The sequence below is a fragment of the Varroa jacobsoni genome, unplaced genomic scaffold, assembly GCF_002532875.2.
Source record: "Varroa jacobsoni isolate VJ856 unplaced genomic scaffold, vjacob_1.0 scaffold_886, whole genome shotgun sequence".
In the NCBI taxonomy this organism is placed as follows: domain Eukaryota; kingdom Metazoa; phylum Arthropoda; class Arachnida; order Mesostigmata; family Varroidae; genus Varroa; species Varroa jacobsoni.
Genome location: NW_019213788.1, coordinates 220,258 through 292,346, shown reverse-complemented (window position 1 = coordinate 292,346; position 72,089 = coordinate 220,258). Strand labels below are relative to the sequence as shown.

Here is a 72,089-nt window from a genome sequence, read left to right as displayed (position 1 = left end):
CAGTAGTAAGGAAACGTATTTTACGTAAAAGCTTTTGCAAAATTCATATGCATGATACATATAACCATCACATACCTATATCATCACTTCAGCTCTAAAGAACGAATTTTACCTTAACCTTTGTGGCCTAAAAAGCTAACATTTTTGACTTTGCGTTATATACTTGATCAGTTTGCTCCTTATGAGATGACCACGGGCGCCATGCAACAGTGCCGTTGACCTGACCATTCTGTCAGACGGCTGGCTTCCAGCACGAAATGACGTGTGTCTACGCCCAGGTTCGAACCTATACCAAAATATAATGCTAATATTAGCAAGCAAATACGTTATCCACTAAGCTATCGAGCGCACTCAGCATGCCAGCCTAAACCCCGGAGGGGTACGTTGCTCTCATAAGCATACACGCCTGGACAGCTCTTCGGCCCTGCGCTAGACTACTGGAGGTCCATCGCTTGCCTCAATTGCGTAACAGCTAGCGAGGGATATTTGACTTTTTCGGGAAAAAAAAGGCCGAGACACGCCGTAAAATGGCAACGATAATGAACGGTCGCCGTTTGCTCGGACTTTTTATCTCAGACCCGAGAAGGAGAAAGAAGGAACGAGACGTCGAAAGCACCACAAGACCAACCGACTCCAGTCAAATCGGAGTGCCAACTTCTGTTTCTGCGAATGAACCACTCATCGTCCCTTTTCACTGTGCCTTCATTTCCTGTACGTCCACATGAACAACTCAGTCATTTTTCGACTTTGCCGGCCGGATCCGATAGGAAAAGAGAGGGGGCGTCACCGGCCAGCAGGAAACGGTCCGCTACTGCAGGGGGTACAATGAGGGAAACCTTTGGGGATTGGGGCAGTGTTAAGGGCACTGGCAGGTATGCCCTGGCTAGCACGACAGGATAGACCTGCTGCCACTGTTCCAGTCCTGGCTCGGTCCAGTCTAATAAGGCCCGTAGGGAGTTTCTCCAGTTGAAGGTAAGTACGATAAATCCTTTTCTCTCGGCCTGGCTGATATTGTTACTATTCGCTTCAAATAGGAGCTGAGGAACTGGGTGAAGCTGACGTCGGTGAACTTGAAGAGCTGAACAACATCCGGTCTGTGGTGACAATGGTGATAGTAGCAGTTAAAAAAACTGCTATCTTCTCCAAACGATCACGCCTACCTAATCGTTGGTCGCTTAAAACTTTTTACACGAGCTAGGGTGTATATTTCCAAAGACATCTGTATACGAAGCTTATCGATCAGAGAGTAATTATACTCCGACACAATTAAGTCTGATAAACATACTCGTGGGACTTTCAACTGGCAAAAACTAAGAAATCATTCTTATCAGAGCGCACGGTCTAAATGTATACTTTATTGCAATTACAGATGGATTCGCTTACAGACATTAATGCTATGGCTATCGATGTCGTATGTAACGTCCACTGTAAAACATAAAAACGTGAAGCGTGTATTAGTCCGTCATTTATTTTAGGTTGAACGAACGAATAACATTTGTGTACGCATTTTAGTACAGGTATTGCAGTTATTCTAATAAATTCTACCTAGTTACCCTGTATCAATGGTAGAACTAGTTGTAATACGCTGATCTACTACTAAAAATATATTAGATGCTATACATGTTGAACGTTATAGCGCTAAAAACAGCCCCACCATCCCTGCGCCCTTAACTTAACGATTTTGAGGCTTCAAAAGAGGTTTCCAGTTTTCAACACACCTGTTCAAATTTCTTTGTCGTACAGATATTTCAACGTTCAACTTGCAGTTGACGTCCTACTACTGTTTCTATATATACTCGTATTAGGCAATGTTTTTTTACTCACTCTCACTTTAGGAAAGAAGTTAAGAAGGTTGTGTTCCATACCATGTAATATGTATCATGGAAATTTTGGTTGCACCTATTGCTCAATTATTCGCTTAAAATGTAATCGCCAATTTCAGAGTAAATAAACGTTTATTTTTATTTTTTTAAATGATTAATTATGTACTAAGCTCGGTAACTAGCATATAACTGATTATATTATAATTGAATAAGTGATATGCTAACCAACAAATAAATGGGATTTGCAACCAATACAAGTTGATCATGATGAACGTTCATATGGAAGCCCCTCAAGCTCGTGCTCTACGTCTCGAAACAAAGATCATTTCCTGTTTTCTACTGCTAATTCAAAGATGCATCAACCGCCTTATATAGTTTACGTCTCTTTTCCTGGGAGTTTTAAGAAGGTTCTCCATCGTCAGAAGAAAGCTCATGACTACTCAACTGCCTTAATGCCGCAAATGTACATAGAGAATATAATGGAACTTGAGCATTTTCCTGCAGATAGATTTCCTGTAGAGTGATAGACGCCACACATAATTCAGCTGATTTTTCGCCCCTTCATACGTTTTTGCAGACGGTCACTGATCCCACGAATGGATCTCAAATAAATTGATAACCGTCTCCGTATAAAAGGCGTCGTAGGATATCGTTGAAACGCGTAAACTTAGGCTCGTACCAGCTTCCAAGGTTGCTCAAAGAAAAAGCTGCCACTACACTTTAGGGCACGACACGCAAATCACCTGGTTCATCAGTTTTCTTTATCGACGACTGTAGCATATCTATAACCCTAAGCTGGTAGCACCGCATGAGACCCAAACTATCAAAATTCGATTCATACGAAATGGCAATGAATTTTGTGCCTGTTGTCATTGAAAGCATCGTGCAAACTCAAATCCACTCAGTTTCCCATAGGCTTTTTCTAATGAATGAGCGAACCATGATAATAAGAGCTAGCATCAATAGCTAAACCCGCTTAAAGCTCACTTTTGCGACAGCTATGGTACCATCATTGAGTATTGTTTCGAGCATTTACCATCTGTACCGGACTCAATACGTGCCACTTGGGGAAATCGAGTAGGAAAAAGCGAAGACCGTATTCACCGTCTTCAGCTTTCACCGGAGCACCAGTCAGCGTGCTAGTCTTAGTTTCAAACATATACTTTTTTGCGTCCCTCGGATCGGCCGACAAACCGGTGGAAGTAACATCAATAGCTGATTAACGAAAACAAGCAACAAATTCGATGAAAAATGGTGCTTTAGCAGTAATATCTTGCTTCCCCATTCTCGATCAAGCAAACCCTAGCATGACAGAGTATCTATCTTATTATACACGAATCTGGTAGTTAACTGTTTAGGAAGGGCGGCCACAGATGCGCTCATTGTAGAGGCGGAGTAACCCAGTGGCAATGAAGGGTCTGAGAAGATGCGCGTTATGTGAACCTAATCGGTGGAGCTTAGGAGACAGCGTTGAAAAAAATGAAGAACAACCAAGCTAAAAAGTAAAGCAGACGTCTGGGAAGAAGGAAGGGAGGAACAACCGAAAGACTACCACATAGGAGAAGATCATCTCCAATGCGAGGTTATGGGCCGCATTGAGGGCGAATGCATATGAGGATGTCATCGAAACGCTTCGGGGGACATCCAGCCGCAAAAAGAGTAGCGTAGAAAAGATGGATATGATGATTTCGAAGCCAACTCCTTGTTTAAGTGTTGAAAAGTGAGGCGTTCAAGGTAAGCGCGGCAATTCTACTTATAATAGCGAGATCAAATTTCTGCGCACTTTTGCAAAGGCTATGCCCTAAAAGTAACTCATATTTCCTGATGATATAGCGTAGTTATTTTGTGGTAGATTTTAGAGCAAGTAATAAGCAGTTCGAAGTATAATGACAGTTAAAAAGCGCTGCCCTAAAGACTTGGCATTTATGTCATTTAAAGGAACAGAGGATAGTGCTCGTCCGATCATTCCTGACATCACTGAAGAATACTGCCGAGAGCCTGATAAGTTGCCGCGAGTAAGATCTGAAGACATGCGTGGCGTATAACATGTACGCATAAGCAACACCGTTAGCGTGATGATTTGAATTTTGGCGCGGTTAGTGTATCTATGTAGGGCATGTTGCCGTGTAGAGCGTCATGTGCGCAGCTTGTAATGGTCGGCAAACTTGAAGCCAATACCGCTTTTACCGCAAGCACTCCAGCTCTGCGTCACATAGTTTTGGCCAAAGGGTAAGTTCGTCGCTACTATACGTGAGCAATAACAAGCACAATATTCGATTTGAAAATAAGTAGTGTCAGTAAGTCGGGAAACGACATCAGACATATAATAGGTACTGAATTTAATCATTATGATACCAGAGGTATGATGTCTCATGAAGGTATTGGCGCCAGGACACTTGAGCAGTTCAATGATATTAGCTCATGACACATACAATTTTCATATTAGTAGAGTAAATAATAGTGCACGTACAGTGATGTTGATATTTAAATGGGTGACAATTGCGCAATTTTCGACAATTACAATAAATGTCCACAGCAGTGAGAAATCAAACGAATAGCTTGATTCGAGTGCTCATTTTAAATGACATGGCCGAGCATACATCGCATACGAATTGATCCAACAGCATTATACTGAATTTGTTTGTCGAGGACGGGTCATTCTGCCTGCTCAAGCGGAACGTGTAGCAATTCTAGCGACGTAGTCACGACCTTGGGTTAGGATGGCCATTTAACACATTTATTTTCGATAGATTCGATGCTTTTATGGTCTATTCCCCTGAGGCTACGTGCGATCAGAGAATGAACAAGGCCCGAGGGAATGGAATCTTCTTTCTTTTGCTTTCCCTTCCTTTAACGCTCGCTGGCCTTGATGAGTCAACTAACACCATCACAGCGCGGTTCCTTCATAGCGCGGTCCAAACGTCGCCACGAAGAGGACATTTAAATTTCAAAGTTTTGCCCGCCGGCGCCAAGCATCAGGAAGTGGAGAGAGGAAGAAAGAATTTGTGGCCTGAAGGAGTGGCGTTCACTTGTACTAGATCTTCGCTCTGGCTTGGTGTACTCGTACCGACTACGATCCGGCGGGACCGATGTCTATTACCCCCGTCCGTCTGACCACCACCGTGCTTAGCCTAAGCCCTGAGTCAGCTTTGCTGATGGGGCACATCAAGAAAACAGGCGTAAGACGAGAATCCCTGTCCATTTCCTACCAGCTCCCTTCAAGCACGGCTGTGTGCACGGACGTATTTTAAGAGGGAATTAACGCCAATGAGTCTTACATGGAAGCCTCAGCAGGTAAACTTCGGTAAGTGGAAAATTATGGATTCGAATCTCGACCCATGTGCAGTTCAGATTGAAAGTGATAAGAGCCTTCATCTTTTATAAGGGGTTGTCGAATCCTTTCACTAGTTCACGAGATATTGGCGACTGGCGAACCTTTCGTGGAATCGACAAAGTATAAAACGAATATATATCTTGGAATCGTTAATTCGTTGTAACATAAGACATCTGTGTACTCGATCTATGTTCATAGCACGCAATTGGGTTAAAAATTATCAAGTAAACTAAAAGGAGCAGTGAGTAAATGTACATATAACAAATACTTTTTCTTCAGATAAGCTGTGAATTTGCTTGCGGAAGACTATATTGAAAAATCCACCCGGCAAACAACGTCATAGTTAACTGTATGCAACAGGTTTTCACTCAACGGTTCCTCATCTAGTATCAGCTTCGAATGTACCATCCCCACACTCGTTACCCATGTATGTTGTTCCAGCTTCATCTTAAACATCGATACGCGTAACGTTCCAGTGCTCTGCACCTCGGTCTATACGGTTCACTCTTTCACCGAGGTAAAGGTTTCCAGCTATGCGCCACATGTGCCGCTGTTAGGAGCTGACCCATAGCTTAGCCATTTACCCTTCTCAATATTGTAAGCCGAGTGGCTGTTCCACTCTGTACAAAACCATCCCAAACGCATAAGTTGCTTCCATTCTGATTGGCATGCTCTACCGAGCCGAGGAACATGCAACAGAAAGACAGGGCGTTAATTGACTATAGAATGCTGTTTACCTCAAACGGAGGGGGCCCCGGACATGGAGAGATCCGGGGGATGAAGAGGTAAATGCTTTTGAGCATTTGTACGCAAAGCGCGAAGATTTCGCCGCACTTATTGAATAAAAATCGTCTCTGGCGGCAGTGTACAATGCAGGACAAAATAATATAGCCATCGACTTTATTACTTTACGTTATTGTAGACTAATAGATGTATTTCACGCATTTACTCTAAAGTGACGCAATCGTCTATTTTATGTGATGTTCGTTTATTATTGAATAGGTGCGTGCTTGTTTCGTCGTCATTCTGATACTTTCGTATGATTAAATGATGTTTCTCGATTAGACTTGTGCGATATGACTGAACGAAGGGGCTGCAGCTTCTTACGAATGCCCTGTTTATCTGAGTAGTTTCCAAGTTCTTGTGCTGATTCAGTTTACCATACGAACGCGGACAACAATCATTCAATGGTACTCGTATATCTTGATGCCAACATTGGAACGCAGCGCTAGTTCGAGGCTCCTGCAGTAACGACGCACTAGGGCCGGCACAGGTGTAATTTCACGGTACACCTCGTCCTTATATAACAAGAGTGACGGAAACACGTAGGATCTAGTGTATCATTGGTACGCACCGTAGCACTCGCTTACACAACTTATGCCCCAACATACGGTCTAGGACAAAGCGTGCTCCGCGCTAGTCTTTAGCTCAAAATGCCAAACACGCGATCACACCCGATTCAAAGACGGCTAATGTTTGCAGTAACAAGATTGTCCAATCACCCACGGCATTTTCGTACCGTCCTTGGAACACTGCGACGTCTCTTCGGTTCGCTGAAACCAGTCTCATTGAGCTTCTTACGTACGCACCTCAGCATTTTCTTGAGTCTGAGCAGAGGTTTTGGTCCGCGCGTTTAGCCTCCTAAATTTGAGCAACCTTTAACCACAACCTTTGTGACCTAAGGGTACATGCCGATGTAGAAGCTCTTTAGTACCCGCTATATAGTTTTTTAAATGCTTGCATGTTCACTCGCTTTTCGGAATAGCAGAGCGCGATTACGGCTTTAGTCTGGGGCTGCACAATCCGCGACAGCGCGGTACAAAAGCCCGTAACCGGGTGCGTATCCGGTTACTATTTGCTTCTGCGTTTAATCTAACGATGATCTCATTCAGACAAGGGTCTGCCCATTGCGTCTTTCTAACATAAGCCACCTCAATGGGGGACATTACCAAGAGCCTTGCAACCAACCGAAATCTTTTGTTCCGTGCCACGCGATCGTATCGGACCTGGCTGCTGTTGGCGCTAGGACCCATAACTTGGAAGCGACTCTGCGCATTGCAGTACGCACAGAAATTTAACTTACTGTGCACGCTGGATTATTCTAGTGAAGGTTTTGCTTCAACTATATCTCAACGCGTTCGATACTCGCGTGGAAGCTTCGCAAGAAACGTGAATCAGGCGGCGACGCTACCGTTAGGTACTTCGCGAATTCGTAACGCCGCTGTCTCCAAGGCCCTAATTCATTGGGTAAGCCAAAGGCTTCATCACAGACCACAGCTTTGCAGCTTGGCCGACTTCTTCGTCGTCTTCGATTTGACGAGTCTCTTGACAACAAGTTGTAGCGACGATGTATTAATTTATTTGCTCTGGATCTTGCCCGTGTAGGGCAACGGAGATTCGTATGATTTAAATGTATTGATATGCGCCGTGAAACTGTCAAACGTATACTAGAAACTAAAAACCATGCTTAAGAAAAAAAACTCAATTTTTTGCCATTTTTTTGGATGTTACCATGTATAAGTAGGCCAGTCGTTCTGGACTCCACTCATGACGCTCGTTCGTTATGCAATGCCATATTCAGCAATTTCCTACGTAAGGCATTAAAAGTTAAGTTATAAAATAACCTTCTGTTAGAATTCGATAGAGAAGAGGTTCACCGTTACTATTAGCTCATTATTTTATTGCTCATAACAAGCCTTTGTAATTTCGATTAGCATAACGTTTTACCATTGCATACCTGTATACATGATGCACTTATGCTTACTTAACGCTTTGAAGTAGCTGAGCTTTTATACTTAGCTGAAAGCCGGTTAACATTGCCATTTATATGCCCACGCCTCCCTTACTTGACTGTTCTTTCGATCCTCGCATTGAGTTTCCCTTTTAGTGCAGAGTTCTTCAATTCTTCATTAAATCGTTCACATAAATAATGTAAATCTACAGCGAACGGTGCCATTATAGAAGTGCCGCTTCACTGTACACTTCACTGTAAACAAAATCCAACTGACTAAAATCTATGAACTTGTTTCGTCCTCAAAAATTACTCAGGATAATAATAATATTTAGCCTCTTTCTCTTGACATATTATTTTATGTAAAGCTACTATTATTCGCAAGCATCACGTGGATTCATGATACGGGATCGTGTTCAAATAGTGCCTGGGCCATGCGTAACATACCCTCTGACGAGGTAGCGCTACGAGATAAATTTCCGGAACAAGCTCTATTCAATAGAGACATGTTTCACTCTTTTGCATTTCGTTCAGATATTGCCTCGCAGTGCATAAAAGCCCTGCCTCGTACATCTATCAGTATTCGGACTATTTTGCTTTCCTTTTTCAGTTAGTATTTTTTACGTAAGCTACAATTCAGAACTTACCAGGGATCCAGGCAGCAGGACGGCTAGCTGTTGTTGGCTGCATGTACTAATGATACTGTTAATGTTCAGTGGCCAAGTGATCCATGAAAGTCAAGTGGGCTTCAGAATTTTAGCCACCTTACATATACATATACTATCTTCATGAGAGAAGTAAAACTTCGTGACAACACGATAACGTCTTCAGGGGCATCTCAAATAGAGGCAAGTGGCCATAAAAAGTGACCCCTTAGACCGTTGACTAGAATCTTATTCCCTTAACGAATGATTCCGTGCCAGCCACATGCTATGCATAACTGCCATTGAAATAGTCGTATCTTGATTGCCAGAGCCAATGTTTGCAGCGATTCCCAAACTCAAATTATCTCTCACATCATCATCATATTATATCTAGCGTCGAGTGGACATACTAAGGGAATACGGGATGACTGAACGTGGTGCACCGATACGTTGGAAGCACCCCGAGTGGCCAAAGCGGCGGTAAAAAGTTCAACATTAGATTTCCGTATTTGAAGGTCGGCTAAACCTGGATATAAAATTAAATGCATGCAGCTGGCAGAAAAGCAGCTATTCAAATTCCGTTCTTTCTGCACAACTAAGTCTATTTATGTGGATGCTCTCTATCGAAGCAGAATACAAGGAAAGAAAAACTTCCACATCAAATACAATTAAGAGCGCACATCTCACGGCAATTTCTTCGGCAGTTTATTGAGTCGAACGCCTCTCTTTATCAGTACAGTTTACTACGTCTATCGTGGTCTAGTCCCATTACGTAGTCCCTCGTACATTCCAAGGGTGAAAATACACCGGCTGAGAAGCGCAACAGTAGTACACGGACGCTCTTTGCACGTACCATGCATTTCGCGACTCTTCTTTTGACGTCCACAAAACGCCCAACCAACCCGTGTGCACACCGTCCATACCAAACACAGTTTTTTTTTCTTCGTTTCGCTTACACATGTACATGCATTTAGACGTATACATCCATATACGTCTATTATGCTATGCACGTCTGTGCTTTTCCATCGGCGGAACAAGTGAGCAAGCGGACGTTGGATAGGAAAGAGATAGCCGATGTCTTCAAGGATCTAAGGGCGCGTTGCGTGGCGCTTATTGGAACCGCGCGCGAGTGTTGTCCTCTCGGAATGTCATATCCCAATGCTGCCATTAGTATTAGGGGCGCACCTACTGCAATTGCTTATAGCTAGCCTGACTGCGTTAGCTAGGGGTCGACGGCCGGCAGTGTCATGGGTTATTGTAGCTGCTCGTCAGTCTGACCCAGTGATAAAACACACCTAGTCAGAGGGTTGTTGCATTGTACATGCCTATTTTGTCTTCTGCCGGCACCGCCTGGCCCAAACCACTTAGAACTTCCCGTTCTTCTGCGGGACAGGTACGCCATACGTACGAGGTTAGTAGCTCTACTGTCATAGATAGTCTGCTGTAGACGGTCTCTGCTGTCATATCAGAGGACACCGCTGTCCGCAAAGGTACGCAATCAAAAGGGCTGAGAGGTAAAATAGACAACCAGGTAAAAAGGATTTACGCAGCCTGCTTGTAGATACAGTTGATGAACTTCCTCAGGCATGAAACATTTTGTAGGCTTGGTCCTTACCTATGGGCTACAGCAGCAGTTGTAGACATCGGGTCAGCCTGACCAGCTAGCTTCTCCTGATGCCGCGCTGGCGAGGCTCCGAACACCTGTTCATGAATACCAAGTCCTGCTGCTGTCTCCTGCGATTCCCTGTTGAATCGAGCAAAGAAGAGCACAGCTGAATACTGAAATCAGCCACACCGGAAAACTGCGGTCTCTCAAAACCAGCTCAAGTCTGTGTTTGCGTTCTAGTATTAGCCAGTATAGTGATAGCAACGTAGTAACCTGCCGCATCGTCTCCCTTAGATATTATTCCTGCTTCTTAACTCTATCTACCGCAGGTCTGAGAGTTCAACCTAGCTGTATCAGTGCTACATTGACAGGGCTCGTCGCAGATATTATACTATCATGTGATATATTTGCACCGAACAAAGCCTCTTACTGTTAGATGATATAGTTTTACCATGCGGGCATATCCTGTGCTTATGCAATGTGGGACATCAGTGGCATGAACGGTGGTAAGGTCCGGGTTTAGCGCACTTCTGTCGGACTAAACGAGGGCGCATTGGTACCACTCGCAGCCGACTGCATCATGCCCATAAAAGAATCGGAGATGAGCCCATCGTAACAGCCCAGCCCATGGAAGGTTTCAGTCGGAAAAGGGAGCAGCTTTTACACGTCTTGACTGAAAAGACTGGTTTCCGACCCGGACTGTTGCACTTCGAATAATAAACGATTCACTGAAGTTCGCAAGTGAGTTCAAAAGTTCCGAAAAACAGGTTACGAGGATCCTTTTCCTTAAAGTTCGTTAGAAAGAAAATGTTCATCTCCGTGATGGATGCTAAATGAGAGGACAATGAGAACAACTATATCGCAACTGACTGGTCGAGATTTAGAAACTACTTTACTCAAAATATGAATACTTTAAAAGATAAAATTATAAAAAAGAATATTAATTTAACCGAGGCTAGCTGCCATTATATTGCTTTTGACAATTCGGTTTCTTACATTGTTTTTATACCAATAAGGCCTTTTTAGACGAACGCAAAAATAAAAAATTGACACAAATATCAATTTTTATTTAAGCCTCGATAGTAATAAAAATTACCTGAATTTCAATGTAGCCTTTTAGAACTAACGTACAGCTTGAGACACACCCATACACTATGTCTTTGTTTTATTTCATTACATTCGTAAGTATTACTATTATTACTTAATTGTTTAAATTCTTAATATTAAAATCGGGATTGATACTAATAGGCTGAGTAAAACCACGGGAAGGCCCTATGAAATGTCATTTGTTACGGTAGCATATGCACACGTAGGAAATGTGTGGCACTTGGAAGTATTTAAGCTCGCTAAGAGCCTCAGCTAAGATAATCCTACAATGTCTATGCATGCTGGCTCCTGATGCCGTGTTTCATATCCATCAACTTGAGTGTCCGAGGGCCGTAGCACATCCATTTAGTTGCCTTCGTACATTTCCCGTATGGAACGCTAGTCATTTTCAGCAATGTTAAGCGCATCTAATAAAGTATGCTCGCGGCAAATGGTTTCCGTTCGTAAATTTCTATTTGCGTCCTTACGTAAGCTATGGTGTTAAAGAAACTTGACAAGATATCGCAACCGTAGGACCTATATAGATTACTGTAATCAGTTCTTTCGAACACAGTCATTAGTATATAAGAAATTTAAGTGAAAAGGTGGGGTCTTTAGGTCAATGTTGTATTCGTGTTTATATTGCGGAATTTATCGTAAAATTTATTTAGACGGATATTGCATTTGAACCAGATAAAACAATAGCTTTCTGAGTATGTAATAGCATACTAACGCCAGTTATCTATCTAGTTTCGTCTTTCACAAAAATTAAACTTGACCCATAATGTCCTTTTTTCGTAGCATTTTCTCAACTCAATCACTTTAACTATACGCCTAGTTCTAAATATATCCGCTGAAGGGCGCATACATCTCTATTTTTTTACTAAATACATCTTACAGAAAACAGTTTTAGTAAACCTCAGTTTCGATCTACCCTTCTTTAGTCAATAATAAATCGCTCATACACGAAACTTATCCCGTTTGTGTACATTCGTTTGCATTGAAAGTTGTTAACAAATATGTAACTTCCAGTTACGATGAAAACGTCTCTCTCATTTATCCCAAATTTTCTCTTTCCCTATTTCTTGCGTCCGTACTCTCCTTTCCATTTTTTCGTTCATAAACCTAATTTATTTTCCTTTGCCACTTCTTCGCGCTCCAGTGATTTGAAAGTCGGTTTCATTCCCTTTCTATTTTGTCTTCTCTTCTCCAATGCGCCAAGTCTAAGTTTGAGTCTAACAGTGCCGATAATATTGAGTTAGAAATGGCGTTGTTATCAAAGTGGTCTTCGGCGGCAGAGGTTCAATGGGGAGGTGATAGTCTCTGGGAAAGACTACGGCGGACGTTGAACGGAAAGAACCGTTGAAAGAGGACTTCCAGTTACTCGCCTGCCTGGGGGAAAAACCGAGAACTTGCGCAGACCATCCGGAAGAGAAACCGTTAGTTGCCTTGGGGCGTTGTCGAAGTAACAGTGCAAGCTCAGAGAACGAAGAAAAAGACTGTGCTACTCGTCGTGCCACAGAAACTGCTCTAGTGAAGAGCGCCGCCGCTGACGAAAAGCACAAATGGCCTAAAAATTATGGCGTTTTCGGCAGTGGCCGTCAGCGCGTCCGCAGGAAAGCAAGAGAGATGGCAGGAGTGAAGACCAGAGATCTACGTTGAAAAAGGCCGTCCGTCCATTCGACCAGCCACACAGACTGCGTCCGATACCATAGGACCAGTGCCATCATTAGTTTTTAGGTTTATCGATGCACATGTTCTTCGTTGTTCCGCTGCTGCAACTGGTCTCTGGATCGTAGTTAAGCTTTCTGAATTTTTCTCAAAAAAAAAAATAAAAAATAACGAACATAGCATCCAGGGGAAGAAGAGTGGGCCGAAGGACTTTTCCCGAGACAAATGTGCTTGCTCGTTGATCGCGGGGAGATGGAGTGAGAAGGAATGCTGCGAATGAATTATAGCGTAATTTTTCTCGTATATCGATTTAGGCGAAAAAACTGAGATATTTTTATAGTCGTCAACTTACTTTTATACTTTTCAATACTAAGCACTTGCTAGAGCTCCAGTGTCGGTCTGTCCGTCAATACTGAGTTAGCGGTCACAGGTATTAACATGTAGATATAATGTTTATTTTTATGTCAACACTAATAAGTATGCTCATTGATAAGGCCGCTAATACAAATCACCGTACCGAATGAGTGTATCATTTATTTCAAGATGTATCCATTGCTATAAACGCTCGCTTGGCCTTCTATTTCCGTAACAAGCACGCTTTGATCTTTTGTGTGCTTCTTCTACTATCCGCCTTCAAACTGGCCTTTGTATATTTTTCAAGGAGGACCTCTGCTATAACACGCAGAGTCACTGTAGCCGACTACTAAAGTAAGAATTGTTCATTTTTTTTTTCGAAACTCGTGCCTTGTTTCGTCTCCTACGGTGAATATCATAGTATTGCGAGACAGCCGGACCCGTAATTTCGTCATAAGTCGTTTCAGTCATAGTCAGTTGGCTTGAGCTGCCGCAGAGTTACCTTAGAAAAGTGGTGGAAGAGGATTTTTTTAGACTTCTCCACTGTTCTGGTAGGCCTTGGAAGGGGGAGAAGCCTGTCTGCCACGGTTTGCAAGGTTCCAAATGAGAACTGTTTGGCGACTGCCTAGACGGTTCCGGTTAACACTGGATACCGCCAGCCGGAGGAGAAGTGCTAGCTATCTAGGAACAGTAAAACTGCGACAGCAGGGTTAGGGAATAAGGGAGGAGAAAGAGTGAATAACGAAGTGGCCTCGAGATTTTGCTACAGAAAGCGGAAATTTATGACACAGCAGGCTCAGAAGCCTACAAAGGCAAGACAATGGCAAACCAGCGGTAGGCACGGTCAAAATAACGGAAAAACCAACATTACTGCAACCATCGTGCCAATGATGGGGCAAGCGAGGCATCGGACTACACAGGGGCAATTCTGTATTTTGGAAAAACATTTCGCAGGCGGCTACGTCAGAAGGGTGGCGGTTTTTCTTTAACGAAAGGATGCTTGCCAGAAGCTTCCGGCGTTTGCGCTTGCACGGCACCCTTGTGCAGCCCTATAGTCGGAAGGGCTAAGTTCAAGTGTTGTTTCCTTTCCCTGCTAGTAGTTTCATAGCCATTGCTGCTCTTAGTTCCCTGTATCGCTGTCGATGCGTGCGAATGTATATGTGAAAACGCTCTCAACGCTGTACCTGACTCAATGCAACTGGACGAAATGTCCTCGTTTGGTACCTGCCGCTTAACCTGACCCCGATGTAGCTAGGGAGTAGCTATTTGTAAATCTGCTATCTTTCTCACCTGAAAGAATTAGCAAGGAAGAAGGATGTTATTCGTGGAAAAGGAGAACAAAGGGCAGAAAGGAAATAGCGAGAAGGCTGTACGGAAAAGTCCGAGAGAGGAAAACCCAGCGGTATCGCGAGGCGCACACGCATATCCAAAACAAAAGCAACGGACTACGAGTGTAAGCGCATATGTGAGTTCAGGGTGCGTATGCTCGAATACGAATTTTCGTAGGTGTGTCATTTTTTACCGAACTACTATTGCGGTCATTGTGTCAAAGGGCCGTGTCTGTCATGGCAAAGCGCGCATTCGATACAGCGGTTATATACCTATTTGGCATTGTTCTATATTGTGGGGCGTATCTGGGAACGCTCAGGCCTTTTGATGTAGGTTGGGGTACACAATGTAAATTGCTACTTTAACTCACCGTCCACCGATTTAATGCATTAAATGTGTTAAGATTAATGCGATGATTGTATGCTATCACGATCGTGAAGCCAGCCCCCTGGAGCTTTAGAATCTTGTCCTGTACAGGCACAAGCTTTCGCCAAATGCTCATGCCTTCTGGCACCGTTTATCATAGGATGCGCTTTCAACGCATGCTCTGTATCATGTTTCCTTGTGGTACATAATGTATACTACATGTAACATTTCTATTGTTCGTGTAGCTGGTATTCCTCGGGGCTTGTCATTGGGTTGACCTTTAACCTGCTGACACAGCCTTACTGCGTGCGTCGCACACGCTCTCAGAACTCGTTCATGTTAAATGCACTAGAGTTTGTAAGCATACTGAAAACGCAGATTCTAGGCATGGCTTTCCCCGTACTAACTTGAGTGGTTCTACTGTTTCTTATACTTTTACTACTTATACCCAAAAATGCAGTTAACATGTGAATTAATTCGGGAGCGCAGCATGGCCCGTGCTGCCAATAGTGTAAACAATCGAGCTTTTTAGGGTGCTTGAAGGATGCCAGCGCTGCGGTGACGACTTCAATACGACCGTCGTTCATAGTATTTTTTTTCTTTTTACTTCTACTTTTTACACTTTTTTTTTTCCTCTACTTTTTTTAAAAACTTCTTACGAGTTCATGTTGGCCAAACCGTTTGCAACAATGATGGTAAGGCCAAGTATAAGAAAAACGACCACATTATATGGCACCTGTATGAAGATGTACATAATACTAGAACGCGTCGAGTGCATGAATACGAATCTATTTAATTTAGCAATGGGGTTACGCGCTCCCGAACGACGTTTCACGGTTTCTGGCATGAACGTTAGTAGCTGCGACCGATGATAGTATTTCCTTCACTTCTCCTTTAGGTAAGCTCCTCGCTTTAACTGTTATAAAGACAACGCGCGATTTCAGCGTCTCCGTCATAAGATGCATCCAATACTCGAAATGCAATTGCCGAACGAAATACGAATCGGATCTGTTATGCAGGCTACCGAAGTCAGGCTTTACCTCTGACGTACATCCCAACGTTGACAAATATACGCGAAGTGCAGCCCTCGTAAGCCTAATGCGACTCTTGCAATATTTACGTGTAGGAGTCCGCAGTAGAAATAACATTAGGATTTACTCTAAGGTTTACTTCAGTAAGATTTATTTCGAAATCATATTTCGTCTGCGTTGTGAGTGTGCCTTACGCAAAAATTAATCTATGTATGGCAAACCAGAAACGTCTCTGGCTCAATTTCGAATCGCAAACAGGTTTTACCAGCCTCGAGCTAAGAATCTACTGAGACATTAAGATATTAATTGCCGTCTGTAGATAAAGGCATTGTCAAGGCTATCATCAGTGTAAGCACCGAAAGAACACCAAAAAAGGTGAGAGCTTCCATTGCTCGGATAAGGGAATATGTTAAATATATGATAATGTATAACGTCAGAGTCGTACAGCCCACACAAATACTTAGATTATTGACATAAATTGCTTTCTATTAGGAACTTAGCCCGACATGGTATAATTTCTGAAACAATTAAAAGATCTGTAATAGAGCTTGTTATTGTTCCAAATCAGGAATATTATACAATGTACTATCATGTAGCACAATACAGGCGCATAGATGGCAGAACTGAATTTATTCACTTTGAAAGTTATTGTGACAAAAACGGAGCCGTCATATGCTGAGTAAAAATTGCAAATTGGCTATAGTTCGTTAGTAGGAACTTCCTTAAGGAAAAAAAAAAGGACAAAGAAAGACATCTACTTCTGACTTGGTAGAGCCACTACATTTGGCGCATAGACAGTAAGATGTTTACGTCAGTCAATGGTTTACCGAAAAGCTCTGATAGAACGAACCCGCTAAACGTCCTAATTTGGTCAAGTCTCTGTGCCAGTGAGGTCTTCGGCTATATTCGAATTTCGCATTTTCAAATCACTCGGGCCTTTTTGCCTATTCGTACATAGGTGACGTTCACTTAGTTTTAATAGGTAAAAAGATTTTCGCCGTAAATTTTATATTGAAATATATTTCTTAGATTGAAAGGTAAGTTCCCTTTTAAGCAGGTCAGTGCATTAAAACTATAAACGACTGCCGCTATCATGCACGTTCTACTCTCTGTTGTGTTCGATGTTCCTGAAACTGATGGTAAGTTCCCGTTACCGCAATTCTCCAAAAACACATCGCTGTATATTTGGAAATTTTGTTAGAAGATACCTTATCTACAATCGTGAACTCGCATAGCGACAGTTGTTTTTATAGGTAGTCAGAACAGATGCACGCAAAAAGCTATCTTCCTTCTAAACCCGAAGGAGCCTTGTGATAGAAGTTTGCTATTTTTTAGATTTTGTTTGGATATTCTGAGTTTATATGGCTGTAATACTATTTACGGTTTATCAGTAAAGTCATCCTTGTCTGTTACACTGAGCTATAAACTATCCTCCTTTAATTAACATGAGAGTCGTAAATAAACGAATGATCCGACATACGTACAACTTCATATAATGTATTAATTGTATAAGATTATACCTATTGATCCACTTAACACAGCACAAAAAGCCTATAAAAAAAAAAAGGTTTGCCGAGCAGAATCTTGAGACGGCATTACCTCTTTGTTAGCTTAGACAAACAAAGCAATATTAAGGTTTTTTTTTCTGGTAACAGTTAAAATAATACAAAACAAAGGTAATATCATGATTTTTGTGACGGAAATATACCTGTACCCAATACTGCAACATTGATACGCGATAACAACGATGATTAAAGCAAAAAATATGTTCTGTAACTTTTCCAGCCAGCAGTATTCGCGATGTGGCATCGGGCTACGGGCGCAAGTTTTATGTCATCGCAGAAATCGAACAGCTAAGCGATGTTTCGGACTCGCATTTCGCCATCTTATCTCTCGAAAACTTTAAGCAAAAGGAGAACTTCGCCGACCACGTGGCCGTATGTGTTTGAATAAGGCACGAGTAGTTCGTCTAATGATACAGCCTATTGCAATGGTCATCCTGTGATGACTGAAGATGTGCTTGATCCGAAGTGAGTTCGTGTCATACCCACACACAGTCACCGAACTAGAACTAGACATCGGTAAATACAAACGAGTACAATTGTTTTTTCTTATCCATTCAATCTTAACCATTTCTGATTTAGCAAATGCTGGAAAAATATGAAACAATAATGACAATCGAGAGTACTTTGGAAATAATTTCACTAGTTTGCATTGTCGGTAGTGAGCTGCTTTATTAGAAGTGATAGCTTCATAAATATGTGACGTTCTTGAAGACCTTCAAGTAGTCTACTGTGACTGATCTTCCTATAAAACGATACCTTGAAGTATCTGCAATGAACTTGCGAACCACCTGCAGCATAGATCTACTCAAGGACTTCGGAAGAACAAAACGAAAGAATTTTTTCATTAACATAAACGGGAGCTGATTTCGCTGGCTCGCCTCTCGGGGCCGCAATAACACTTCGGCTCTGAAAATATTACCCAAAAAAAATCTCAAATGCTTGTAGGGACAGCGACGTTATTTGTTTGATCTACTCTGTATCAGGCTAATTAGGGTAATAACTTGGTGTGTCTGACAAGCAGGCTCAATGTATTATAGAACAGAAAATCTAATTACTACCAGGCAGAATACTTTCGAACTATTGCGCTTCATTGTACCTCAATAAAGGTGTGCACAGCCCAGCAAGCTCTAAGCGCATGACAACTTTCTCGATTAGCCTTCATTATAACAGCTTTATACGTCCCGTTTTTATTGTGATTGCGCAACCTCGCGACGTTGTTTCTTATTGCTAGGCTTTAGGTTACCTTTGTAGGTTGTTTATACGGGTAAACATTTCACTACAGAAACATTCATTATTAATAACATACATGAACTCTGGCTGTATGTGCTATAGCGAGGCAAACTCCAATGTGATTACATGTACAGCCAACTTCATCAAAGGCCATTTTCTGGCAACGAATGGATTTTACACTGATAAAAATTGTTGGCTAGATAAAAGCATGAAATCCAAAAATCAGGAACAGGGAAGTGCTGATTTTGGACAACCTCAGGCTAGAAATGAAGTGACAGATCAGCCGATTAACAGAAATACAGTTACACAAAAATCTCCAGTACTGGTTCCGTTGAGACTTTCGTCTCTTGCAAAGCTGTACTCTTAACTGAAACTAAATGCCCAGCAAGTCCGCTCCGTTTGTGTATTTGCTTCGTATACATAGCTTTCTTGCAACACAAAATGGGCAAAAACCTGTAATTCATATTGAAGCAAATATAAACATGTCAAGCCTCTATTCATGCTAACAAGACGTTTTTTTTTCCAAACTGTACTGTACAGGCTTGAAAATGAGATATTGGGGTATTACTATTGGGGTATTGAGAGCGTGTACGGTATTTGCTATGTGAAGGGATGCCCGAGTACCGCACTGTAAAACCCAGATCGGATGCAGAAAATCCAGCCAGATCGGGTGTATCTTAATAACAGCTAAATAGCTGTTTGTGCTTAAACAGCTTGACTCGATTGTTATAGCAACGTCATTAAAAAGTTGTGCTTTGAATTAAATAAAATTGTTTAGAAACGTAGTTCAGTAGTTCACTATGGTTGTTGAACACGGATCTACGACTTAACCATTGTTGACCATAAATAATCCTATGCTAAAATCCGTATATATGTCTGCTTAGTTGAAACGGATTTGGCTTATTTTTTTACGAGTCAACACATTGCGTAAGGTTGACGACAATTCCCTATTTCGCTCATGTGTTTCGAGCCGGCTTTCATATAGAAGCTATTCTCGCCTGTAGTCACTGCTACAAGCTAACGCTCGGCCTAATCGACAAGAATAGCAAAAAAAAAAAAATAATAAATAAAAAATAAAAAAAAACAATTCGAAAGTCGTAAATCAGCGTCGAACATCGATTTATTTGTATGAACAAAGCACAACCCTAATGTTTCAGTCTTCGTTGTTTTCAACTAGGAAGTTAATAAACGATCTGGCTTATAATAAATGCATTTCCATCCTGCGCTAGCCCTAGCCTGTAGAGATCTCGTACATTTTTGCCTTAGAACAGGGCAGCTTGTCTGCATTTCGTTGATGTCAGCCGGTATCTTTTGTACCTGTGTCCTTATCAATCACCTCTGAATAGAAGTTCACCCTGTCGCGATTACCCGTATTATTGTAGTTCGATTTCAATCTAGCAAACAACGGGTCATCGATCCGGATCTGATGAAACTTCAGATCGGCTATAAATCCACTGTTTCGTATCGTTATACCACACGAATAACGACAAGTTCGATTTGGTGACAACATGGAAGGGACTCTGGGGATTCATAGAGTAGAAAGGCACCATTTCTTAGAGTTTAATATTTTGTTTGACGCTATATCTTTTACACAGCTTCAGTACACTCACCGAGCGCGTAATGGTAGTGGCGATAAATGTTTATGTATCTGTTCAATAATATATGCATCTGTATTTGTTTATCAGGTCACAATTGTACGCAAGTATTTCGGATAGCAATGTATGTGCCGCGTGAGAAGGTCTACGAGTGCATTCGAGAGATTTTTAGCCGTCTATATTGCTGCCAAATTTAACAGCTGTTGAAGGATAACTGTTCTGATTACTGATAAAAATTGGCGCTTATCATTGTTTGCAGGGATCAGGATGTTCACCTAGTGTGTTATTATGTGCCTTGAAACTTAATTGCCTCGTCGGTCGTACTAGGTTGTGTTTGAGGTAATATAGGTATGTTTGCGGAGCCTCCGTGGTGGTTTACTGGGTAACGCGTCTGCCTGCTAATCTTTTAGGGACACGTTGTGGTCCAGGTTCGAACCGAGCAGACTTCGTTTCGGGCTGGGCCTCAGCCGTCTGGCAGGATGCTTAGCAGCGATGCCGGACGTAAAAACTCAAAACCTAGAGATGTGTGTGTGTGTGTGTGAAGTATACTTAAAACGAATGTAATCTTGTCGGAGCATGAGCTTACCTCGGGCACCTCGACGGCGTTTCCCCTAAACGAGTATCTTGATTAACGTGAATATTAAAAAAAAAAACAAAAAAGATTAAAAAGCTCGGTATTTAATGATTACAATTACGAGCTGAGAACGTTAAAAAAATACTGAAATTAGAAGTAGGATAATTAAACACTGCCAGAGGGGAATGGGTTGGTCTCGTTTTGTCCGTGTTATTGATATCTTGCATTAGATAATTAACTCGGCGTACACACTCCATGTTCGTCTTCGTTAAGACAGCTTGAAGCTGGCGATGTTGAGCTTCTAATCTTAATAAATCTTGATTTCATAACTCTGATTAACGGGCTACCAAAACCAAGTGCATATGTAGAAGTCAACTTCACACCAGTCATTTTGTGTTCCAATTTAGGTACTCGGCATGCTCCGTTTTTCAGAGCTAAATCTATTCATCACTCTGTAAGAAGACTGCTCAGTTTCGTTTCTAATTTCGAAAATTTTGAAGAAACATGATATTGTCAAAATTGTAACATTATTTAAACATATAAACAATAGGTATTTTGTTGTACTAAGAAGATGACGCTCAAATTGATGTCGGTTTAACAAATGTGGGTTTTAATAATTAGTGAAATAGTGACAAGTGCGGTTATTCATCGAAGAAACAAGCAAACAGGAGAATTGTGTCCTGCCCGTGGTTTCCTTTTTAATTATAATGAATCCCATTGTAAACTTGTTATCAATATAGGAACATTGAATATTTGAATACTTGGGACAACAAAAGGCAAAATAAAGTCTAAAATGATTCAAGCATTGCGCATAGTACATTGTGGCTTAATTTTTTTTTTTATTTTTTATTTTGATACGACTTGATTAGGACTGCCCTTTTAACATTCACAGATGGGGATCGCACACGCTTTACAGACTGAAAATCCTGCCATTTCGTCAAATTACTAGATCCGATATATTTCGACATATATGACACAATCTAAGGTATCAAAGTATATACCTTTTAAAAGCTGTACTATCTACCTTGGCTGAAGGCTGTCTTGTAGGTCCAGTTTACTTGATCAGCCTCACCACGGACAATAACAACCCAGACGCATGAAGCAAGCCTATATGCCCTAAGGTATTGCTATAAAATACATCTTACTTCATAAATATACTGGTGGATGCTTATGCGCACAAACATGCCTGCATCATCCTAGATACAAGAATGGCCGTCACAATGGTGCCTATGATATGAGGACTACATTATGGACGACGAAACGAAAGCGACAATCTATCTGTCGTTACTCTATGCCTACTCATATATGTTTGTATTGTATTGTATTGTATTGTATTGGGTGTGCCGAAGCGCTGCACCGCCGCCGACTACGTTGATGACCACTGAGTGATGAACGACTAGTCGTCGGTTGCGAAACCCGTTTGTTCGGTAACGTTGTTCGTAAATGGTCACGCGCAGACTCCACAGCGTTTTACCGAGTGCCAATCGTAGCGCTAGGACAACATATGATGCGGGCAGTCTTGTTCAATGGGACGTATCGGTTGCCTTCTCCAACCAGGCCACTAGGACCAGAAACAGCAGCAGGAGCAATACCAACGATTTAGGCAATGCCATGCCACACAATATTATCCAATTCGTCCTGTGCGCCCCTATGCCATTGTATTGGCCTTAGACTGTCCTACCGGATCTGGTCCGGCCCTTCACTGAACAGTCTTTTCCAGTCCGTTCGACTCCGTTCCATCCTGAATATCGCCAGTTTTCCTGCCCCTTTATATGCACCCTCTATATGGGCCAACTGGCATATAGGCCTTTAGGGATGTGCAGAAACGGCAGACTAGGTTTGAGGGGGTAGCACTTGGGGGTTAGATATGGCCAAGGTTGGCTCCTGGACTCCTAGATCTAAGGGCTAGGCACATGCATAGGCGGTGATGTCGCTTTCTCGGCACGTAGTTATTCAAATGAGCGTGCCGTTATTGTTGCTGCGGCTGCTAGTCGGCGGCTCGCCGCAGCAGCTGCTGCTGCTGCTTCTGCGGCGACGCGCAAAACCCACCAACCGCCCCTCAATGGCTGCTCGTACCGCCGATCGTCGAAGCCACAATGCCCACTAGCAGTTATCCAGCATGGGCAGCCGACTGAGAAACGACGAAAGTCGACAGTATGAGCCATGGCCGCCTCGAACCTACGATTTGCCTGCTGTCCGGCTAACACATTTCTGATGTCTCCATGCGCCGTTGCTGAAGCTTCTACGACAGAGTTGTGAAAGAAGAGAAAGTGGGAACGGAGCGCAGCCCGAACTCGTGTTGTGCTGCTACCTGCAGGCCTGTTCTCGAAACTAGCAAAGGCCACAACCACGGACCTATGTGCTTGCCAGCTACGACGAGCTGCGAACGCGAATGAGCTGAGCGGCTGAATTCAAATGCGGGATCACTACTCCTGCTAGCAGCACTTAGTTTTTGCGGGAAGTACTAGTGGGCCATGAGCTGGCTAGCCGACCAACCGATCTCGTCTATTGACGAGGGAACGACCGCGGCTTCGTGATTCGAGGCGACAAGGATAGGGACAAAATCTAGTACTTAGCATTCATAACCGTCGCCGTTTGCCGAGAGCCGTCGAGCATAGGACAGTGAACAATAGAAGCAAAGATATGGTCTTCCTGGCCGGCTTTGCTACGAATGGCCGGACTACATAGAATCGATCGCGGTCGGTTCAGTGAATACACACGCATAAACTATTCTGTCGTCTTCCTTTTCTTTGCCCCGTCTGCACCTTGGAATTCATTATTGACACTGTTATCCTTCGAATTGTATTGTTATCGGTATCGGTAGCGTGGGTCCTCGTTTCTTTTACAGGATTAGTCTGCATCGTGGGTAGCGTCGTAAAAGCGTAGAATTCCACTAGTGCAGAGAACAGGCATGAAGAATCTAACTATGCAATAATTGAAAAGAGCGTAATCGAACGAGCAAAATTTTGGAAGCAATTGTTGACGTAAGTCAGACCTGCACTGAATCCTGTATGTAGGAGAAGTGAACTCTAAATATAGAAAAGGTTCTATGGGTATATATATATAATATAGAAAAGGTGGGGCATGTGTTAGCTGCTGACGACAATGACCCGCAAGACGGTTGCGATCTGAAGACATGTCTGTCGTTCTCTGACAGGATTTTCCTTTTAGGTTTGCTTCGAGATAATCACTTCTAGCAAATATGATTTTATTTTTTCTTTAAAAAGCTTCTAAACTTGAATTAAACTAACATTGATAGAAATGAGTTACCTTCTGAAAGCGTTGCACTTACGTTTCTCTTGCTGTACAATACTGAGCGCCTATATAGTAGTAATATGAGTAATATGTGTTCATGCTGTTGCTTTCTCATTTAAAATTGTGCATTTATATATTATGGGCCTTCCACGCGTTTGCACACGTTTACATTGAGGTACAGATCAGCAAATAACGCTTTGCCAAACCTGTAAATTATAGACACTTTACCAACGTCTTGTATGAAAGGGCAAATGCGGCACCTCAATATTCTCATATACTGACACGTTTACGGTATGTCTGCAAAAACAGCTCGTTATCTAAAAATTACATATTTTTCTTACTTACTTAGTCTAGTTAGAAGACAGATTAGCTCGAACAAATGCGTTTCTTATAAAAGCGAAATACGAAAACATGTTAGACGCGGCGATAGATAAAAACAAGGTCCATGGATGGGTCCCAGCATCTTTCAACGAAAAAAAAACTGTCCGGCAGGCGCTTACCAATTAAAGCTAGCATTAATTCAAAAACTGGAAAACAGTCCGCACTCTTAAACAAATATGAATAGGACCATAAAACGGGAACAGAACGAATATTTACTTCCATATTTTTACATATGCACCGATTCTGACAAATTACCTTAATTTAATAATTAACGTTTCACTACATAATGGCGTAGTTAACAACACTCATCATTATGTTCGAATGATGAATTTGGAATTCTTTTTGTTGATTTTTCAGTCTAATTGTCAAATTTCGATATACTCCGTGTGACGTCATTACTTACAATAGCGTTTGCCGCTGTCGCATTCAAACGACGGAGTCACAAACGTTGCGTCCGCCATAAGGTATGAAGAAACCGTCTTTTGCTCGGCGTGATAGGCTCGTAAGCCCCCCTGGCCATCGTCCCGTTCACCCGCTTTCACCTTCACTTTCCCTATGACGAGGCCACCGGAAACGGAGAATTAGTGCCGGAAATTGTGGCAAAAACCGGATACGTTAAAAAAAAAGGGAATACGTACACTGTTCCTCCGACAGAGCATGTTACACTAGCGTGATTTTGAAAGGTAGACACCTAGTTCTACTGACAGTGGCGCGTCTTACCCGAACGCCTTCGAAAATGGCGCAAAATGTTGGGATTTGTTTTCTTAAAGCAACACCTTTCCTTCTCGCTGACCAACTGGCATCGTGTCCATACGCCGGTCGCTGCACATCCTTCAGTTCTAAATTTGTTTCGCTCTTGTGTCGCGTCGCTCAACCGGATAACCAGCTTGTCGCCTAACAACTTGCCCGTTGGGCTCAAAAGCTCAGTAACACTCACCAGTGCTGCCAGTTCCCTTTGGCTGACATTCTTGTCCTATACTAACGTCACTATTCCCTATCCTACCAAACCTAAACACAAAAGACGCCAATCGTGCGTGCCAAGTAGTAACTCGATATTAATTGTAACTTCCATGGAACCATTTACTTATGCTAGCCACACCGACAGCCTGATATGCGCGACCCGTCGTGCATCTCGTTCATCGTGGTGTACAAAAGCATATAGCCTTTATAACGTAATCTTCAAAAAGCTGCCTTCCGTGTAGCATGCGAAATCTATGCAGGACCGCAAGAATAGGCCGAGACTTGCTGGACATGTGCTAGTGCACACAGAATAGGAAAACAGAGGTCGAGATACAATAATACAAACTCAGGATCCTCAAACCTTATATATGACATGAAGAAAGCATGGCGCATTGGAGAGTCACGAAAGAATGAGGACGCGAAAGAAATGCTTGGGGAATGGGGGTCACGGCTCCCCTTACTGCAAGCGCTAGTTCCCATGAGAGGATAATATACAACGGTAATTAACATCATGCTGCTGTGTCGGACATGCACATATATGCTTGCTCTAAAATAAATCTGTTAACGAAGATGCCGGCGGGTGGGCAAATCAATGCTTTATTCAGCTACGGCGGCGGCAGTAATACGTAGTCTTGCTGCTATAATATGCTGTGTAGATTAGAACTAATTGAAACCGAATTGGGGCCGGACATACAAAAAATGAATGACGAGCTAGGGATTAGGCATATAAGATGGTACCGATAGAGCCTGAATAGGTTGCTCATCACGCCACTTGTTGTTCCATTGCAACGTGTTAGTGCCTATATTCTTAACCTATGACAATCGTTCCTAAAGCATGCAAGTAACGCCAGATTTCTTCTAATAGCGAAGACAATGACACCGAGTTGTCACCGACACAAAAGCCCTGCATAGTTTCATAACTTGTAATCGTGTATTAAAGTAAAAGATGTCTTCTTACGAACCATGCGCTTCGCAGAAATAACTTTTGCTTCTGTCTAAATAATTCTCGGCTTTACTTTAACGTGGGATTGCTTTCGATGTGTCGGTGTGTTTTATAAGTAACGCCTGATCCTTACAGAGTCAACCATCTCATTACTCCGCAGGTTCTTTGCAGGTCAGCTGAAACAGTCACGTCCATGCAGCCGCGACGACCAGAAAAGACTGAGTCGCACGAAGTCGCGCCAAAACGTAAATGCTAAAGCCCGAAGCAGCTGCGGCAGTACAAGCAGTAGAGATTGTTAGGAACGCAGCGCTGCCGGCTACAGAAAGAGAACGTCGATACGATTCGAAGTTGTGCGAAACTCATTTGCGGTTATTCAAGAAGACAGTCAAACGGGATAATAGAAAGCCGGCGAAACTGAGAGCCGGTGAAGGGACTTATCAGAGAAAGAAGAAGCCCAGAGAATTCGAAGCTAGTGAGATGAACCATGATAAGTAGGGGTTGGCAACGGCTACACGAAATGGTGCAGGGTGCGCGGTTGCAGAGATTGTCGGTGCTATGACCACGAACTATCCCTACGCAGCCCTCTTAATGGGTGAGTCGACAACGACAAGACCTTCTTATCGTGGTCTCTTTAGCTTTCTCTCACCTTCTCGCTCTCGCTCTCACTCTCCCCCTCGCTCTTTCTCTGTATATGTAGCCGTACCATTCTATGCACTCTGTATTATTGAAACATTTAATAACAATTTAGTAACTAAAATATAATATGTCAGCTATTAATGAAGACAGATAATTAATAAACAATGCTTTTAATTTTATTCAAACATAATTCGAAATTGTGTTTCCTCTTACTTTTAGGCTTTTCATATTTTAATTTTATATATATTAGACATATAGATATAAAATTTTACATAAACTGATACAATTACTCTAACTCGATAAGCTAAGTTAGGTGTTGTAGATGTAGGATCATTCGGTATTTTGTCCATCCATTAATTACTGTTACATTGAAACTATAAAGATCTAAGTTTATTTACGTAATAAGTCGAAATTAAAACCTTATGCATAAACTTTGGTATATATTTGATTATGAAATATACTATACGGCGTTACTCCTTGCTCATTTTGGGTTGGTACAATATTTCCAATATGGTAACTCTTAAAAGCCATTGGAACTGATCTGTCATTATTCTTAGCAACTTCAACTAATGCTGGATGCGCAAATCCTTCGGGAATAATTCTTAATATATATTTTAGTACTTTAAAATGAGCAAATTGTTGTCCTATTTCATCATGTATATCTTGCAATAAACTTGTAGAAAGTACAAATTTATGATATTCCTACTAAAGCATGATATGTATTTATAAATTCCGGCGTCAATGGATCCGTCATATTCTTGAATGACTTTTGTGACAATCTTCTTACTACATATCTTATTCCTAAAGTAGCGATACTTAGAACGGGACTTGATACGTCGCCTTCTATGGTCTTAACATTTGATCGACGAGACGCCATACGAAAAGTGTCATGAACAGCCATAGATGCAAACGGCGGATTTGCGTAGATAAAATTTCTAAAGAACTTAGCTCCACTCGATCCTGTCGCCACTGATAAAACCACTGGACCACCGTACTTAATAATAACGTCTTGTATTGCTTGCTGCTTAACGAATCCTCTTCCTATTCCCTTTGATCTCACTCTTGGTAACCTTGATACCAACGGCTGTAACTTAATATCACCCATGTCCCTATTGTAAACACCAACTTGTACAGGAAAAGGCCCGCTCCGCTCGCGGTCCCAGTAGAAACATTTTTGATAGGAACTAGGGGGGTCTGCCCCGCTCGTGGATGCTATCACTTAAAAATATCTAAACCACTTCTATCCTATCATCTACTTATATAGCTTCTCCTTCCCTCTATCATCCTATAAATGCTGAGAAGTGTGTCGCGGGGGTAATACTAGGCCCTTACTTCGCGTTATGGAAAGATGACCGACTCGAAACACTTAATCACAAATGTCTAACTCACACCGCCACAGCCGTTGGGTATTCACAGTCAACGACTACACCGACGACGATATTCTAAAACTAGTAAAACTCAATCGAACAAAATGGTTACCTCATCATTGGTTTTGAACGTGCGCCTACGACTGGTACTCCTCATATCCAAGGGTATATTCGGTTTAATACACCCGGACATTTTAGCTCTGCGTAATTTCAATTACCAAATAACAAGCTAAGGAAACCGAGACTACAAATAAACGGTATTGCCCAAAGTCTGGAACCTTTCAAGAATTCGGCATTCCCCATTCTTAAGGCAACCGTAGCGACCTTCAAGACGCAGTTAATTCTCTTCTTCATGGCAGAAAAAGCCTACATGAAGTGGCTCAGGTCCACCGGACTACTTTCGTTCGTTACCACCGAGGATTATCTGAACTACGAAATCTCTTGGTTTTCGTTGAACCTCGTAATTTTCGATCGAACGTTTACATCTTATTTGGTCCGTTATACGTCGGCGCCTGCACGTCACTCAGTTTACGACCGCTACGCTACTGTGCAAGCCACGGCGGACAGTAGGTCCAACCCTCCGTTGGGCCTCTCTTTAGTGTCCCACCTTCTGTTTCACCATAGCCGCTATGCTTACTAGACTCCCTCTCTCGCCCAATCTGCTGGACGTCCGTTGCCGCTGCTGCTTTCCCTTAGCAGCTTTCGCGGCAAACAGCAGTGGGCAGTCGGGGGCATAGCTGAAATAAGCGCAAGAGAGTAGGGAGAAAAGGCAACAGTTTGCTACCCGTAGGTCAGGTGAGTTCGCAGTCATCAATAATGTATTATCATAGCGAATGCTTATTTGCCGTTGACAGAGCGTAATTACTGCATCGACAATGCGTAGCGAGGCAGTCGACGTCTCCGAACCAAGCGGCCGCAGCAGTAGCATTGCACTATTGCTTACGCTAGTTTCAATGAAGCAGCTAACTAGCGGCTTCGTTGGCTCTAAAAGATACCGAAATCTAGTCAAGGATATCCAACGACTAGAGCTAAGGGACTTGCTATATAGTCAGTCAGATCAAAAGCTACGGAAATACGATGTTTAGCTGCTGTTCAATGGTTTTTTCGGTCTGCTTTCTGCCACATCTCATGTCGCTTCGCTCGCTCTCGTGGAATCCGCGCGGTGACACGCCCAAAATAAGTACAAACCCTGGCCGGAAGCTTCGTCCTCGCAGGCTCCTCCGTGTACACGTCCGTTTACCATGGAACCGGACGACTGTGCCATGGCATCTTGCATACTGTATTTTCTCTGCCTCAATAAAACACGGCCAGGGAAATGCGCGAAGGCCAATTCGTACGCAGAAAAATTACCAAGATGGATACATTCGCATGGATCGCTCTATATTAATCATATCAGCAAGAGGAGAGACGCTTCCAATGGTGTAACTTCGGAGAATACAGCCCTCCACCCACGTCTACGTAGGATTTTCCATTTTCGTGACCATACCTATATGTAAAGGCTAGTCATGTTTCTCGTACGGGCCCACTGAAAAAAAAGGTAACAACTTACGAATTCTCAGGTACATAAAAAAGCCATATGCAAACAGCGGCTTAAAAGTATGTCGCAAGCTAAGTTCTCTGGGTCCGCTTCATTTCCCCAGTTTTGCGCCAGTTGTAACTGTCGTAGGGGGTCTACTGACGGGTCCCTCGCTGCTCCCCGGCGTGTTTCACTGCGGCAGCGGAGCCTAGCTCAGTGAACAACAACACTAGATGCAGGCATGATGATCCGGTTGCCGAGACAGAAAGAAAAGCGTTCTAACATCTCTCGTTAGTGGATCAGGTTCGGTCTTTTGCCAGCGCCATGGACCGTTACCTTGACATATCAGTAATACAGGGGCAAACTACAATGTAGGAGCCCGTTGCTGCCGCCTGACTGGCGGTTGCCATCAATAGCTACGTACTACAAGTAGAATGGAAGAGCATCTATGAAGGCGGTATGCGAAGTGTAGACTGTGAGGTCAGAAGCAAAGTAAGAAATTTAGGAGCGGATTCGTCGTATTAAAAAAACATGCGTCAAGGTCGCAAGCATGTTGCCAGCTGTCGACGGCTCCTTGCGGCATTTTACTCTAGCCGCTCCACGGTCATGGCGTCTCCGCTCTGGTCTATGTCGTTTACATTAGGTAGATTGTGCTCGGGATATATTGCACCGGGATATATATATTTAGATCTCTTAGAAGGTAGTTCTGAGTAGCCGTGTAGGTATGAGACCGGTCAGACCATACAGTAGCAAGACGACGAAAAAATGGTAACTCTGACACAGTAATAGGAAGGACGCCCCCATCAGTGCTAAAAACCCCTCAGTGCGGGAGGAATTGCCCGTGATTTTGCGGACGAACCACTTCTATTAGAACTCGGTCAAATCGCATGTCGATCAGAGAAATGTCGCGATACAGTTTCGTTCATACTCTGTTAGTATGTGAGCTACCTGCAAATAAGAGGTTGGCTTGTACCGCAATAACAATATATATGAACACCGATAAAATCATAGGGCTTAGATTTATAGCAGCAGCTCCCATAGCAACAACGCACGGTCTGAAAAACGATATTATACCTGTCTAAAGCTGTGCAGGTAACTATAATGATAAATGTTTTAAATTAACACCGTCCAGCGCTGATGCTTCATAAATGTTCGTACATGAAATTTATTACCCAATAATAACCAGTATGCATACGCTACAGGTCGCACAAACTTTCCTTGGCAAAAACTAATATTTATGTGATACATATTCGTATAACAGAAATTGATGTTTGCCAGTCTTGGCAGATTGCTGGTTTTTTTAGTTTGTCTCCCCTCAGAGTTCGTTCGAATTCAACTATCAGCCAACATATGATCTGTTGGCTATACTTTATCTATGAAGCACCCTTTTAGGTGATACTTGTCCTTACTTTTACTCACGACAACTGTCAGACGTTCAGAACAGAGCGCGCTGTCCAACCTATCGCAAAAGTTAGCAGGAAGGTTGTCGACGCGTCGAACGAAACGGTAGCGGGCGCATTGCATTCACTTTTGAACAGCCAGTCTCAGTTCTCTGGCAACTGAACTACCAGGGGTTGTTTGGAGAATGAGCGGAGAGGGGTAGACGCGCGGTTCGGAGGCTGAAGGCAAACAGCTGAAGGGGAATATAAACGCCAAGAGAATATAAAATGGTTTTCTTTGAACGATGCTGGGCTGCGTCACAGACTACGGGGCAATGGAGCCGCGAAGCGGGCGCCAGCGAAGCCGAGATATTTGAAGAGATAGAAAGTGAAAACCAGTGAGGTGGAAGCATTTCGACGAGCTGCACCCGCATCGCAAAAACGGTAACAACGACAAATCTGCATCGGCTGTGAATACCTGGAACCTTAGCCAGGTGGAAGCTTAAGCGAAGCACGGGGATGAACAACTGTTGTTCCTAATGATGTGCGTTCGGCTAGTTATCGCCGCATTAAGATAGTGTCACTATCGCTGTTGCTAGTGCTTCGCTGGCTTTAAACACGTGGCCGTTATAAATTATCAATCTCTTAGGCACGGCTGTGGCCGAGCTGTTGATCGTAACGTACAATTTCGTCTGCTGCCGTTGTGATTCGAATTTGTGTGCCACAAACAAGATGTGTCGTACTCTTTGCTAGACGATCTATAAGTTAACAATTCTGTTCACGTATTTAGGTAGCTGTATATAGTTTCTAACCACAGAAGGTTCGCCCAATGTCAATTGATCATTTGGTCTAAAAGCTGATCGAGAGAGGTGGCAGCAAACGCGGTGAAACATTTGAATAACAACGGGTCGATGTGGAAACACGTCCATTGAAAGTGTGGCTTAGAAAATTTTTCATGGTAACATACGTCTTCGGCTCTTCGATGGAGTCTTCTATTAGTGTGCGGAGTTTTAAGACGCTTGTAGCATACTTATTTGATTTGCCTACCTTCGAAACGCGTACGAGGGAGCGTTATTAGATCAGCGGTCAGAAAAGCAGATTATGTCGTGTACTTGGTAAAAACAAGACCGCACATTGGATTTGATAACATAGAAACTATCGATCCGCAATGACGCAGTCAAATTTATATTTCATTAAAGATAGTCTCGTCGTAATGTAACAGTCACTGTTGGTGTACCGCCCCGTACTTTTGGCCTAGCAGAGAAAGTGTAGCTGAACACAGTTCTTTATATATTTACATACTTTCTTTTAGCAATTTTTTTATGAAGTTTTTCCTGCAGTTTACAAGGTTTGTAATTGTTCATAAAGTTTTTACTTCCGTTCTGCAAATGTTAATATATTGTCGTTGCGTAGACTTATTCACTGGCAGCTGTTCAGGAACGCCAGGATGAGTGGTTAACTGCCAGCGGATGTGGCGACAATTCATCGACAAAGGGAATCACTCACCTCCGCGCGAAATCTGTTATAGTCGTTTGCGAGTCGGGCCAACTTTTAAAAGACGCTACTTACCTTACTTTTTGCGCCATCTTTGTAATCGAACATCTATAATTCTACTCGGTCTAAGTATTAAACAAACCGTATTTAGCAAACTGGTCACTTATGGTGTGACGACAAGTGTTCTAACGTGTAGACGGCCCATCGTAACGGTTTACTACGCCACCTAAAAGGCCCGATAGCTTCCGTACGCGCGCATTTCGATTCAGGTAAACCTACGTTCTAGTACTGCATGTTTCATTATCTGTAGCTTCACACCGGGCACAGAATGCTCGTGCACCTGACACGTGCCGTTGACAAACTTCTCAGATGTGCAGCATTTTTCGCATGCCCTAATAAACTTTCCCGGTCGTTTATGTAAGCAAACGTTTTTCTCGTTGTCATATCTACGTTATTTCGATTCCTGCAGAACCTCTTGCAGTAGGTAGGCAGTACTGGTCCAGACACGATTTTCAGAAACGAGCTGAATTCCTTCAGCTTGCTTCTTCAGCAGCTTCAGAGCTTTTTCAGTTGCGTGACACGCTTGTAGCCAGCTGCTTTATCCTAACAATGTATATAATTATCGGCACAGCTGTGGGCCATCGTGCCACTTATTATATCTTGTCTATTCCGCCGAAAGACCAAACTTCATATAGAGCCTGTATTTAGTTAGTAGCAAGTAATGATACGATATGGTTGATTATAATACGCTTTGAAATGAGAAGTTTTGCTTAGTACTAAATGTCCACGTTTAAACGTCAGTAAAAAACGGACATTTTTTTATCATTTGCTACTTGGAACAACTGGCGGAAAAGTATTACGCAGCTATAATCAGATTAGCTTAGACAGATATATTGTAGTTTATTTTGTGCTAATAAATATTTTACAACTTAAAGCCACAATGTACGCTTATTTACCCTCACTTGGTTGCTCGGAACTATGTAAATGCCCTAGATAAAATAGTCTTGTGTCAAAACCCATTGGAGACCATTTCCATTAAGCTGAGTGTTGGATGGAAATCTAACCCCCTTACGCTTTCCTTAGCACCGCCTGGCACTCCCAAAGCAGTGAATAGACAGCCATATTGATGTACTTTGGTATTCACTTATACCATTTCACACATACAAGCCGAACGTTATCTGACAGATTATGCATAGTATGTAGACTGACCCATTTACTCAGCCGACTGCCCTGAAAGAAATGAATGCTAATTTAATTTTGAAACGATGCTTAGTATCGATCCCGGTTTGATGGAAACAAACTCCAATCCCTATTTTTACTGACCGTGAAGAAACCCCAACTATGAAGGGCAACATTCGCTGGAAGCTAACGGATCTTCGAAAATCCACTTGCGGCCCGAAAATTCTCGTCCAAACACATTCTGTCGCAGTGATCCATAACAGAGACGTTAACGCTAGCGAAGCTATTAGCAACATTGAAGATACCGACGAGAGTGGATAGGAATCTAAGTCATTGATGTAAATCGAACACATAGACGATACTCGAAAATGCAGGCGAAATTACAAGTTACCGACAACAATTTGGGCCGAAAACAATTGAAGATCGAGGACATCGGTGAGAATCGGGAATCGAAGGCATCAGCGAGAATCGATCGGACTGATCCCACCTCCCCTGCCCGATTCTCCGTCGTCTTGACCCTTACGTTATTGTCTTCAATTTCACCACCACGTCTGCGGCAACTCGTAATCGCTTCTTTCGTTGATCTTCAGGTCACCGCCATCTTAAAGCGACAACGCCCCTATCCCAGTTTGCCGTTTAGCTCAACTTTCGCTTGCCCGGCACAGTCTTCATAGCAGACTAAGCCGGCATCGTCACCTGTTTTGACATTTCAGTCGGAATATTCTGGACATTCCCCTACCCCCTGCAGGGAACTTCAAATAGCAGTTTTACAATTATTACAATCTTAATCGAAAAGGGGTTGTGCGGTGCTTTTTTAGTCGACCTGGACGTCTTCAAGCTGGATAAAACGTACGACTATTCTCGTAAAGATGTCTTAATTGGACATTTTGATTTCGACTGTTTCGGTCGAGCGTTTGTGTCCACCGGCGAATTCTTCTGTATGAACTTGATTCGAAATCCTGACGGCCTAAACAACTCGTTTAACAGCCCACACGTCCAAATAGATACTCATATCATCCAACTAGTGCGATAATACTGCCACACGAGCTCACTAAGAACACTAAGCTCGAAGGTGTACGTTGCTAAGACGGGATACAAGTTTACCTGCAGTATTTCTTATCCGATTATTTGGCCTGATGCTGCCAACACAGTCATGACTTGACGAATGGTCTTTCTCCTCAGTCAACGAGAAAGAATCGAATCACTCGAAACCGAGTTTCATCTACATAAGCCTCGGCTGGCAGATCTTCAAGAAGATCGTTGGCGCCTCCTGGCCATGGTGGCAAAACGGATGTTCGACAGCTGGATGCCTCTCGTTCAACTGGCTAACTCTAGCAGTCCAATCCATGCGCTCAAATGCCCTATAGCCTGGATCACCCCTCTTCATACATCTGCTCCTAGGGCTTGCCTAAATCCTGATGCCTCTGCTACGGCACTCTTGTCGCTTTTCCGTCGATCGCTGTGCTACCAGTTGGCAGCGACTGAGCTTGCTTAATCCCCGACTGATCTGTTCAGGGATGTACTGACTAAGAAGTGTTATTACGGCCCGAAGCTTCTTGAGCGAATACAAAAAACCAACACAACCTTGTTCCGATACCATATTTCTTGTTCTCCATTTTCTGTGGAACTGCAAACGCTAGCAGTTCGTTCCAACTCTTTCAAGTTGTCCAAAATTTGATACGAGCTTAAGAGATTTTACTTAGAGCACATTCTGCATTATACCTATGAAATGTTTACTCTGTTCTGCTCGCTAATGATTCAGCTAACGAGAAGTTTTCAATCGCTGATATATTGTACCATACTAGCAAATACGGTTATTGGCTTTTTTCTTGGAATAGCAGTCTATCATACAGTCGAAGAAAATCTGGTATGCCTGTTCGAGCTTTGTTTCTTTCAACAAGTATTTAAACACAACATTAAGCACAAAAATGCAATCGTGCTAAAGCACTTATTTCTGTGATCTGCGTAAATTTCGCTTAATGCAACACAGAAAATCCATGCGATATGAGTTCTTAAAGAGTAATATTTCTGGCATTTTTCTTAAATGGGTAATGTCCGGCTAAAAACGCTACAATTTCTTTTTATGATGATTACTATGAGTTTGTCAAAATAAATAAAAAAAAAAACACACCTTGAAATCGATTCGTAGAATAGGAGTCAACTTTAGGCTACGCATGTTGTCTAACTATACCCGTTTAGCATTGATAAGGTCGCATCAATTACCCTGGCCTGGTTAGCCTAGGCATATCTCGCGTAATGTTACCTTTCGTACATATCTATGTGTCTACTCATTCGATTTCTATAGTCTCTTAGCCGTTCAGTAATGAATTTAATTACGCTATCAGGCCGATATCGTCGCAAAGCGTAGTGCTTCGCAAAAAAAGGAAGCGCATAGGCAACCAAATCGTTCATGTATATATCTACACATACTAGATAATGCAGATAGATGAAGACTTATCAGAATGGCTTGCTCACGTGTGCGCCACGATCGCCATGAGTGTCCGAAGGCACTCAGAGCTCTATAGCAACAAATGCCATATCCGTTCCGGGCATTGTTATCCACCACACGCGCCTCTCTAGATTCTAGCAGGGTTGCCTGACTGCTGCGTTAGGTTGCGACCTCCAATGGCTTTCTCGTTTCAAAGGTCCCTGCTCGGGCCGGATTCCGTCGACGTGGCCATGTTGATAAGACCGTCTTGCAGAACAGAGGATTTGACAATCTCACGACTCTTAACCATCAAGGCTAGTAACTTGCGTATACTTACTAAATTCAGTAGCTCACACTGATGAAGGGATGGCGCTTACCGGAACTGCTAGGTAGCGAGCGCAAGAAATCTTAGTCTACTTTGGCATTCCCACCGGCCTCCGGCATAAACGCAATATCATAGTGATTTAGTTACTGTCGAGTTATTGGGCCATGCCTATCGTGTGTTAGTTTACCAAGATAACAGACTGTTCCAGAATAAATTATATTAATATTTATTAATTACAGCAAAATGTGCGCAAAGCGCGTGGACATATTGTTCACGGTTGATTCAAACTGTCTGATTTTACACGTATCTTTAAAACGTATAACAGACGAATATATATACCGTTATATTAGATATACTAGATTAGAAGCGCCAAGCAATTAAATCTTTCGTATAGGTAGAATACGGGAAGATAATAGCTGAGCATGAGGTACGAGGAGCGACAAAGAACGGGAGAGACATTAACGGGATGATGCGAAACTATGCACTTGTAAAAATACAGGATAACATGTAAATATTGCCAAGACTTGTAAAAACGTAGTCGAAATAAGACGACATTCCTGGCAGGTTGAGTCTGAATCGAAGCGGGTGCTCTTATTTGGCGAGTGAAGCTAAATTGTGACACGTTTTACTACGGAATTATATAGTAAGTGTTCGATTTTTTCAAAATATTTTCTCTAACTGTCATCGTTACGAACCTAATATATAAAGATGGATATAGAATACGAAGAAGTATTTAAGAACAGCAAGCGTAATGGCTCTATGACGCAAGGCCGTAACCAAGGCCAGCGTGGTACGCTGCTGCTCCCCAAATAGGCACCCATACCACAAAGTCGTTATCCTTTTGATTGCTGCCTCAGCCGATAAGCCTGCATAGTTATCTATCAGTCTTGAGCACTTTAGCATAGTTTGGCCTTGGGCTGACCACGTATTCATACAGAAAGCGGACTGGATGAATATCATTACTATTAACCAAAAGCACGCACAGAGGATCCACGGAAACTGTAAGGTGTGGGGATTAGATGGGGATTGATTAAATACGAATGGAATGCAATAGCGACCCTACGCGAACCGGGTCGGCGTCGCAGATAGTGGCGGCGAGATGCGGTAGATTCATCTGGATGCATAGGTTGTTGGACGTGTTTCGGCTATGATATACATAGTCAGCTGGTTGGAAACAACGGTTGACTTTATTTGTCTTGGTATCTGGGCCAAAGGGTACCGGTATAAACTTCCGTATGCTGGGAAATTTAGAGGGGCCGCATTAAAAAGGAGCCGTGGAGAGGGATGGAAAGACGAGTTTGTATTTTTCAGGTTTTGAGAAGTTCCAGACTACAACGAAAATGGCATCTCTCACCGACACGTAGTCCACAATAGGACCTTCATTTTACTAGGCGATCGTTAAGCTTTCATGCTTTCTGCGAGCCACGGCAATCGCGATAGTGGTGCCTGACAGTTGACACGCACTAAACCCAGGTTGCATATGAAAGTATGAATATTTGCTATGTACACCTAGTATTTACGGCATACGAAGCGTAACTAATTGCCTGAGTGTCACGGCGTCACAAGTTCTGAATCCCTATCTGTTAAAAGATCTTACATTTAAGCTGTTGTATTCAAAAATGACAGGGCTGTTTTACAAGTGATCCATACGAAAAAGATTTATATATGACAATATTAGGCTGGCTATATCCTATCCTACGTACTAATAATAGTAGTACTACTGTGCACTCTACGACGATGACCTACGCTGTCCTATAAACGCGAAAATTATAGTCACCCAGTAACATAAATACCACTTGATTCTTCTGTTGCTTTCGGCCTGCGGTTCCTGCTAACACTCCAGTTTTGTAGAATATTTGTTTACCCACATGAATCGCTTCTGAGTGAACTATTTAGACCGCGGTACTAAGCGTCAGTTAAGTAGAGCAAGCTAATCAGTGCTTTGTATTCAGTGGATAGTTTTGCTAACCCGAGCACGGAGATAGACAGAAGAAACCATTTTTACGATCGGGTACATACAACCATAACTAGAGAGATCCTCTGAGCCCTACTCTGTCTTCGAACAGCTTTTTAATTAGTCTCAGAAAGTTAAGTGTGACCTAGTGATGACCTTTAAATATCATTTCACAAGATCTACTTTTTTTTTTGGCTGTGAAGTTCCTTTGGCTGGATATTTGATTAGCTTAAGTCAATTGCCTTTGTTATTCGTTAGTTAAAAAATCGTACGACGTCTTTCTAGGAAACTTGTGTAGCCACATTGAAGCAATCTGACCTTCGCTAAACGTTACTTTGGTGCCTTAGCCGAAGGTATAACAAAAGCATCAAAGGCTTTTGTAGGAAATAAACTCACTAACTTAATCTGAACACATACAGAATTTTACTTGAAAGGAGTGCACGTTTCAATGACGCCATTTTGGAGCCATTTTATGCGATCCGAATTACGTTACGGTGATGAAGTCGTCATTTGACTCTTTCAATGGCCATGTCCTTGTGTTCTTGTTTAGCATAAGGACACAAGGACAGTTGACGGCCTAATAAAATTCCTGTACCAGAACCAGCATTTGTGATCTTCCTATCATTCGATTGTTCACCATGCGTCTTAGATACTCTTTCTTTTATATTCTACTGTCCCCTACCATTCCATTTGATCTCACATTGGAGTGACACGTATCGGCTCCTCATTGTGGCCAGTCTTTTGCGGGCAATCGATTCCTTCATGGCGAGTTAACAAGAGAAGTCTAAAAGCATTTCGCCGTTACCGTTGAATGCGTAGTATAGATTATAGGATTTGTAAACAGCGGAGATTTGCTCGAATTTAACCTAACCGACCAGCGGTAGTGCACTATAAAAATAATAAATTATTACTTTTATTTTGTTTTAATTTTTACTTATCTCAGAGACTCGACGAAGTTATATTAGGCTGCAACTTGTAGGGTTTGTTTTTTTTTTTTCGATTTAGTCGCAAATGAAAAAAGGATCGATGTATAAAGAGAGATACTTCGTATATGACACCCTATAAAACAGAGCATAAGTACGGACTTACTAGACTGGAACTTACTTTGGACGACTTGCCTTCTACTGTTATTTCTACGGGCCAATTATTAATCTCTGCTCCTAAGGGCGAGGTACGCGGCTGCCGGCATATTCAATAACCTTGTCGAATTTTGAAGAAGTATACGCCCTTTTCACACACATGTATATGTACATATATATATATATATATATACATGTGTGTCACACATATATATATATATATATGTGTGTGAAAAAAATGTACGGTTTCCGTATTTCAATTATATAGCACAGAACCTCTCAGCTGGTTTTCCTATTAGGCTGAGATGGACCCATTGGATAGATTCGTCCCCGGTTTTTTTTTGACGATTTATCACAAAACAACTAGAGAAACACAGTCGTCTGTAAATTAATTGGTTAAATTAAGCATGATTAATGGTAAGGACGACGTGAAGGCTGTGCACCTACGAGAGACAATTACAGATACGTCGGTCGCCGCCATAACGACACGATTGCCTGTATACTCCACTTGTGAATTAAACATCAACAGAACGGTGGCACAATGACATGGCAAATGAATCCTGACTACGGTGCAGAAATTCTCCTTTATGAGTCTGCATACGCTGGGAGCTAATCGGGTACACAAATAGCTTGAAGCAGATCATGATCCTAGGCGTATATAGGATATATTAGGTAAAATAGACGTATATACGACATTGGTAGTCCTGCTGCTAAGAAAAGCTTGATAGCTTTAGCAAGATCACTACACATGTCATGTTTTCAGATGACACTAACATTAAAACAAGTGATTTTTGCCCAGTGTAGTTAAAAGAAGAAAAAAAACTAAAAGGTGGATAATCAAAAAAATAAAGAAGCTAGAAACTGTTTACCAATTCGCCCTGCAGTAAATATCTATCATAGTATTATGGATTCGTACGATATTTTTTCCGACACCTTATCAGGTTCCACTTTGTAGCTTAGCATAGACCGATGGACTTCGCCCACCGATATCGATGGCCGTATCTAATCTTAACTTTACTCATTAACAAGGCTGATCATGTGGTGAATTGTGATTCTAGAATTCAGTTGTCTGGGGAATAACGAAACTTAGCGGCCGTACAAGGAGACCCATACTGTTTACTATTTCATTAAAGCCAGCCACACAAATTGACATCTGTTTACGAGTTCGAATCAGAACCTAATGTAAACGTTTACCAACTGAATTGGGTTCAATGCGTGCTCCTAATATTTTAGTACGGAGAATGGGAGCTTTAATTATATTGAGGCTACGGACACATCATTGTTGATTCGCAATATCCCGCCAAGGTTACTGGAGCTGGGTTTCCTCATAGAACAAGAGGTACCTCGTCAAGTATCCGGGTCGGTGGAAAGCAAGGTTAACATACTGGAGTGGCCGTAAAAGCGAATGAAATTGTATTAAACAGCTGGGTGGTAGTAGGCTGCGTCTCGCGAACAAGCTGTCATGAAGCTCAACAACAGGAGCTGAACTGGTAACAGCTGCGATGGCTGTCACTGAAACCGGCATCTGAGACAGTGCTTTGGAAGCTGCAGCAAAGGTCCTACTGCTGACGGAGATCTTTTTAGCGGACGACAAAGACCTGTAGCAACGTAGAAATGAAGAAAGAAAAGAAGTATGAGAGAGAGAGAGAGAGGGAGGGAGGGAAAGCATTGCAACGCTCTGGCAGGTGTCTTTTCGCAGGTTTGCTAGCGCAGCGCTACGATAGTTGAGACGCATATTAAGTCGAGAGCAGAAACGTGTACAAGGCATAACTGGCGTGAGTACTTAACGAGCCCAGTGTCGCAGGAAAGCCCACGGACCCAAGACAGGCTTCAAGCGGTAAACTATTCGGAGCCTTTTTACACGCGAAAATAAGAATACATAGCAAAAGCTTATAGAGGCATGTGACTCGACTTTAAAATAATCAAATTAAACACATGGCAAATAGCGTTATTATCAGCGGTAATTGTACAATTGGAAATGGTCAGGTATTATAGTTCAAATTCGAAGGTACACTTAGTAAAATCCCTCATCTCAATTTGAATTGAAGCTAAATGCTCTTTGGTTCATCCAGAAAACCGGAAGGACCAATTTCATAAATCAAGTAAATAAAAGACTTCCACAAAAAGTATGATATGCGGTACATTCGGATTTGACTAGAAGGTCCAGCGGATGAGATGCATAGCTGGCACACGAAGAAAAAAGTTAACGTCCATAAACATGCCCAGCTCCAGGAACCGACCCACTTGTTGGCGTGCAAAAGTGATATTGAACAAATGGACACGTTTCTGATGCATATAAGGTTGGTTAATTTAACCAAATGCTTTGAAACGATGCACGTTCCTGTAAATGCCAGCAAAATAGACAGCAGTCTTAGTGGCGTTAGTTAGGTTTATTTGGGGCGCGATGGGGGATCGCCACGGCTTATGATTGGTAATGTGGTGCAGACGAAAATTCGCTGTCCCAGCTTAATATTCACCAAATGCAACAAACTTTGTAACGTAGCTACATTTGCCGAAAGTAGACGATGTGTAAGAAAAACACTATTGTGAGCCACAAAAATTGGGTCTACTAACGGAGGAAATGAAAATACATTGCTCTGTTATATAAAGGGAAAAAGCGCTCTGTCGAAGTTTTCAGAGATCGGACTCGATTTTGCTACGTATGTATCAGTCTACGGCTGGTACGACGTAAAATGTAAATTTATGTATGCGAGTTATTATTCTGTCTAAGCGAGTACGCAAAAATTGTGAGCACCTAGTATGATCTTCATGTAGATGTTTAATCAAATGGTTGAACACGTGGCAGATAAACCCAATCTTTACTATAAATCCAGAGGCTTATTAGCATCAAATACAGACGTTTCAATGCACCAATTGCCGAGGATCGCTATTGATACCCCATACCTACTTCGTCGTTTCTATGCGCATACGTCTCCTTTTATCCGGTTATGCTATAATATGATATTAAGTCCCCGCCCTATCGCCCCAACAATCACGTTACTTCAACATGGCTTCAGGTGTTACATTAGTCACCTGACCTAACCTTATCCGAGTCGACGTAGCGTACAGATTAGCGAGTCAGTGCACAGCTAACCATTAGCAAACTGCGACGCGCGAACAGCTTAGTTAGTAATGAGTGCATTGCCTGGTATTAGCGAGCTCATTTCGATACGCCGCTTGTATTTGTACAACGTCTGGTAACAACTTCGTTGACGGACTTTCTTCTCGCGACAATCTGTGTTAGTTTCCGTTGACTCAAGGAGTGGATTTTCCCAACAACGCAGCCGATAACATAAGATAACTAAGAAAAAATCCCATTTTGTGTTTTGCAAGGTTCGCTTTTATGAAAAGTGCCAGCGCGCGTTATGCATTTTAAGACGATTTCGTGATCGTCCCCCATAATTGTTGCATATAATTACACGATCCCAAAGGCTTGTGTTACCAAGGTCCTGACCAGCCTCCTTCTGCGGAGCAACTATCGTACGGCTATCGTTCCCCCAGACCGTTTGGCTCCAGCTCCACTCGGTGACGGTAACTTTCCAACATTCAACCGTTCAGCATCCTACCGCTTTTTCCTCAGCGGCCGTTACTTCTTCACGTTCGCTCTCGACTCTGCAGAAGCCAACGGAGATTCGAGCCCTTCCATGCGATGGCCTACCCCCGAGCTGCCCCGAGTACCACATCGTACACAACACCAGCGTTCAACAGCAGAATCGAGGTAGCTCTAAGCATTCGGGTAGCAACCTTTACCGAGGAGACATGGCAATGAAACATAACGTCGTTTTTACTTTTGCTTCTATGGCATTTCCACGACTCAAGCCCACCCAACCCGGTTTGACCCGAACCATCGTTTATCTCAATCGCTTCTCTCCCGATCGCCCGGTTCTTTCGTCCGCTGGACTTCACATAAGTCAACCTTCGAACAGGGTGCAGTTGGGAGTCGCTTTCCGTCCTGCAGATTCGGAGGGGAAGAAGGAGAAGGAAACTTCTTTGTCGCTTGATTTTAAGTGTGGTTCAAAAGCATAGTAATCTCGTTCCCTGTACTACAATGCCGCTGCAAGAAGGCTCAATCGTTATTAGGGATCCAAGTTATTTAGGTGAACAAACTTGCCATTTCTTACCTAGAGTTGATTCTAAGGTAAACAAATCTTCTATGTATCCGTTCATTAAACATGTTAATTAAAATTAAAGAAAACATGTTGATAGCAATTTTTGGTTCTATATATATTATACCGTTGCTTTCGTAATAAACGTATGGCGCCCTTTGGTACCCCAGAGAGATAGGACAAATCCGAAAAAGACTTCTATTTACTGGTATTATATTTACGTCACACAATAACGACATCTAAAGGGTGATACGAAGTTGCCTTAAAGTATCGATTTTGGCGGACACTTTCTTCAGTTTTATTGAATATAGTTGGTATTCATTCTGATAAATTAGTGAATTATTACGCGAAATTTGCAACAGCTTCATATTAGAGACGGCGATGACCCAGTAGCAAAATTCGTTGGAGCCACACTGAGATATATCCCGCACAAAGGTACAGTTAACATAGATGTGTGGGTTCCCACTAGGTCAAAAGTCTCGAGAGTTTATAATCTAAACTGTACAGAAAGTTGCAAGATAATATCAAAAAGGACCCAAAAGCTAGAAAAACGTTTGAAAATCCAAAGGGTCCATGCATGTGCCTAAAACCCAAAGAAGTCTATTTTGGGATCTCCCTAGATAACTCCATCGGCATTAGATAGTCTTATTTTTAAAATGTCCGGTACTTTCTGTGTTGATATTCCAGAACCTTTCTACTCGCCAGAAGCCTTCTTATGTCCTTTTTGAATTTTCAAATCAATTCGGTCCCATTTCTCTTGGGAAGCTGACGCATTGGCGCATAGGAATCTTCCTCGGGTTTTGTCGAGAGCAGCAGCATCATGGTTTGCAACAAAGTAAACAGCCACTTTTGAGTAGAGTATCTCTCTAAACCGCATTCCGAACGCGCAGATTATGCGTTGACAAGGAAACGTTACTATGATGATTTGAAAAGATTTAATAAAAATTCGGATTTACTCTGTCGGAACTAAACCATTCGTATGGTATGTATGTGTATATAATAATATACAGGTTATAGCTAATAATAATCAAATAGCTAAACATATCCGCTTCATTTCAACTTACCTATTTTGTTCGATAGTGGATAACTAGGCTCAACTTTATTTGTGACTCTGTAGCATTCTCTCTTCTGATGTTGCTTGCAAAAAAGTAGCCCTATCTGGTGGGGTCGATACTACCTTTGCGTATTTTTTATCTATGAGCACCGATACTTGAAATAAAAATTCATGTTTTCATATTCAATTCAAAAATTCAATTCACCAATTCATAAAGAAATTTGCTTTTTTAGTTGTAACAATGACTCACGTGCATTTTTGTGTAAAAATGCACGTGAGTCATATTTATTCAAGGACGCATTGCTGCTCGTCTACCATAACCTCGAGGCGCTAAATATAATATAATAATATTATAATAAATAAAAAAGAAAAAATTGGAAAAAAAGTATATATGTACATATGCGAAAGACGTATGCAGTCATACGTGTTTCGAGGAAGACGGTTTCGGATATCCTAGGCGTTCCTAGTCGGTATTTCGTACTTTTGTTTTTTTGGACTTTCAAGCGAACCTGACCTTTGTCAGAGTCCCCCGGACGCTACATCTTACGCGAGGAACGATGTCCACTTTGTACAGGGTATCCTTATTTCTTGATATTTCTTACACCTGTTCAGTCGTATGCTTTTCTGCTTTATTTGATTTTTAATTTTCGTATGTGATGCATCAGAAATCGAAATTGAGTATGTTTGAGGTGCGACTTTGTCACTGTATGTGTGAGCTAAATTAAAGGTTATATAGTCGAAGAATTATATAACTGTATCAGGAATTCTCTTACTATTTGTTGCTATATGTTAAATATTGTCAACGAAAGCGCTCACGTGCTGGTTTGATTATCTATAAAGTCTTCCTTCTACAAACGGATAACGCACTATGCAGCCTATGATTTCGGAGTCCGAGCCCCGTTGGGCTAACATTGCTCGTTCGTATTCCCGCCACAGACGAAATTACATCTCGTTTTTAATGGCTACCAAGGCATTATAAGTTTGTTGATCTTTGATCATGAAGGGTTACGGTGCAATCTTGTCGTGTCTCGTTTTCAGCATGTGATTCACCCACGGTGAGTCACACGCTGAAAGGCGCAACGGCTTTGCAAGTCAGCTTTTTACGACCCAAATATAGATTTCGACAAAGGTACCAACTAGTAAGTTCAGTTTACGAATTGTCCCTTTAATGAAGCCACATGCGGGGAGCGTTGAGTTTTAACAACGAATGTAATGGTCCCACACTGAAGTGTCGCCACATTGACTGGTCTGAGACCCAGGCACAGTTCTGCAGACTGGTTATATTGACAGCAAGTGGAACAATCTAGGAAAAATATAGACCTAGCTAAAACAATTGCCAACGTTAGCGTTAGTTACATTAGTGTACAATTCAAATAGGCCATAGTATTATTTATTATCTGTCGTTCACGAGCACTTTTACTTCTAAACTACAATAACTTGTATTCATATGGGTATGTTTATTTCAACTACGGTCTCACAAACATGACACTGAGTCAATTAGCATAATGTTGGCTAACGAGCAGCTCTTCCAATTTGAGTTGTTGACAATAGACTTCATCTGTTTTCCGAGCCTGCTACCAAAATTTGCCTAATCACCGCACTGCACGCAGTATTTGGGTACCCTAATCGCTTTCAGTAAAATCCTCTCTTATACACTTCAACTTGTTAGACGAGTCACTTGTTGCACGACTATCACCATCTCGCTACCTTTACTACACGACTTTCCTAAGCTACAACAACGGAGACAATAATAACGTACGAGGGAACTACTATTGCCGCCGCCGCCGCCGCTTCTTTCCGCCCATTGGACTCTTCCAAAGCCACAACCACTGTCCATTGCTGCTATATCATCATCGTTGTTATGGCAGGATAAGTACGGGGCGGTCAGATATAGTCCGATCGCAGAGGGCCTGGATTCAGACGCGAAACGGCACGATGGCCCCGACTTTGCGTCAATGAAGTCGGGCAGCAAGGCCGGGCTTCAGCGTTCCGTCGGTATAGACACCACCAGCCATTCGCATCCTGCTGTAGCTAAAGCCAACATTAATAAGCCAACTTCAGCAGCTCGTTGCTACGAAGACGACATGGTTGCCGCAGCGCATTAGAAGAGCAGTTCTCGCGGCGGGAAAAGGCGGTCGCTGCAGAAAACGTCGGTTCTTATTCTGTGATACTTCCACAAGCGACAGCGTACCCGTCGTTCCTTCCACGATATAACTATCCCCCCTCTCCCGCTCCCCTTCTTCCGTCATTGTAACGATGGACACGACAATAAACCATAGCAACGACAGCGGTCTGCAGTAACCAAGTAATCCTCATTTACTCCTCCTTCTTTTGAAATTACGAACTTTTTCCTACGCGTCGTTTTCGTCATTTTAGGTTTACGGTAAACAATTTTATAGTGGACGTTCGGCGCGCTCGTCCTTTGCGTTGCCCGGCAAGAGAAGGCGTCTGTCGATCCCTGAATGTATATTAAACATAGCGTGTAACAGAATATTGAAGTCGACCAATAGTTGCAACAGAGAAGCGAGGATTGCACGACCCTCTGTATTGCATGAGGGCAATTGTGCCGGTGAAGTGTTAATTGCAAGTGATTACGGCACTGTATAACATGTGACTTAAAATGGTCATTCAATCGGTGGGCACGGCTATCGGTAAGAGTGTTGAAAATAGGTGCATATGGGTGATGATATTAATGCATAATCTTTGTTAGAAGTGCATACATTGATATGATGAAGCTTTTGGTTTGTTCTAAGAATCCATGAGAAATGTTCGCGTCATGTGAACTAGCTATTTTTGTTACGTTCAGAAGTTGTAACTGTGTCTAGCTAGCCAACCTTGAACTCATATAGAAGTTCCAAATTAGTGGACCCCGAAATACGAATAGGAAAGCACAGGACGAGCAGAACCGTACGTGCATCCTGTGGCGGCGCTGTGGTAGCAGGTAAGGAATACTTGGTAAAGTAATATGTATTCGAAAGCAGGCGTGAATATATTTCGTTTTGTGTCCAAGGTAGCCAACCAATGCTTAACTAGAACAATATCTTATTTATTAATTATTATTAACAGATACTTATTTATTAGGAGAACCCGCGCACTATTGTCTGCTACATCATTATATCGATGAATCATTCACGCGCCTCCAGATTATTATATGAACTTCAGGGTCATTTGTATGTAATTCCGGGTAGCATAAGGTTCCGCCAGATTGCTTCCAATAAACATGAAGATATCAGTTGAAATCTCACATATTACCGTTCTAATTCTACTAATAATAATATGAACCATCTATATATGTCGCTTATTCGATCAATTTTTGAATTAGAGACCCGAATACTTACCCCAATTTCAATACCGTTCATGTGTACGTTAAGGTATTCGTGTACGTGTTCAACTGCAAGATCTTATGAAAATTACTCATACCTGCGGAATAGAAAAGGTCGCACACTTTTGTATAATCACGTTAACCTTCTTAATAGTGCAGTCCCTGGAGGTTATCTAAATTAGACAAGAACAAGGTTTCTAAATATTCTCTATGGATTTTTTGACAGTTTGTCCGCGGAACAACGTACACTTTTAGGAACTATAGGGTTTTTACAGAAGTCGTTTTAACAAATTACGGAGAATATAATGGAGGAGGTATAAGATTTGCGGGCAACATTATCTTGTTAGCTAATTTAGTGCCTTCTCGTTTACATTAGCTTATATTAGGAATGCTAAAATATATAAACAAAATTACGAATTTTTTTAGGTTATCTGGAGTTGCGTTTGACTCGACGCGATATTTTCTACTCGATCAATAGCGAGTCATTGCGACTGGACGATCACAGACTTCTTCCAGCTGTACTTTACCTAGAGTTTTCATCGACCCAGATATACGTTGGACTCAGGGGTACAGACAGTGTCCTGCGTCTTGCCTGTCTTACGCGGGCTCGAACGACAGTAACTTGACCCGGGGACATTGGAACAGGCTGATGGGCTTGCGGCCTGCCCCAGCTACCGGTGGAAACGGAAAATCTCGATCGAAAAAGAACGTAGCGCCCACCGGACGAGCAAATCTCTTACTCAAAACGGTGGATCGTTTGCTCCGCCGTTTTATATTGCAGCTAGAGAAAGAAGGGCTTATGTTCTTGGAGTAGACTCCGACTCGCTGCTTGGCCAGACCCAACTGACCAAAGGATCTCCCTAAGTGAGAACCTAAGAAATGTGGGCAACAAAGCTGCTATAACCAGTCGCCCACTACGTTTCTGCGACGGTAGAGAGTGCGGTCACAGGCACGTCGTCTCCAATATGTTTCTATGAGTTCAGATCGCAAAAATGCACAATGTAACCTATTTAGCCCCCTCCTTCGGTTCTTGGAAAAGAGAAAAACGTCCTTGGTATAAACTTTCAGCTTGAAAAAACCTAAAAGAAGGTATGGAGAATCCACTTTGGTTCCATGGCTATGGCTACGCATTATGTCGCCATCGCTGACTCGCTGCAAAGCACACCACATCGAAAGACTGGGACTATCACAAAGTTCACCATCACATCGCGTTCAGTGGCAAGCTTCCCTTCTCCTTGCATTTTGACGCTGTCGATGCACGGCACAGACACTGAACCGGCAAAGGCAAGCCGGAATTTGAAGCAGACAAAATGAGACAGAACAAAAGGCTGAATAGGGCTTTGTAAAGCGAGTGGCTCCAGGTATCGGACGGCTGGAAAAGTATTGCGCAAACACTCGCAAACTTCTTGTACAGGCGGCGGCTAAGCCATATTTTTTTTTACAGGCATACGGTATGAGTGTAACCGTTTCATTGAGCTCATTCAAGTGTTTTCGATTTATGGTCTGGTTTTCTTCATTTCTTCAAGGCGAAGAAAACGTTTACTGGTCTAGCCGACTGACAAAGGAACCTGAACCTTGTTTACTACAATTGGTCACTGCTTCTGGCGGCCTGGACGAGAAGCTAATAAGACAACGATATCAGAGGTGTCTTTGGCGACATTGATTTTTCCGAACAAAGTAACGGAAGTTAATTTAAACCATGTGTAATGCAGTGTCGATCGTACTTATGCAGGGTTACCTTTGCATCCTCAGAGGCTGCATCTTTGAGCTGTATACGCGCAAATAATAACCAAATAGGTTGATGCCAGTTATAAAAGAGCTCAGTTCAGAAGTGTTCTTCAAAGGAAAAGGTTTTTTTTTGTTTTTGAGGAATGAATATTAGTAGAATGAGTGAAGAGAAACGTTTATATCATATGCATATTGTGCTGAGATTATCTATTTTTTGCCACATATGCGTTATTTGTTGAATGAATATATACACGTCTCGCGCTTGATTCCAGTTTATATTCAACAACTTGTTTAAATTTTTTCTGTTTCTAATTTTAGATTAGCGTGCAACCACATCAGCCCGTGAATCATCATATTTTATGCTCGAAATTGATTTCATCATTATCGGCTCCCCATCGTTATGGGATATTAGTGCTCGAAGGTTCCAATACTTACAAAAAAAACGGGCTGAACTACCCAGTTTTTTCTATCTATCGCAGCCGCTGTTGTAGGGATTAGTTACGTTAATGCCTATTATTTGTTTTACGGCTGAAGGTAACTCGGCTGATAGTGTTTAGCTCGGATATATTTAACCACTATCCACTTTCTTTTCACGTTCCAACCGTTTCTTCGCTCGACGAGTTGACTTCGCCTGGAAAAAAATGTCGGTTGTATAACAAGTTGGAAATACTGCTCGGGTAAAAAATGATACGTTAGCATGATGTGTGTCGAAATGTTTCTTTGTTTGCCTTTCTGTGCGTGTGATGACCGAGTATGTACCTATGAAGACGTACTTTGGAAGCGCTTGGTTAGTCGCACCCTTTGTCAAAAGCTGTATAAGGCTCCGCAAAGAAAATCGGGCAGCATAGAAGAAAAAGAGATCTGTACTGATTATCGATTCGAGAGGAGTCGATCGGTAACGACTCCGTAGGGCACTGCGGCCCTTTTTTACCATTAATGCTGGCGGGTGGTAATAGTCTTACCACTAACAGACTCGAGATGGTGCGTTACTTGCTACTGCTGATACTGTGCTCGTGACTGTGGCTAGATGATATTGCCATAACCTGGGTAGGCCATTTGCCATTCGAATGTCACTAAAGTACATATATAGCGTAGGTAAAACGAATTACATAATCAGCGATTAGAAATCCGAGAACGTTCCAGACTGAATATCTGATATTAGTATATCCCCAGCTAAATTTTAAGTAAAGATGAACCAACTTTCCTGTTAGGGGGCTACTAACTTAAGCGTCTGTGATTCTGGACAGCCGAAAGGTAAATAAGGTGCTCAATCGCTATACAGTTGTTAGGGGCGTAGAAAAGTATTAGATATTGTTCATGTGTGCAATTGAATGTAGAAAAACATCACTGGGAACCCTATTGATGACTTGTTTTTTGTCATAAAAATCATCAAAAGGTCATAAAAATGAAAAAGTTATTATGTTTCAATACATTACTTCTAGTTTAGCCTAAATATTTAACGTTCCGTTTACAAGCGAACTCATACCGTATTCTTCTAGTTATAATTCAGCATGTCCAAACATATTTGAGATGATCGATGCTCGTAAATGCAATTTCTTTGTTCTTGCATGCGCTGCTATCTAAACAGCAAATAATTCGCTTAACAATAAAGGTTTGATGTTTTCTTCCTGTTTTATCTAGACACTTATCATACTTTTCTATTTAGTTAAATGCACCTCGATCTACCGCCTTATCAACGATGCACTCTGATGACTTCAAGGGCCTAAGAGAGGGCGAGGTAATGCGGCACTGGTTGGAGCAAAGCAGAACTTCAAGGTGTACGCAGACTCGCCCGCGTGGTACCCATATAAAATCCTGCTGTCGTTCAACCGACTAGTTGTCAAGAGTGCATAGTAAACTACCGCTACGGTTGCTGACAATAAAGTCAAGGTACAGGCAGGGGGTAGCAGTCGCCCCGACAACCCAGACAACTACAACTATATAAAGCAAAAAAGTACAAAGTAATTTCGCAAGACTTTTTTGAAACCTAGCTTAATGTGCGGAACAAGCTAGGTGGCGCAGCAGACAATTATGGACATGATCGTTGGAGGTAATTTTGAACAGATGGGGTACATTGTCACATCCAGTCTGCCCGTAATAGTTTGATTTTTGGCGTAAAACCGTGTTTCCTTTTTCTGTCAGTGAGGTAAAGCGTAGCTTTATTTAGCCATATCTCATTAGGAGCGCTTTCCCGTGCATGTGAATGTATCGGGACATTTGACTTGGTCAGTTGCTTGTAGCAAAAGCATTATAGCGTTGGTGCGCGGTAGCTGCCATTTATATTGGAAATGTTCCCTGTACATATATATATTCTGGTGTAGCTAATGGGTCAGCATGCAGATATACTATTTATATGGTAACTATATGTTATCGTTAACGCCTATAGAAGATTCAGTAAATTTTTAGCTAGCAATGTGGGAAAACATCGCATCGCGTTAAATTATAATGTCATGTCAATTTTCTATTCCGACTCGAAATAAGTGGAACGATACATCTATTAAAATACGTAAGTGTTCTCGTGCAAGGTGGACATAGGGACTCATTAAGACAAGTTTTTTGATCGTAAGACCTCGGTAGCATCGTTCGCTGGGGCTGACGACCGGTTTGAAACCCTCTCTCCTATGAAAATACACTCCTGCTTCACAGAATTGCCTTTGGCATTCTGTTAGACTGGAGAATGTGTTGCGCACCCCCTTCTTGGGCTAGACCCATTCAGGTTGAGCCCGGTTAAGCTGAGCTACACTTAAAATTGAACAAATTTAGATTCCAATCACGCAGCAGAGGTTTTAGGATCTACGGGGCTGAGCAGCGCGCGTGGTTGTGATCTAGCTGGCCAACATCCTCTCCCTGTGATAACAACCTGCGATTCCGGAGTCGTGTGTCGACGAATTTAAAATTTTTTATCGCGATATTTCGTAAAATCGAAAGACCGCCATGAGCTGGTTCGGGGGTTTGATAGTCTTGCTCTAGCTGCTAAATAGTACAAATGCGAATGCTTTAGAATGGCTAATATACAGAGCAAGAAAGTATGAAAGTTATAAAGTTGTGTCTTCATAATTATACAAACGTACAGCAATTTGGATAAGTAAAATTGTGCGCTAACGCAAGTTATATATTTGCGGCTGCGGTAACCGAAGCAACACGTGGTCGTATAAGACCTCTAATATTATTCGAAAACTTTCCCGTAGAAAGCATGCTTTTTGAATTGGAAATAATAATAGATCCGATACGATATAAACACCGCTACCAGCGCTGTTGAGGGAATCGACACGTCCATAAGAAGGCCGGTAATCTAGCGATATTTATTCTAGACAGGCAAAGATTAGACATGGATATACGCATCTATCAATAACAAATAATCAATAAATAAGTAATAAAAAATAAGTATGCATTTTTTTCTCACAGTTTCATGATACACAACGTCACAACTATATGATAGTTTGATCTCTGACTCACCTAATGACAATAGTTTAAATATGATGCCTGAAAGGCGTATACTACTCTCCGTAAATATAACTGGCGCACCACTTGTCATCGAAGGGCGTACTGCCTCAGGGAACGCAAACCTGCCAATAGGATTTTGATTTCGATTTCATAACCGTACTTATAGGAACCGCCTCATTATAGGAATATATAGATAGGTATAGCATGTAAAAAAAAGTTTCCAATTTTCTTTCCAGTACCGCTGTTAAGCATTGCTTCGGACGGTTAGCTCCCATCACGAAACAAAGTACACCTACGCCCGCTACATCATGCAGCAGTTAGTTTATTTATGACTTCTGGTCCCAGATCGGAACAGCCAAGCCATGGCCAGTTTTGATTTCTTGTTTTTCATAGTCACTACTCAAACGATACAACAGACACATATTACTAATTATGTCGACATTTGTAACATCAACGACCGGGGCTAAATTATTACTTACCATTCAAATATCCCTAACTTATCGTGTTTACGCGCATACATCCGGATGTATGCGAGTCGTCGAGATCCAGTGTCGTATATAAGCAGGTATACGCCCGAGCATATTTTCCCCACGCTCAAATGTGAACAGAACCTTTGTGGGTTCCGTGTACAACAATCGTCGTTGTTGGTCTCTCGGTTTTTGTGCTGTTTCTCAGCCGCGTTCAAGACACGATTTGCTCGTAGATTTGATTATAGTTTTACAAGGGAAGCAGTAGCAGCAGCGTCGTTTCATGGACTACAGTAACAGCAGAAGCTAACTAGCGTCCCTCTTATCCGCGCCACACGATCCCCTTATGGTAGCCGTAGCAGCACAACATATTACCTTGATCAGGCGACAGGATGCATCTCGACCCTATTACACTAATTAGCTCCGGCTAGTGAATATGAGGGGAAGGGATTACACTTACCCGTCTCAGTCCTGCCAGAGTGGAGCTCTTACTTTGTTGAAGTCCCCCCACCCTCTCCCGTCCTTACCGTCGCCGCAATTGCCGGCACTGCTGTTTTACTCACAGCGTTCCCGTCCGTTGGACTTTGGACGCTCGCAGGTTATTCTGTTTACGCGCGCCTAGCCAACTGCTTGATGGCGGTAGTGGGCGCATGTGGTTTATAGCAGGGGCGACCCTATAGCATGCAGGACGCTAAAGGTTGAGTAATAGTGGGTCAAGGCAACTGACGCCCCTTCGCTGATCATGGCCCTACGCTATTCTCTTGGGAAAGCGCTGGCGCCGAACGAAAAATAGCGTCACTGTATCTATCGCAGTCTTAGCTCACCTATAAAAGTATTCTGTCTATTGCTTTTTCTCTCTCTCCGTCTATTGCTGTGTCACCGTACTTCGGGCATCGACCTGTTTTGGTTGGCTGTGGCAGTAGCAGACGTGTAGGCAATAATTATAATTATTATAGGAATAATCGCTAATTTATTGTATAACAAAAACAAACACATTCGTATCACAAAGTGCGTGTTAATGGCTGTAGCCGCTGTATCAGCAACGGCTAAAGCGGGAGTCCACATCAAAGCTGCGTAGACGGAGACAGTCGTTCGGGGGGCCACATGCATCGGGCAAAATGATAAGGGCAAATCGGTCCCCTATCGCTCACGTCACAGGCAACCCTGCTGTCATCCCCCCAGGCTAAGTAGCATTAGTCATAATAGCATAGTACAGAGAATCGTGTCAAACAGCGGTTGGGGGCTCGTATTTCGTGGCAGGACACTTTTAGAACATATTTCGTAATTGCCATTAGCGTAAAATTTAAGCAGAAGAGATCTTAGAATGGTGACTCATCAGCATTTTACATCCTCGAATACCATACATAATGCATATATTTGTATAAAACTATATGCGAATCCACACGGTAAAATAATAATAATATTAATTATAATCAGTGGTTGTTGTTATTAGACCAATAAAACAATGGCGACCCACATCACTGTTAATTATATACAAAGGTGTACATGGAAGGGGCAAAGTGCGTCTAGGGCTGCGGTTCCAACCACGCAACCAGATGAAACTAAAACCTCAGAGCAACGTCCTGAGCTCTTTTCGCTTAGAAACAAAGAAAGACATGGGGACAAAAAAAAAGAAAATTTCTTCATATCTACTACTAGAGCTTCAATACCGCTTGGACGGCGAGTGCAATCGTCCGTCTGATCAGAGGTGGGAATTTCCCAAAAGTATATTCGTTGATAATTTGCTCGCAGAAGTTCGTGTCTCGGCAGTACCCGTTCGCATGCACACGATGCTGGTATAGATGGCTCCTGAGAGACAGCCCGATTAGTGGTTACACGGGTTACGTAGCGGGAGTGTTGGAAGCAGACCTTTGTAGAGGCCATCATAGAGCTCGTAGGCAGACTTCCGCGTTCCTATAAGCGGCAAAAAAGAAAAGTTGAAAAAAAAGAGATAATTTGTACCTGCTTTGATCGTCTGGGGGATCCATTCACTCTATCTTTGCCGAATATACCCAAGCGTCGTTCAGGCACACCGTCTAGCTACAAGCATCTTTATGCAGAGATTGGCGTACGCATATTTCAATGCAGATTTGGTTCGCGGACTACGCATATACAGATGCTGTGAAAGGTACAAGTTAAAAAAAAAGATACGCGCACATTGAACTGCTTGTAGCCTGTAGCGTTAAGCAGCGTCGGTGGCTGTAACAGATTGGGGCGCACGCTGCTTCAGTATGCAGGCGGAAAGCAAATGGTTATTACCTTAAGCACACGCGGACACGAATCGTGTAAGTGTTAGGGTCACGTATAATAACTGTGTCATATGGTGACCATTGATAATTTCAATTGTATCGTAATATTGTGGTAAGTTAATATAAAGAAGGCACTAGGTTTTGAGCTGTTAGAGTAAGCATAACTGGACGAGTGAGGTTGTTCAGTGAAGAAAGAAGGGACGTTTATAAAAATAAAACGAAGTTTTGGGTAACTCCTGCATTGCATCCTGAGCCTTCGGGTGGAACGTTCGGAGAAAAATTATTTCCAAAAAAGACATTTTTCTTAAATAGTGCATATGACTTCGCTGTGCGTCACTGCTTCCTGCGCTAGAAGTACAAGCAACGCTTTGACGATCTTCAAAAGTGCAATTTTCATTTTAAGATCTCTATCCAAAGATAAATACGCATGCACGTACCGATTCCAGCTGACTAGAAGATTTGGTAGCCAAATGCACAATTCTTCGTCCGTATTAGCAAAACACGTTAGTGGAGATGCCATTTGGGTTAGCCCGTTTCACAATATGGAGTCGTTCAAGTGTCTTGCACAAGATAAACGATCCGCGGTCGAATGCAGTGCCGACTTGTGTCTTGCTGTCGTCCCCAGGCGTATTGTTACAGGAATCGTCAAGGCTTAACCACCCTACACAGCCCGTTCTTCCGCAAGAGTGGATGATTTTTGAATAACTAGCTAAAAAATAAAACGTTCAGGTTGCTGTCTTATTCAGCAATTTTACTTGAGAATCAACGCATATGTGCCCGCTCTTGCCCTCTGGCCTAACTAGGCTGGTTTAATCAGTGTCATAATTAGATATCTATCCCTATATCTGCGCACAAACAGAGATGGCCAGAGATTTTTAGCGGCAAGTGCTTATAGAACAAGGACCTAGGCGTGAAAAGGCTTCTACATTTTTCTGATAAACAGCAGAACGCATGAGAGAATAAATATTGTCATGATTGGGTTGTACGTTATTCCTGTACTCCATTAATTTCGCTGTGGGGGAACTCATGGCCTGTTTCAGGTTATCGTAGTATAGAGGGCATACGACATACTGTTAAGATGAACCACCTTCAGAACCAAAAATCGACTATCCTCTAACATGCGACTAACCAATTCTCGGCCGATTTATTTCAAATTTACTTATATGCCTCAAACCCTACTTCTGACATCTGACTTTGCCCTAGATTGTGTGGATCTGGCTAAAAAACGTTATTAGCTTAGCCATAAAAAATTGACACGCCGCGCACAGTTACATTTGGGACTCGATTCCCCTTAGACGTGCAGTGACTATTTCTGGGCTTATTACTTTCAAGTTCTTATCTATTATACTATATCTCTACATGTTTCTCTTTCGAAAATATAGCGTCATAATTAAGTGGAAGAGTTAACCGAACTGGCAGTTGACATTTTCATATAATAATGAGCCTTTTATTACAGGATCATTTATTTTCCAATTCTTTTAAGGACCCTTATAAGACCACAAGGGATATTCACTTTGACTCAAAGCAACTCTATCCCGTATGTTACATTCGGTCACCAAATCTGGCGGGGGGCTTTATCTGAGACTATTTCTTATACTTTAGTATTAATTCACAAGTAATCCCCACTAATCAAGATGCGTAGTCTATTATCCAAACGTTATACGCGTTTCAATAGCAGCTGTAGTTACCAGGATCTTCCGGCGATATTTTCCTATGACATTCGTATGAAACCCAGTGGAATGCTCCTTCTAAACTAAAACGATGGAAGTCGAATTGCCGTCCGTATCTTTCGGTTCCTGAAGTATTACAATAACAAAATAGTACCGACAAAGCATTGTATTAAGAATATTGCAGGGCTTCTACATTTCATCAGCTTCAACCCGTAAAGCCTCATTGCCAGCACCAGATATCATTCAACCCAAATAGATTATTTGATGCGACCTTGTCTGTATCTATTTTTAGAGTCAATTTGTTTTGAAAACGGCTCTCAAAAAAGTACTTTTATACGGCTATATAACTTCATGAAGTCTGCGTTGCTTCGGATAGCCCAATCAAAAGATGATTCTAAATCAAAAAAAATTCTAAACATTCATCAAACATAATAATATTCTCTATTTACGACAGGCAGTTATTCTTTTTAATGTATCATATGCAAATATCTTCTTTAACTTCGTTATTTGCACCGTAATTTCATCTTCTTAAGGCTGACGACACATACACGACCCGTATTAAACTCGCTTGGATAAATCTGTTCATACAAGAAGGTTTGAAATATAAACAAGCCATAACGGACTTGTCTTAGTTCTATACTATTTTCATTCCTGCTTGGTCACGGAGTGTTTTTTCTTGGTGTTCGCAAGGTATTTCCTTGCCCTTCACAAACCCCATCTCATAAGTCTGTGCCGAACTGATAATCTTTGAAGCAATACCTCACTGCATACAGCGTGCTCATCAAATTGTTGTTGACACCGATGCTAGAGCGATAGCCATAGTAGTCGCCACGGTCACCGTAACACCGCAGTTAAAGTAGTGTTCCTTTCGATCTGAATACAGTTGTAACCTCTCTATGAAGTCCTCTCCGACACTGCGGTCTCGAGCCAGTTTTTGCGCACTGACTGAGCTACACTTATGCATTTCCTATACGTTACGCAATACCCTTAGCGGAGGACCTGTTTCGGACGGGAACTTTACTTGGCACGGGATACGCGCTCGAACTAATAACTCTGTTAACTCAAAGGCTGCATGGCTGGGACGCGGCGCGACGAATCACAGTAGCAACGGGAAGAATTGTTTTTCGGGTACTGCTGGGATCGCTACTAGCGCTGTCGCATCTGCTGAGTTTGTCGGTATCACCGTATCCCATCAGTACTACGACCTCAACTATTACGATCTCCATCGAATAGCGCCTAGCCTCCTTGTATACACTCGTGGAATAATTTTTCGGTTCTTAGATTGCCCCCGTTGCTAGTTTAACATCAAGTAACGTGGCCCCTGCTTCGGCACCCTATTCGTCCGCTTTCCCTTTCCCTTTTGCCGTTGCCGCTCTTACTATTAATGTCGCTTGTTTGTGAGTTTTGACATGGAAAGGCCCACAACATCGGAAAGAGAGCAATACGTAGTCTCAAAATGGATCAGGCTCGGCTGCGGTTCAGATTCAGTTCAGAAAGCCAAGCCTATAGAGTGGCATGAAGCTACTACATATATATTTGAGTTGATTTTCCTGTTTACCACGGAATAAAAACGTCTATTTGCATATTCTAAGGCACCTTAACGCTTGGTCATTTGACTATAAACAATAATAAACAGTTTCCTCACAGTGATGGTATAATAACAATTGTTTAAAAATCACAAAAAACTGGACAACTCCTTTGAATCACGATAACCATTCTTATTCGTTTTGAAGACCGCGTTGCCAATAAAACCTAGAATACGCTTGTCATCTAAACGTTACTTCTTTTCTTCTTAATCGTTAGTAATCTATTTATTTAAAGTCACGACTTATCTAATCTATTAGTTATATTCGATTTTACAGGCGATTTGTAGATAAAAGATAAGACGTGGTGTTAATTGCTAATATGTTCGCAGGTAGTTTGTCACCAAGGGAAAAAGTAACTTCGATATGATATGAATTAATAATCTCGTGCGACAACAGATCTTTTTCGGAAAAAGCCTGATCGGTTCGTATCAGACGAATGGGTCACGATACACCCGTAAGCATAGCTACGAATGAGGCCAAATGCGACCAGCTTCGACCATCACTCGAATGATGGATGTTACAAATAATAAGAAGCGCCGATACACATCTATTGCCAGTCCGATTCGTGAGGCAAATATCCAACGCATAATTGAAGTTGCTAGAAGAAATAGAACTGCATCGTATGCAAGAATAACGAAGTGCATGATGTACCACGAGAAAGCGGTTCACAATCATTCATGAAGAGTTACGTTTTCACCCTAATGCGCTCACGAATAACGTGCCTCGCCCATACTCCTCCCTCCCCAGAGCTCAACGACAAACATATTTTCAATGACACAGCCTAACACTGAATTATAATGAAGTTTGTCAATGATATTTCTGTTTGGTATCGTGAGCTGTCGTATTTTACATTGTTATATGCGCTATCTGGTTGTTTGTAAATCTTGCCTGTATCAAGTTGTCATAATCTTAATAACTGCGCTGGTGCTTCGCCCAGATTAGCTGGCGTCAATTCTTGGAGGTAGCATCCACAGCTCTGCTGTTCTGCGCAAATAGTTCTAAATTTAAACACAAGCTCTCTTTGTTTCTCTCGTCTACTCTGAGCCTCAGTTTCACATAATTTTTTTCCGAATCTTACGAACCTTACTAGGGTTCATAAAGCCACAAGCAGTCGTCACGGCCGCAGCCTAGACGGCCGTACATTATGTGCGCCCGTCAACGCCTGACAGAAAGAAGAGGAAAGATCAATAAAAGAGTTAAAATGGCAAGGATCCTCAGGTATAGTACGCCAATTTTACTGCACGTGCCAGTACGGGCCGAGCTCTTGGCCCAGCACGGCGGTATGGACAAAACTAGGTCAGCGCACCTCGTAAACGACCCGAGCGAAGATGGCTTTGAGATCATTCTACTTTTCAGCAATTCCTCTGCCTTGTTCGCCGCAAATCTTCTGCAGCAGCGCTATAGCATTGACCTTGACAAAGAACATGATGAATTGACCAGGTAAATAAGGCCTGTCTAGAAGGCCGGCACTCGCCACCGAAGAATGACATTGTTAAGGCTTATATGCAAAGGAAAGACCATCGGTCCAAGCGAGCGCATGTCGGACAAGTTCGATATCGTTATCCGCTGCGTTAAGGGAACAAAGGGGGTAAAAACAGAGCATTCTGCTAACCACACGCGTACGTCTATTCATAGTATGCTGGTGCGCTCGTCGCTCGATGTATATTGTAAATGTACTAATCTTGTACCATTGTAGTACTAAGATGTGTAGATTCTAGCTTTGTCTAGACATTCAACCGTGTATATAATTGATTTAGTCATGATTATGCTAGTGAATCTGTCCGACATACGTAAAATCCAGAGACCGTCAGGCGTGTGGAGGATCTATTCTTAAGTTTTAAGTAAATTTTATTTGAGCAGAGATGTAAATCCAGCTATGTGCATAGAACGTGTATGTCAAGGTAAACAGTATTATGCTCTTATGAGAAATTCATTGTGAAGTACAGTTTCGTGACGAAGAATGAGAAAGATTGTCTTTGTTAACATGTTTAAAGATTAAAACCGGGTAGCCACCTGTTATTGGAATTAGTCTAAATTGTCCTGAATTGTCCTTCATGTTCACGAATCGTGTAACCAGTGTCAAATGCTTTAGGTATATCGCATGTATAAGAACTCGTAAACGTACAAAGCAATTCGCTCTGAGAGGTCGTTGAAACTGGTCTGCAGAATGTTCGGGTCTGGGTTCGATGCTTGATCTCGTAATCATCCGGGCGAGTAGCTTTCTTCATGTACGACAATGGCAAAGACTATCCATACCAGCTAGTAACTAAACAAATTCTGAAAATTCGCCCCTGTCCGTCAGATATGTTAAAACATAGTTTGCCCCGACGATCAGTTGTGAGGCAATCAATAACGTGTGCGACATCACGAACTAAAACATCGGCGTCAGTTTTCTAAAATTATATAAGCAAAAAACGCGACATTTAGAGTACAAATAATGTTATACATAGGGCAAAAGAAATAAAAAAAGGTTAACAGAGATTCTGCATACAGCCATTTGTCAGGTTACAAGATGTACTATTACGTAGTATATGGAAGCAAAGTTTTATTAATGGACACATTCAAACAACGTAGCTGATCCGAATCCAGCAAAGAAGAGAACGTTTTTCAGCATGTTCCTCTAAAAGCCTGCTTAGCACACACGGCTATTACGACGTCAGTCGCTGAATGGAGAGACGGGAATAGGTCGATGCCGACGACAGTGCATATAGGCGCCGCGTAAAGGGCAGACGGAAGAGGGAGAAAACGATCAACGGTTGTGGAATAGGCCTACTGCACTCGAGTCCTGCGCTACGGCCGCTAAACCTGTCGTCTGGTAGGTTTTGGCTTTTCTGACAAATTGATGTATGTGTCGATATGGAGTTAGGCGTTATCGTACCTGTGCAGATGCAAACATAGGCGGAACCAGTCTAGATGGCTTTTAAATAAGGAGTAACTTTTATTTTTAGGCCTCGGCAGCGACGACAGCGACATTCGTTCATACGTTCAGGAACCTACGTTCTTGAACTATTGCTATGGGTAATTGCACTTATAAGTAACAAGGAAATAAACATGTATTGTTCGCCTAAAGCAAACTTTTTTAGATACTAGATTTTATGAACTGAAGAATCGCATAAAAAGAAATACTTGGAAGATAGCTCAAATGCGCATGCGTGCTTGCTTTCCTTAGTCTAGACCTATCAACATTACTTTCTCATTCAGTAGTATCATTGTTAACGCCAGTTACCTCTAGTGGCAAAGCTATTATCATGTACCGCAGTTCACCTGATACGCTAAGGTTATATAAGATGCTGTGCCCGGTAATAAAGCCGGCATCGGATGCTATTAGGGTTCTGGCCAACAAAATGTGCCATAATAATTGCAAGTTCATAGCAGTTTTACTGTAATTCTGTCTTTGGTTCCTCCAGTGATCCATATTAACTTTTGTATTGCGACTTAGAAACGAAAGGTTTGAAAGTTTACGGAAATATAAGTAACTTATACATAAACGCCTTTTTTTTTTGCAAGTTCTTCTAAATTGTCTTATTTAATGTTTGTGTAATATGTGTGTGCTTTAAACATACGTTAATATTATTAGTCTTGATTTACCTTTAAAAAACAAATCTATAATTTATGCTGGTGCTATCGCTTTTAACATTTTTCCGATGCCTGAGATCGTGCCATAGTACTGCCAGTAGTGAAAAGTCGTTCCTGTGGAAAAGAGCGAAGAAGAAGAACTTAGATTACTCATACCTATACGTACCTACTCTATATAGACACGGGGTTCAGTAGTTGATAACTATATACAGTAAGTACGTTGTCCTTACTCCTTTTTTGTTTTGTTAGGTACGTGAAGCAAACTGTCATGTGATTCTTGGGTTGTGTCAGCATCTTTTTCATCATTCATATGCTTAGATGAAGTTCATTTGAACTTTGAAGTATAAAGCTGCTTATAGAGAAAAGAGTCTTGCAAGAAATGATACCTTAAGCAGCACGCGAAAGATTAAACGCTTTACGTTTAGCGACGGCGACCTCGGAGACATCAGCAGCCAGGACAATTTCTACGCTCACGCTGAAACAAGCCGTCACGAAAAAGAGTGACGGAACAACAGTTGCCATTGCTTCTACCTGTCGCGTTGGTTCCGCCCTGGCCCTACACGAGTTAGAGAAAAAGCTTGCCCTGCAGCTGACATTTTTCTGGACGAGATCCTCGAATAGGGCAGTCAGCAGCGTTCTGCCCAGGCCGTTAGGTCGTTTTCGAAAAGGATGGATACATATGTAACGAACGATGCCAGACGCACACTGACAACTTAGTAGAAGCGCCCGATACAAAACTCAAACGCGACAGGTAAACAACGAAAGCTTCAACCTGAAGGTCTGTCACGAGACAAGGGTAGCGTAACAGCCTGGGCTAAGGAAGAGACCTGTCGAGAGGAACAACGCTTATTGTGTTGGTTTTATCATTGCAAAGGCAACAATCAGGGCGGCCGCTAGATGGAAGCTGCTGCCGTTGCGACGTATGTATGTATACCTATTATCTATATATATAAAATTGCGAAGCGATACTCACCGTAGTTGTCTAGATACACGTGTATTCGATGCACTGACTGAACATTATAGAAAAGTTAAACTTGTGGAGTTTCGTAGAAAAAGATGAACAGAGAATGCATTACTATAATACATCTATTTAAGCAGACAGCCCGCCCACAGCAATAGACAGCGAGTTTTTACCAAACACGCCTTAGTAATTTACACGTGGTTACGAAAGGTAGTTGCCACTACGTAAAGCATCCATTTACCTGTGCTAACTTCTTGTGGGATACATTTCTACAATTTTAACTTTGCAGGGCACGGCATAACATACAGATGCAGTTCTACTTAAGACATTTAAACAACCTCATGTTTTCCTTTTACCTCTGAAGGCTGCGTACGCGAACGTTGACGAACTGCATAGCATAAGCGTGTCGCTATAGGTGCTGGCGAACGTCTGCGTAATAGCAAATTGGATCCAATTCAGTCTTGTTTTCTCCTTATCGCACTAATGTCTAGCTTGATTACTTGTTCGCTTTTTCTTCATTTTGCTTTCTTTACTCGTTCTGCATTTCGTTATTCGATAATACGATCGATGGCAGATCATCGGATCTGAGCTTGGTCGGACCTTCAGAGCTTTTCTGGATAAAATTCATCAGCTTCATAACCTCTTTATTCACTTGTCCTCTTGTTTTTACTACTGGAAAATATGTCTTAGCCTTTTGTTTTTGATGTACGTACTGCGTTGCTCCATTTTCTCAGTCTGAAGTTTCTTCAGTTTCCTTTTTTTTTCTCGATTATACGCTTTCGTTGCGCACTCCTTTACCATCGCACCATATTTTAGATTGTTGTTTGGTCAAGTGCGAGGCCCATCGAGGTGGGTTGGAGAGCAGGTTGACGTAGCGCTGCATAGTTGCAGAGCTGCGGGGATCCCTACACGTTCTTCCATGCCACGATAGCGTATAGGTGTAGGGAGTGCCACAGGAAGCGGCCTCGATTTTTCCGGATTTCCCTCGCAACATGAAGTGAACCTTCATCTGCTCCTTTAGGCTTTTCCTGTACGGGAGTGTGAGGTTCCATCCATGGCCATGCGTCTATCCGGTGTTGCAGTTTCGGCGGTCGCCGCCATTGTTGGTATTCCCGTCATAGGCGTCACCGTCCTGTTGTCGGAAAATGGAAATCTATCTGGTTTTTTCGTCGAATCGAAAGCGGTGGCAGCGACAACGCTGACAACAGCATCGTATGTGGGTGGATCAGAGTGACTGCTGACAGCTAGCCGCTAACTCTACGCGGTTCGTCGCGTCGCGATGGTGCCCCTAAAGGCTTGTTCTCTTGCTACTGCCAGAAGATCTAGAAATGAAGCATTGCTTTACGTTCTTTCCGTTTGTGTGCTGCTTCGGAACACCGTCAGTATTACAGCTTCCGCGGAAACAGTTCGTTCTGGCCGAAGACGATGAGACCATAGCCGAGTACAGCAACGACGCTAGCTTCCCGGACTACCAGCCGGCTGTTTTTTTTTTCGCTCTATGTTCTCCTCATCGCCGCTAGCAGTAGCGGCAGCACAGATACTATAAGTGGGTAGCAGAAAAGTCGATGAACCTATCCATTTTACGATGGCTACGGGAACGATGTCCGCAGAGCCAGCGGAGGCAACAGCATAACGTAGAAAAGGGAACCTAGCTGACTGAACGCGTCTCCGCTGGCAGGAAATGTAACAGCAGTAATAAGTAGAAGGAACGCCGGTAAGAGAGTCAGTGTCGCCACTCCCGGCCACCAAAAAAATATTCGGTGTATGAGAGGGCCAATTCCTTAGAGCCGGTAATCGTTCTTTTAAAATCTTGACGCTTTTTGCCAAACGATGCTGGTCCGTGTGTCGGTTCTCTTCCAGACTAGACCAATATATCACTATTTATGTGCTCGCAAAGCTGCTGCTGGTCTGTGAGTCAGGCATCTTGTGTGCCGCGCTCTGTAGTAACAACAATAGCGATACCAGCTAATAGCCATAGGGTGACTCACAAATCACGGATAATTAACTACTCTTAGCTGTACCTGATTCGGCACAATATAGTTAACTTATGAGTCTTTTGAGTAGTTTTATAGATTACATTAGCAATACGGATATCTAAGTTATCGAATATAGTCTTTCTTGTTAACGGTCTTCGCATGTCGCAAAATAAATGCAAAGTATATTTATTCAGAGCCATAATTCCACCTCTTCCCGTTTAATGAACTGTTCTCATTGCTGCTCACTATTTCCAACCCTTGCTATGTTGTAATAAATGATAACTGATAATTATCATTATAGCAAAGTCTTTTTTTGTTGCTCCATCTTTACTCATATGGGTCACATGATGTTGTACTTCACCCTGGGGCACTGTTTTAACAAGCTACCCCTCGGTCGACACTTGTCTTCTTGTTGCCACAGCTGAGTCGGTCAGCCTTTTGTCCTTCTGTAACCTTCAGCTTTTCAGCTGCATCGATTAAATCGTTCCGCCTGTCATGAAATAGCAGCGAGCCAGCGAGAAGGTATCTGGTAGGCCTTTACGAGGATAGGAAGAAGGAAAGAAGGGCGACAATCTCTCGAAGACGCACCACCGGCCCGTGGAAAAGGGAGTCTCGTCGTTCATAGTGCTCCGATTGCTTCAACGGCGCCTTGCACGAACCGACCCGGCCTGCTCTCTCCCTAGCTAGGTGTTATAGGCCGCTTGGGTAAGATCGGCAATCAGGCATAGGGGCAGCATCTGCGACAAAAACCTCCGGTGCTGTTGTTGCTATTAGCATAGTCGAAGAAGCCTGCGTCTCCTGTTAGAGGGAAGTTTCACTATTTACCTCTTTCGCCAGTCAGCTCCACTACGAACGTCGCTAGCATCATACCGTTAGCACATGATAAATCCAAATCACCAGCACGAGGAGGCAGCTACATCGCATTGCGGTTCAGTTCTACGCTACTGTCTGCTATCGAGCGCGCCACTCAACGCTATAGTTAGTTAAATAGCTTGAAATAAATGTTGTCGACATAATTAACCAATGTTTCATCCCTACTACACGCTATGTCATACAATAGTCGGGCATACAATAGTTGTTGGCCTTTTTGTTGTGATATAGTTAGCAATAGGTAAGTTGAGGCTTGCATGTAGATGCAGTTCTTCACACAGTATATGCTAGTTGGTATTTCGAACTGGAAAATCGAGAGGTCTTTTGTACTATTTGCTGAATTTGACTTTTCTCAATGTGATGTCAAGAACCAACTGTACTGATAACTGTGCACTCGCCATACGAATGGTAAATTCATAAACGAGCCATCCATGATAAATGCGTAATCTTTCAATATGCTCGCCATCAACATACCTTACTATAGCTAATTAGGTGGGGCGACAAATGGAGTAAATTCAATAATCTCAACCAAGTTCATAAGCTAAACAACCGAGCCCTTCGCATTGACGCTAGAAACTTCCGCATCGTGCTCGAACATCAACGGCACGCAGTTTATGTTCCAGCATGAATAGACAGATGTTGTTGGTCAAGGTGTTTAGCAGGTTCTTTTTTTTATTCATAGACGCTCTTCGGTCTGACAGGCTAAATAATGAAACTAGAGCACATCGATATGAGCCGAAACGTGAAGTCGAGCTCCAGCGGGGGTTGTCAAAAGGTACAACGGAATAGCTACACCAATCTTCTCCGCCTGATGCGTCGGGTACTGTTTTACAAATTCCCTGTCACATTAAGAGTAATTGTGCCGCTAGAGAAAAACAAAAGAAGCAACTGAAATAGCCAGTCGACTCCACTGGCGGCATCGCTGTGTATCACAAAGAAAGTTCGCGCAGAAAAGAAAAGACTCCATGGAGATATATGCAAGGAACATGACGTCAAACTCCAGAACGGTAATCAGCGTCAACTGCTAGGCGCTAGGCAACTGGCGAACAGTTGCTCGAACCCGTCTGGACCGAGTAAAATAAAAAGAATTGATAACCCGCATCAATAGCTGTGTTTCCAAACAACTCAATGATTGTATCCGTGCGTGTGAGTAGGCTGTGTGATTATACGCTCAGGTCTTAGCGATGGCTCGCTGCCCGCGGCGTTCTGGACACTAGAAGTTCCCCGATACATCGGGAGGTTTCTCTACATGCTGATGTAGTCCTTACAAAAAAACATTCTTACCATTAAGTGGCGGAGAGCTGCCATTGTTGATGATCTCGTCACTAGACTAATGGGCGAAGGGACCGGACTTCGTTCTTTGCTTTCTTCCATCCTCAATCTCACATGAGACTGGGATACTGCTCATACTTAAAAATAGAGCTGCTTACACCCGGACCGATATACAGAGATAAAGCGACCGACGCACAACCCCTAAGCTAAGGTAGCAAGCTGCCGCTAACGCAAATGCAGCAGGTACCAACACTGCGCAATTTAAAAATGCTTTCCCCCTCTCCCGCAAGCTCATTGCCCTTTTAAACAAGGACGTGAGTCCTTGTTTGTCCTGCTGACTTGCTCCTCACTTTAGCTGCTGGTGCCGACATTTCTCCTGCTTGGTGGTGTGTTCCTATCATAGGTACCATTTTGCTTCGCAGCAGTTGGCGCAAAGACGAGTTCGAAGGTTAGTAATACTATTTTAGTGCTACTAATGTTATCCTTAATAGGCACATACAGACGATATACAGTCACTGTCTTATCTTCTGGCCTGTCACTAAACTACGTAAAAAACCGGTTCGTGGGTCTGGCCGTGCAAGAGTCTAGTTTGCTTTACTGGAATTTTCCTTCTAACTTCTATGCCGCCTTCTTTCGATTTCTCCAGTTTCTTGCTACTCGCAGTGCTTCCTCGTCCTGCACCTCGACCAACGAGGTAGTAGTACTCTTGGAACTTGTCTTTCTTATCTGCAGACCACGTTACTAACGGAGAGAAAAGGCGACAGGAAAAAAGGCAGAGCGGGACAAGGCGGCAAATTTAACTGTGGTCGAGTGCAGATGCGAAGGGAGCCCGAGATGTGTAAAGAAAAGTGTGCCCTTAAGACCGACAGTGGGGCGCCTGTCGCAAATATATATAGACAATTCGTATCCACTAATTGTATATTTCTAAAAACGTGCAGACAGCGTTTTGGACAATGAAGACAATTCAAAACGTGTCAATAGCTCTGATCAACAAGGTAGCACACTTGCACTCTCGAATGCTCTACTAATGTCGTCGTATAGCGATTCATTCTGTGGCAGCATGCTAATCATTTTAACATATATTTCTAGCGAAATTTCAAAGTCAGCCTGACTATAGGCGGCGACGCAATGCAAGAGCTTTTGACGAAATAAGAATACCTGTTTTCTTTCGATTGAGCACAAACGAGCCCGATTTTGTACACTGAGATGGGCTGCCTGTATGGTGGTTTAAGTTAACGGAAACCGACGTCGTTCGTTATACATGGATACGGATTTAGCTTTGTTGTTCACTCAAGCGGACTTGACGGGTCTCGTGGGCGGTAGCCCGAACGTTACCATTTGCAGATGTTAGGATGTGACACTTTTCTAACAGCGCGTAGTAACCAATTTGCGGAAGCAAGCTTCGTCTGAATGACAGTACCGAGTCATGGATTAATCGAGGCTGTCAACTTCTCACGAAGCGAAACAGATATTACACTTGCAATAGTAAATCGGTTGGGCCTTCGTATGTGGAAGATTTTTGATGAGCATGCCTCCTGGACTTCTATGCAAAATGTGCGAATATCCATTAAACGTTTGAGATAATCAGTCTCTTTTATTTTTTTTTTTGTTTCTATGGGTGTTTTTTGTTGGTGTTCGTCAGATGGCTTATGCCGTTGACCTATAAGTAGGGTACACAAATCGCCTCCGCAGTAAACATATATCGCTTTATTTTCTATTGTCATCCCATTGGCGAGAACGGAAAAGTTGTCTGGTGATACAGTTCGAAAGTGTTGGTAATGTATGATCATAGTTTTAGTAGGCCTCGTTTTAGGCACTAAATGGTGAAGGATGTCCTAGTTAGCTTGGTATAAGCAAAATTTGATCCAAAGCTTAGGTTTTTTATGCCCAGTGCAGCGGCTCTCTTTTGAGAAAGATAATCGGATTTTTTCCGTGTGGGCATTTCGTGTGCCATTGACTGACAATATTTTATGTCTGTTTGAAGCGTTCTAGAAAGATACAATAACAGATACTTTACATGTTCAACGCTTTGTTGGAGATAGGCGAAAGGGTTAGTTATCTGGTTCGTTAAACGTGGCTATAACAAATTTTAAGAAGAAAAGCACTTAGTTTGTTTCCATCGAAACGAGTTAGGCATATCGCTTTATTCTTAGCGTTTTGGCGGCGCCGTCGATTTAATCAATATCAGCACTAGGAATGACGTTTTCGCCCGTTAAACATTCGTACACGTAGTGACGGCCCAGTGGCTTAGCTAAGCCTTACAATACTGGGGACCCGATGAGCATTTGACCAGCGAGAACAGTTGGCGTCAACAAAGGAAGAGTATTATACGCGACTATACAATAGACACCGGATGAATACAGCTGCCACGGGCTGGATTCCTCCACTCACAATGCTTTCGAGACGACAGTCCTTCAGCTCTCTTATCCTTTTGGTTGTCCGGGTGAGAAATATGCTTAGGCGGCAAAGGAAGTCAGGCAGGCCGGCAAGGCTTGATTTGGCTTAACGGCAATAGTAGCAGCGCCAGCATGACAAAGGTGGCGGGCAGCCTTGGAGACCCAAGAGGCAAAACGGGTTTAGAGGGTACGCGCAAGAAGAAGGGCGTACCCAGCTGAGGACAATCAGAGGCCTCTTGAGCAGCCGACTAGGCTGAGCTTTGCGAAAAAGACCTCTTACTATGCGCCTTTACTGAACGGAACGCGCTCATTGACCGGATCACACTCTACTGACCACTGACGCTGGTGTTAGTGTTCTGGGCCCTGGGGCTTCTTCGGCTTGTGGCAGGGGTTAGATTCGATCTTTCTTAGCCCCAGTAGTGCGCTCTGGCGAGTTCTTGTTGCCCTGAGCTTCCTCACAAACTTCCTATTCACAATAGGTAATAGAATACGAGCGCAATAGCGGTAGCCGTAGTGGTATTGGTGACGATGGTCGCCAAGGGATAGCTGGAGTGTGTGTGGAAGAGGTATATGGCTGCACCACTGTGAATGTTGGCCGTGTACATCTCCCCATCTGTATGGAGACCCACCGACGTCGGTTATCCACGTAATACGACGTGAAGTGGCTTGGAAAATGGAATTGAGGCAAAGTACTTGGTGGAACCGGAGCGATGGGTTTGTTCTCCCCATGCCGCCACGGCGTCCGAGTATGGACAATGCCGACGCCAACGCTTTCATATTGCGCACAGCAGGAGAACAACTACATAACAAGGGGGGACGGGGTAACCCAAGGGCGCTTGGTCTCTTGATTTGCCCAACAGCTGCTCAACGTGAGTGGGCATGTGGAGGACACATATAGCAGAGAGGACACTAGTTGAGCTCTCTAGAGGTGAATGGGAAGAGGGAAAAAGCCGAGAAAGGAAGCGGAAGGAAGGGAGCTACCCAAAAAAACAAGCGAAACCGCAAGTTGATGTGAGATTTGAGGAAGTGCCCGTAATGAGACGAAGGAACAATTTGTGTAGATTGTCCATGAAGTATTTACTAAGAACAAGCATAGCTTCCTTAGGCTAGTAAAGTTATGGCGATGATTTTGAATTTGCTGCGATCGCTTTAATTATAACCTAAGCAGATATTACTGAAGTGACATTTATACAGGTAATGTCGGATGCTATGCAATAGAATCGCTTGAAAGAGTAAGTGCGCTTCCAGAGTTTCATTGGCTTTGAATACATCCATCGCGTTTTCAATATGAGACGTCACATCTTTAACTGGGAAAAGGGTCATCTGCAACATGTCATTCTTTTGGCTAGGAAACGAATCTTTTACTCACAAGGAAATTGATGTTAGGTATCGCGACTGTACATTGCCATCATGTACATACACACACATGTCACGGAAGTGTCTAAGTATGCAGGTGATGATATTTAAAACTAATTGCGGCATCAAAAGCTTTGCCTCGACGCTACCTAAAAGTTTCACCTATACTTCAGTTGAAGTGATAGCTGCCAATACGACGATGGAAACCAGTTTGAGCGGTT

At 42.6% G+C, this 72,089-nt stretch overlaps 1 long non-coding RNA gene across 1 annotated transcript; it reads left to right on the top strand.

Annotated features, from left to right (window-relative positions):
* Window positions 1–13,436: 13,436 nt before the first annotated feature.
* Window positions 13,437–27,276, top strand: LOC111264696 (uncharacterized). The gene is made up of 4 exons (XR_015312768.1): window positions 13,437–14,725; window positions 17,761–18,005; window positions 24,933–26,034; window positions 26,639–27,276. It is a non-coding gene; the product is annotated as an uncharacterized LOC111264696 (long non-coding RNA).
* Window positions 27,277–72,089: the final 44,813 nt, after the last annotated feature.